The sequence below is a fragment of the Nerophis lumbriciformis genome, linkage group LG05 (assembly GCF_033978685.3).
Source record: "Nerophis lumbriciformis linkage group LG05, RoL_Nlum_v2.1, whole genome shotgun sequence".
In the NCBI taxonomy this organism is placed as follows: Eukaryota; Metazoa; Chordata; class Actinopteri; order Syngnathiformes; family Syngnathidae; genus Nerophis; species Nerophis lumbriciformis.
The window spans coordinates 50,318,447-50,390,535 of NC_084552.2; the positions used below are offsets into that span (position 1 = coordinate 50,318,447).

The following is a 72,089-nucleotide window of genomic DNA, read 5'->3' on the forward strand; positions in this document are numbered from 1 at the left end:
GTACATGGTAATTGTTATATATTGTATATATTATATACAAATATAATAGAATAGAATAATATAATAAATCAGTATATATTATATACTGTATATATAATATGTAAATATTACATATATGTTATATTTTATATTGCTACTACGGTACATTTTTAGTCTACTTTATACATGCATTATCTTTTCCAACCTTACACTTTCCATCATTTGTAACTGAGCTACTGTGTGGAACAATTTCCCTTGTGGATCAATAAAGTTTGTCTAAGTCTAAGTCTAAGTCTAAGTCTAATGGTGTTTAATGACCAGCCCTTTACCATCGTTTAAGATACTGACTTTTGTAGGGACAGTTAGTCAAATCCACCTTTGTTAGAGTCTTTCTTGCCTTCAGGCGTGCACAGATTACCTTTAAATATACAAAATAATAGATATAAACACGTTTTTGGTATCGGCCTTGAGAAACAGGAATCTGTATCAGCTTAAAAAAGATATAACATGCATCCCTACTTTAATGATTATGTATTAAATAGAATTATATATTAAGTAGACATCTATTAAATAGGGAGGTGTGCTCCCGTCCTGCTCCACTAATTAGGCGGACAACCTCTCTGACATTGTAAAATATTTATAGTGTTATGGTTGTGACTCTCTTTATGACTGTTTATGGCAACTGAATGCACCGGCAGACACAAATAGTTTGCACTGCGCAAGCCTCAGCCTAGTAATGAACTAGATTCTGAACTAAGCTCCCTCATCTAAATCACAAGCCCGGCTGAAGAGAAGCAAAATAACCACGTACTTTCAGCGGAAAGGCAAAAAGACACAAAATATATCGAGCGCGCATAGATGGCGACGACGGGGGAATAATTCATCGGCTCAGATTGTGAGCTTGGAGAACTGCCCGTGATTCCGCCAGCATTATGTTAGCAGACCAGGGACACGTAAATCACAGCGGTGTGCACAGTGGAAAGCAGTCACCCAGGCTGCAACTCACAAAGTACCTGTTTATAAGGAATGACAGTAAAACTCGGCATCCGGCGCATTATAAGCCCGCCACGAGACGAGCGCTAAGCCGCTTAATGTCAACATAGAACAGAGGAGAACAGAGCGGCAGCTTGATAAGGGAGCGGGAGGATGGACGGATGCACTCATGGATGCAATGGAAAGAAATTAGACAAGAAAAGGATGGACAGGCGTGGTGACGTGGTGAAGTCACCTTCCCTTCTTCTTAAATCCACTGGCGCTTAATCCGAGCACAAAAATATAGATTACACAATAACATGTTACATCCTAACGCAAGAAAGCATTGGGTTTTAGAGCAAAGGACGGTCTCCAAAGTACACCAGCGTAAAGAAATTCTTCAACACATATCAGCATTGCTTGTTATAGCAAATTTACAGTATATGGAAAATAAAACTTTTATTTCACTTGTTTCTATTCCTAATGAATAACATCACACTTACCGTATGTGGTGTCCGATTTTTTCACATCATTGGAAGTGACATTTATGGGGGTGCCTATGGGTTGTGCTCACAATGCTTTGTAAGACATTCTAGCATTTGTGTAATACAGATAATCTCAAAAGGTTTATAATCAATAGATAAATGGTCAACAACCTATGGGCAACTATGAGGAGGAAGAATGTATGGGATCACAGCAACCCCCCCTTTTAGCAATCTACTATGGCACGATGTACCCCTGTTAGTAGAAGCCTAAAAAGCCTTTAATTACAAGTGGCACTATGCACTGCTGGGGGGCTGACAGTGGGAGGGGTTTAATGGAGAGTTGGAGAAGGTGAGAAACAAGAGGGCAGGATGGAGCTGTCCTTTGACGTTTTGACATACATTCTCACAGAGTTCTGGAGCATTCTTACCTTAGGCCCCTGGGCCGGGAGCTTAATGAAGACAAACGTGGGGAATCAATTTGCACTATCTTCCCCTCCATCTGGCCCGCGCTCGTCTCTGTGCCGCAATTAGTACCACAGCTGGGAGAGAACTCCTCCGAAGCGGCGCTCCGGCATCTTGCAGGGAGGCTACGGGATAGCAAACACAGAAGAATATATTAAAAAGGCAAGAATAGAGTGAGAGAATGCATTTGTTATTGTGTTAAGAGTGGTGGTTCGCCACTGGTTTGGCTGCGGGATCCACTATCACCCTTAATGACAAGCAGCGACCCAAACTGTGAACATGTTTCAAATGTCCTTTAATAAAGAAAAGACACTAAAGGTTAAATTTGAGGTAGTGCAAAATAACACAGTGCCAGTAGTTTAATGAACGTTTCAGTAACAATAGGTTTTTCCACAAACTCAATATTGTTTAAACAAAAAGGTTTTCTTTTCTGCACCTACTAACGTTAGGTCTCTGCTTGCTCGCTCTGCAGACAGATAACTTGTTGCCAATAAAGACTGTGGTTGAGTTCCATTTTAAAGCTCCTACTTTGAAGCACTGTAAAGCTAACATATATAAATAAAGCATGCCAACAATTGTAACCTAAATAAGACACAAAGTAGGGGTGTAAAAAAATAATCGGTACAAACCGATAACCGATTTTAACTTTAGAGATATGAATACATCGTTTGGTGATCTATATATAGTATGGATCGATCGATGTTCGGTTGGAAAGTCATGAATCGGTTGATTGTAGATCTGATACAAAATATGGCCGCTCTAATCTTGCGAGACTTCTGTGATGACATAATACTAGAGTACCATTATTGGTTGTGACCAGTGTTGGGACTAACGCGTTACAAAATAACGCGTTACTGGAACGCCGTTAGTTTCGGCGGTAACTAGTAATCTAACGCGATATTTTTTATATTCAGTAACTCAGTTACCGTTACTACATGATGTGTTACTACATAAAAAATAACGTAAAATAACGCAGTATCGGCTAGAAACAGAAGATCTGAGTGTGTTTTATTGGAGCGCTGCGGTGGAAAAGAAAAGGCGTGCTTTGTGTGGGTGGGGGCCGGGGGCTCCCAGACCGTAGTCGAGGAGCGCAGGGGAGACGTTCCTCCAGGGCCTATGTACTTCGGGGCTAACAAACTTCACTTTACCCGGCAGTGGGTCTTTACAGCTGAGGGTGAATGACGAGGCAGGCATTTTGTTGCAACTTTGTGACTTTATTGGACGCAGCCATCCACCAAGCTAGAGCACCTGCACGCACTCACTGTCGCCGTTCCCTCACCTCTCTCACCCACTCACTCACTGACGTCACTCACCTCACATGCTGTCATATCTTAAAGAGACACACACACACACACACACACACACACACACACACACACACACACACACACACACACACACACACACACACACACACACACACACACACACACATACACTACTCTCATAACAACTAACAAGACATCATGGTGAAGCCAGAAGTGGAGTTTCTTAACATTCTCACTATGTTTCTTTTGTCGAGCACAAAGAAAATAACATTTTAGTTAAATGTAAGTTGTGTCTTGGATCAAAGATCCTATCTACTTAAAGTGAAAGTGAAAGTGCCATTATGTTGCAGCTGTTTAAAATAGTTTTGTCAATTTGTTCTGGCCTGAAATAAATTGGCCCTTTGAAACATGTCTTTGTGTGTTGTATTTAGACCACATTGCTTTCTGAGTTCAGTGATGCAAATGCATGTCAAGTTGATCAACAGATTGTATTATTCTCCAGTGCAATAACAGTACTGAAATGAAGGCTAAAAAGGCCTTAAAAAAAAAAAGGGAAAAAAAAAAAGGTAACTAAATAGTAACTTTTCACAGTAACGCATTATTTTTTGGTGTAAGTAACTGAGTTACTTTTGAAATAAAGTAACTAGTAACTGTAACTAGCTACTGGTTTTCAGTAACTAACCAACACTGGTTGAGACTGACAGCAACATCATGGCAGACATCACACAAAATATTTTATAAACAATGCACCCCCGAATATTAAATCTAGTGTGTTTGTCTAAACGTTTGGATTTTGTATTTTTTTTTTCAGAGTATAGCCCAGTGGTTCTTAACCTGGGTTCGATTGAACCCTAGGGGTTCGGTGAGTCGGCCTCGTGTAAATAAAAACTTCTCCCTATCGGCGTATTATGGATACCCCTAAACAATGTTCCCTCTAATTTTCCGTATGATTTGCAGGTGTATAATTTGTTGTGGTTCATTTTGTGCACCAGTAAAAAAAACATAACTTTGTCTTGAATTTAAAAAAAAAAAAACTTTTATTTTTCACTAAAGAAGGGTTCGGTGAATGCGCATATGAAACTGCTGGGGTTCGGTACCTCCAACAAGGTTAAGAACCACTGGTATAGCCATTTGTGACGTTAGGAAAGCAGCGATACAGTAGCAACAGCACGACTAATCTGAGCACTCACATGTTGTGATGGCTTTAAGAAACTCAAACAGGCAATGAGGGAACTAAGACTTCCAGTTTAGCCACAAGTCTGCGAGGTAAACACAACATTGACTACGCTGTTCATCTTGCTAAAGACCTAGCTGCAGAGCTGCCAACCCTCACACTTTGAGCCTGAGAGTCACGCAATGAAACACTTTCTCACGCCACACTTGACATTTCTCACGCTTATATTTCCCCTTCCATTCACTAATCTATATTAATTTGTTTATAAGAATAAACTTGTTTCATCGCAGCCTGCCGTAGCTTGAGCCATTCTGATTGATTTACTGAAAGAACCAATCACAGACCAATTCATAAAATATTTTGCCTAAATCTAGCCAACCACAGAAGGCACCACGCAATGTACACCAATCATAGGCTACTTAAGGCGGGTCTTTGCGTCTTTATTTTTCACACACACGTCAGCGCAGTGTTGTCAGTTTGTCAACTTTCTTGCCGAATCTAGAATTTTTCAAATTCCTTTGTCACTTTCTTTCTCAAAAGCGACTGGCAACAAATCTAGCACCTTTTTTTAGATGGAGACCTGAAAGCGTGTAACACTCTAATGTCTTCAACGTACAAGCGGTGCTGCTGTGATTCTTTCCTCACAGGCGGTCCCCTGTCCACTGAATGTCTGCTCTGAAATAGCTTGTACTAAAAACACAATTTGTTGTATTTTTAGGTGTAATAACAATTAAGTCCATTCCATTCTCGACAGAGCATAGAGGAGACGCACACCCACTCTGTGCAAAGCTCCAGCTGTTTCTGCTTTGGTTAAGTAAATGTAAATGTAATGTAAATGTTTCATCACTCTCACACTTTAAATAAAAACAAACCCACTGTTCATGTCAATGAGCCAGTCAATTGGTTCGTTCAAAGTTGATCAAAGTTGAAACTCTAACAATGTAGAGCCAATGTAGAACAAATGAAAATACTACTAAACTAAGAATTAACAGAAGAAAACTAATTTACACTTCTAATTACAATTTGCATTTTTTAACTCACACATCTTTTCTTTAAGTTTATGGATTGCAATGCCTTGAAGTCAATAATTCTACTATTTGCTAATAGTTAATACAGAAACCGCCTGTTTTGTATGTGTATGTGTAAATAAACACATGACATTGTTCTGACATGATACACGATACATAACATTTTCTTTTCACCACGCAAAGCGTACATCTGTATCGAATCGCATCAAATAGTATATCGCATCGAATCGGAATGTTTGAAAAAGTATTGTTAGTGAATCAAATCGTAACCCATGTATCGAGATTCATATTGGATCGCAATTTAAGGTAGAGAGCACGCCCCTAACACAAAGTCATTTCTCTGTGACACAAAACATAAAATAAATTGTTTTAAGCGAATGTGCTAATCTACATTGAAAATCCTTTCAATGCGAAAAATAGCCAATTAGCATTGGCTATTTTCTATGCGGATCTCCAAATATGAAAAATACACAACTAAGGTGTACATTGCTCTTTAACAGCTGATGTATGAAAAGATGAAAGTATTTACAGGCAAACACTTTCTAAGGCGCGACACATGACAATACTGTCATATTCAACATATTAATGTCACTAGACTACATTCGAACTTTGTTAGTCTTCTTCTATGACAAATGTCAAATAGAACTAGGATTACTAATTAACAACACCCGATTGACGCATCAAAAGAAACTACTGAATACAGGTCCATAACCCGTCTTCCAATTTAAAATCACTTTTTTAGACTCTGTATTTTTGTAGAAGCGTAGTGCAACAGCAGAAAACTCTGAAATGAAAGTCCCCAAATTAACAGGATACAGACGCCAACACTTTTCGCGGCACCTAAACCTGCAAAAGAACCCCAAATGGATTGTGGCATTGGGGCAAAAAGGTCCATCAAATGGGGCGGGTCAGGAGTCCCTTTGAATTTGCGGCCGTTTAAGGCACTCCCACTTGCTATTGGGCCAATTGGGTTCTTTTGGGACCTTTCTTGACCCTGTCAAGGTTGATTAAAAAATAAGTACCGTATTTTTCGGACTATAAGTCGCAGTTTTTTTCATAGTTTGGCGTGCGACTTATACTCAGGAGCGACTTATGTGTGAAATTATTAACACATTACCGTAAAATATCAAATAATATTATTTAGCTCATTCACGTAAGAGACTAGATCAGGGGTCGGTAAACTTATTGGCTGAGAGAGCCATGAAAGCCAAATATTTTAAAATGTATTTCGTGAGAGCCATATAATATTTTTTAACACTGAATACAACTTATTGCGTGCATTTTTAAAGTATAATAAGTCTCTTATTCTTTTTAAAAACATTGTTTTCCTGAAGCTAACCAATAATAAATAAAATTCTTCTTACCAATAATGCAACTTCTTGAACAGTTGCGGTAGAAAACAGATGGATGGAAAGGGACAAGCGGTAGAAAATGGATGGATGGATGGATGGATTAAAATGCATGAGAATGTTTTATATTTTGAATGTTATTTTTTAACACTGTGATTACCAGCGGAATTATTCATTATTTATCGTGTTAAGCAATGTCAGGTAAGATTTATCTGAGAGCCAGATGCAGTCATCAAAACAGCCATAGGTTCCCTACCCCTGGACTAGATGTACCGGTATAAGATTTCATGGGATTTAGTGATTAGGAGTGACAGATTGTTTGGTAAACGTATAGCATGTTCTATATGTTATAGTTATTTGAATGACTCTTACCATAATATGTAACGTTAACATACCAGGCACGTTCTCAGTTGGTTATTTATGCGTCATATAACGTACACTTATTCAGCCTGTTGTTCACTATTCTTTATTTATTTTAAATTGCCTTTCAAATGTCTATTCTTGGTGTTGGGTTTTATCAAATACATTTCCCCAAAAAATGTGACTTATACTCCAGTGCGACTTATATGTTTTTTCCTTCTTTATTATGCATTTTCGGCCGGTGCGACTTATACTCCGGAGCAACTTATACTCCGAAAAATACGGTATATGATATATGAGTATAACAATTCCCAAGCATTATTGAAAGACAGGTAAAATAGATTATAAAAACTTCTTTTTAAACTGTCCTCCGCTCTTGAGGCACTAACTACGCTAACTTGACCTCACTCCATTCAGTGTCAAGAGTCTAGACTGTCATGTGTAAATGTTTTGTATTAAATTCAACAATGCAACTAGCTTTGTAATTGCTTTGAATCCAGGCAGCCAAATAAAGTTGAGCATCAAGGTTTTCTTGCTCATTGTAGCTGAGAACCTCTCGTACTTTGTTGACTCATCAGACAAGGGAAGCCCAAAACACACAAATAAATGTGCCCACACTCTAATAGTTCTTTGGCTTGACCGCAGCCCGACCGCTTATTGACTAAAACGTTGCTATGGCTTGGCAGCGGATGGTCGGATCCGCATTTTAAAAATCCAACACTGGTGAGCTAAGGCAGGCGAGGGAGAGGGGCGGCCCGCAGAGACCGCACGTTCTTAGAGCCAGTGCGGTCGTGACGAAGTAGTTGATCAAGAGGCTTGCTGAGGCTGTTTGTCAGAAAAAGGCCTAATTAAGAGGGAAAGAAAGTAAGATGTTCATTATTTGCTAATTGCTTGGCGGTAGGCTTGCTACAGGCTACATTAATTATCCTTAAGCTTGGGGGAAATGGAGACCCAGAGCAGGACTGAACTCTTGGATGAAGTCAGGGCTGATACTTCAGCAAAAGACTGACATTATTGAGAATACAATTGTTAACATTCGTCATCCGTCGAGAGGCGGATCGGTGCGGCATGTTCAGTAATGCGGACGCTGTATCGATCCGTTGTGGTGAAGAAGGAGCTGAGCCGGAAGGCAAAGCTCTAAATTTACCGGTCGATCCACGTTCCCATCCTCACCTATGGTCATGAGCTTTGGGTTATGACCGAAAGAACAAGATCACAGGTACAGGCGGCTGAAATGAGTTTCCTCCGCCGGGTGGCGGGGCTCTCCCTTAGAGATAGGGTGAGAAGCTCTGCCATCCGGGGGGAGCTCAAAGTAAAGCCACTGCTCCTCCACATCGAGAGGAGCCAGATGAGGTGGTTCGGGCATCTGGTCAGGATGCCACCCGAACGCCTCCCTCGGGAGGTATTTAGGGCACGTCCAACCGGTAGGAGGCCACGGGGAAGACCCAGGACACGTTGGGAAGACTATGTCTCCCGGCTGGCCTGGGAACGCCTCGGGATCCCCCGGGAAGAGCTGGAGGAAGTGGCTGGGGAGAGGAAAGTCTGGGCTTCCCTGCTTAGGCTGCTGCCCCCGCGACCCGACCTCGGATAAGCGGAAGAAGATGGATGGATGGATGGACAATTGTAAACAGAATGTAAAGTAAACAGTGTACGTATACCATTTTAAAAAGGGGTGTCATTCGATTATTTAATTGCTCCGGAATTTTTTTTTGGCCATTTCATGCCCCATCGGGCTGTGGTCTGGCGGCTGGGGACCCTTATTGTAGTGCATTGCGCTACCCAACTATCAAAATGCTGCTATACTTAGCTCCATGAGTTGGGTGGCTAGTGTCAGTTTATTTCGAACATGAATACAATTACAATGTAATACATCACATATTTCCAGTTGTTTCACTATAGCACGTCCGAAAAAGAGTAGGAAGGAGCAGAGCGTAATAATTTTAACCAATTTGTTGGTTCTGTATTTGTAATGTGAATGAATAAATGAGTAAATAAATAAATATACAATAAGTAAATAAATAATTATTAAATACATAAACAATAATTAAAGTTCTAATGAATAAATAGTGCAGTAGTTTATGGTCATTTATGAGTGATGCTATGATGCAGTATACATCTACTCTGTAGGATCGCAACAATATTGAGCATAAGAGACAATGACAATGCGGTTGCTTTACTATTTCAACTTTCACACAAAGTCTAACCCATTCTCACCCCCTGCAGCCAATAATTCACATTCAAAGCACCCTGGAGCGAAGGACACACCTGGTTGAGCTCCACAGGGAGGAAATGAGGGTGAGACCCCCCTCTGCGGCGTCCACGGTCAGGCACGCACTGATGCGTCAGACCGACCGTGGCCTCTGGGCTGGGGAGGGGAGAGGGGCAGCGATCCTCAGGCTGTGTCAGCAGGAGACACATTTCAGCCAAATGTCAAGCACCAGAGCATTTCCACACTCGCGGAGTACATTAGCATGCTTGCATAATACCGCAGCTCAACTATTGATCAAGTATTTATGAGGGACATCAGCAAAGTTCCGCGAGGCCGCAGAAGAAGAGCTGCACTGCTGAGCTGGGCCGCACTCGCTCTGATGTCACTCCACGCCAATTAGCCTGTTTAACGCTGGAGACGGGCCCGCAACACTGTGGTGTGCGAGGACACGCGCACCCGTCGGGCGATCATCGGCGCCAATTTCACGGGGGGTCGCTCCCGACGGCTACACGGTCTTGTTGGCAAATTTCAGGTGAGAACGCTCGTGTGTGTGTGCGTGCGTGTGTTTGTGCAAACAGACATCTGCATCTCTGCCGCCCCTCTCAGGCACTGAGTGGTAACTGCACTTCACACACGCCATTATTCTCAGCCACACAGTACAGTGATTATGACTTCCTTCCTGCACTATTTCCATGTCGTCTCCCCTCACAGTCATAACTTAGTCACCTCCCTCCCGCTCTCATGAGTGATGTGTTACGATGCAAGGAGCTCATAAGCTGTCAGAGATACTCAAGTGTGCAACATAAATGAAACTCTCTTTGCAACACAAATACACTTGGGCACACGCCACAACGGGCTGCAAATAACCACATGAGGTCAAAGTGCTTGTACAATTAAAATCCCCCCTGCTTCCTCTCTAGGCTGTTTGTGTCTGAGCCTTGCAGCTCTGCAGTGACAGCACCGGGTCTGACAAAGACGTACTTATAGAGGCGTGTCTTTGAGACAGCCAAGTAGCTGACTGTGTAGGACCAAGCTCCAGGGGGGTGCCCGTGGGAGACATGACAGTAGAGCAAGATGAAGGGGGAGGGGAGGAGAGGATGACAAAGCAGAGGGAACAGTATGAAGAGTTAATTTTAGCATAGACACTATACTGTTCCGAAATATATTCCAATGCAGAATATGTACAATATAGACAGATGTACACACTTAATTTTGTTTACGCGCCTCTGTGCTCATTTTCTACGTCAGGGTTATACAACTTGTGGCCCACGGGACAAATATGTTCCAGGAATCAGACCAGCTTGCGAGTTCAGTTCAAAACTTCAGAATCAGAATCAGAATTAGAAATACTGTATTAATCCCCAAAGAGAAAATAATATTTTCAGCACAATCCCATTCAAGATCAGACAAACACCATAGGGAAACAGAACAGGATCGCTGACGCGTCTGCCAACTTCCGGCGCCCCTTACAAAAAAGGAGAGGAGAGGGGCCCAGGCTTACAATATTCTACAGTACTGCACTGTCAAATAGGGGATCTTTGATTAGTGTTTTGACAGTAGGTCCTTAAAAACAGCTGGGTGCCCTGGTCATATATTTTAATGAGATAAAATGCAGCTGGCTAGGGCAGAAACATTTTTTACTCAAGTAAGAGTACATTACTTTAGAGCAGGAGTGCTCATTAAGTCGATCGTGAAAAAATAGACCTAAAATGACCTATCATAATTTTTCACTATGACGTCACCTTCGTCACTTGATTGACATACACGGCAACCGAGGATCTTGTGAGATGATTGCTCAGTGTGAAGAAAAATACGAGCGGCAGGCACGTGATAAACACTTTTTATTTCAACACACTCTCTTCCCAAACATCTGCCGTCAAAAGTGTCAAGATCAACCACACAGTTCCTGTCTTCATAATAAAAGTATTTCGACATGTGTGTTAACAAAATAAAGGTCTCAGGAAACTAGTGCACACAAGCTAGAAGCTATGGAGTTAGCCTTCAATGTATTTCTTGTAGAGGGTATAAAAACGAGTATGGGAGCTGGACAAATAAGATAAAAACCTACCACTTTCATTGGAAAAAGATAAGGACTTTTTTCCCCAGACAATACAAATACAAAGTTGTGGAACTTATCAACACTACTGTGAATCCTGTCTGATTCCAATCAATGCAAGTCATCAGAGTAAGATTAATACACAAACTTATATTCTTGTTTCAAGAAAAAAATGAATCTATATACATTTTCCATAAACACCTTTAGCATGTTAAAAAAACATACATGAGATAGATCACCTCAGCAGGCTCAGCTTGGTCATTTGATTAGTAGCTCGCCTACTGAAAAAGTGTGGGCATCCTTGCTTTAAAGTAATATGGCTTAAGTAAGTAAGTAAAAATTAGTCATCCAAATAATTACCGTACTTCAGTAAGATTAAGTTAGTGCAACCCAGTGGTAAAATGTGATCAGAGATGTGAATATTTAGACTACTGCAATTGGAGAGCATCATTAAATTAAATTAAATTAAATATGTATAAATTACTGTGCACAGTTACAAGTTTAAAATTATTTGCAATTAAATGCAAATAATTGTTCAAATCCTGTGTACACCTCCATATGTTGTTGGCTCCAAAGAACCATGAATCATTCTGCTCAAGCCCAAATTATCCTTTTGTCCAAAAATTGCAGTTAAAGGCAACATTTAAAAGGGTACAAGATAGCACTGTAAGTGTTACATTACTATTAAAGGGGTCATTTAATGATTTATTTCTATATTTAAAACACTTCATTGTGGTCTACATAACATACATGTCAAAATTTTGCATAGATTATGTTTTACAAGCCATCTTCAAGCCGCTTTCTGACCGTCTCTTCAAGATGCGCCGTTTTGTGGTGGTCTTATGTATGTGCCTCCACTTCAACTGTGTCTTCTCCCCGTCAGCCATGTTGTAGTTGATAGCGCTTCCATAGCAAGTCTACTGACAGACATAAGTTTAGACTACCTGCTACTTTGTATTAGAAATGGCAACGGCGGAGGATGCATGTGCATGTACGAGCCAGTCTGCCCGACAACAAGAAAATAAAGGAAATTAAGGAACTTATTGACTACAACGTCGGACTACGCTGTCCTGGTAAAGCTATACAATGTATGGAGATATTCGCTGACGTCACCAATTGAAAAAATGCCACAAATTCCAAACGGCTCGTTTGGAGGAAGTATGAAGGAACGCAATGGTTTATATGGGTTATACTTATATAGCGCTTTTCTACCTTTAAAAGTACTCAAAAGCGCTTTGACACTATTTCGACATCCACCCATTCACACACACATTTATACACTGATGGCGGACACTGCAAGTCCGTAATCAGTACCCATCAATAACAAGGGTGAAGTGTCTTGCTCATGGACACAACAGACGTGACTAAGATGGCGGGAGCCGGGGATCGAACCAACCAAGTCCGACCGAGCCCCGCTGTCGGGACTTATGCAGATACTAAATACAGAAAAACAAATACCAATGGGTAAGAAAAGTTGTTTTGCGTAATAGGTCCCCTTTAAGTGAAGCAACTACTCAAGTAAAAAGCAACTTCTGATTTATTTAATAGTTATGTTTTAATGGTACTTGTTCTGCAACTGTTTGGGTTTGTGTGCGTAACATGTACCACAAAAGATGCACATTTTACAGTCACTTATGACGTTATAACAGGGCTGGATTTTTTAGTTGTGCACATGTTAGCATGTGCACAGTTAAAACAATAAAACATGTACAACTCACTGCTTCAAGTTTTGTCTAGTTGAAAGTGGCATTCTTGTAGGCTGAAATGTAAACATTTCTACCGACACAGATGACAGCGCCTGATATAAATGTTATCTTTTCTAGTTATTAAGTAAACATTGATTGCTGCCTCTTCTGAGTGCCTTTGTTTGATTGGTAAAATGGAGTCCAAGGTCATAGTGCTTTATTTGGATTGGTGAAACAGAGTCATGTGACAATGCCTGCATTAAGAAGTCTCTCTGAGAAGTCTAAATAGGCTATACGTATTTGCAAGCAGTAATCAATACATTTAAATTAATGTAGCGATCATAATGAAACTCAATCTAGCAAAGTAAAAGTAGTGTTACTTCTTCACAAAAAAACTCAAGTAAAAGTAAAAAGCGTGTTGCATTAAAACTACACAGAAATGTACAATGTATCCAAAAAAGTTACTTAAGTCAATGTAATGGAGTAAATGTAGCGCATTAACCCACCTCTGATAAGAATATTAGAAAGAAAGTAAGAATACCCTTGAAGGTAGAAGTTTTTGTGCATATTTATCAATAAATATGTTGTCATTTATCAAACAAAAACACATTTTAAATCAAAAGCTGCAGTATTTGATACAAATATTGATATTAAACATGAGTATATGCACTGTATCACAATGCACAAATGATATGCATATTCTGTCCGTAGAAAGCATGACACCTAATTGTATGGTTACTAGGCTGAAGATTTTGATTTTTGCTAGAAGTCCAACATAAATAATTGCACAAATCTTCAAATCCTCCACTTTGGCTATCTTTGGCTCTACAATGCTGCATACGGTGAGTTCCTCGCCCGGCACGTTTGTGTTATAAAAAAGGTTTCGCACACTAAGCGCCTGGTTCCAACGTGTTGCAGCCCTAATAATGTTTTAAGTCGAACGCCTTTGTTTTACAATGCCGGCGAGCCGTACGGGAGAGCTCATACGCTCATATTATTTCCTGCGCAGCTACAATCTCTGCCCATGGCGTCCCATGTGACCTTGCCTGGCGCAGCTGAGTAAGAGAATTAGACGAGGGGGTGAGGATTTACAGTCTTGAAAAAAAGCTACAGTTTTACACGAGTATTTAAAGAGCCAGGATGAAGCACCTGCGGGTAGAAGAGAGAGAAGGGGAGGTATTTCCCCACTCGGCCAACATGTTCATTAATCCACTAATTGGCCTTCATTAGCAGACGGCTCATTAGGGGTCCTCGAGAGTGTGAGGGCCAGCCCACCTGGTAGCGAGAAGCCTACTCGGATGAGCGGCGAAATGTTTTCCAAGTCAAACTAAGCAGTCCATTTTCTGTTTTGTCTTTCATCTTCTTTGCTCAATTTTGGTTTCCCACACCGTGCATAAAAATGATGTTCACATGCACTAAATATGCAAGTAAGACAATGATGTCATACCCCCCACCCCTAAAAAATCCCTACCACCACAAATAGATTGCATTCTGATTCTGATGTTTAATTCTGGTGGGAAACATTGAAATGCATTGATGTGGTCTTACATGAATAAAAGACCATGAAATAACAACTGAGGCAGGAAAAGCAAGATGAAGTCCTAAGGGTGAACATATGTTGACCTTTTTTCCAAAACCTCTTCTCCTCCCTTCGCCGTTTTTTCCTCGTCATTCCGTCTTCTAATAACAGCAAGGGGCTGACAAGGCGGCGGGGCCTGCTCTGTTAACGGGCTTATGTAAGCGTGCCCCGACGGCTCAGAGGATGTGCTGACAGCATGCTTCCCCGCCGTCATTAGCACAGCATCACAGCTGGCCACCCCCAAAACGGGGGGAGGGGTAAAACGAGCGGAGACCAGATATCGTAGGAATGGAGCCCAACTTTCCCCACATGACTTACACTCATTTCATCTCGCTCACTTTCCTCGGAAGCTTTGCGGTGTTTGATCCGACCGCCGTTTCCGGCCTCAAAGGACAACCAAAAAAACAGAATTGCTTTCCTTCCTCTCCTACATCAGAGGCAGCAGAAAAAAACAAACTCAATTGACATGCAAATAGCAATCTCCCTGTGTACTGACTGAGTGCAGATTAGAAAAGCAGCAACCTTGCATCAGGGGGCCCAAACCAAAGTCGGGAAGACAAGCCTAATAAAGATGTAACGCTGTCCATCGGACACGGCGCCGCAGAGGAAACTGGCTTCAAATGGGGCTGGGATATATATACTGTATATATATCAATATATTGTATATCTTTATACGTATACTTCCACCGAAAAATATATCGAGATATATATCGAATATCGAGTTTAAGTAAAAATATATCGAGATATATATCGAATATCAAGTTTAAATAAAAATATATCAAGATATATATTGAATATCGAGTTTAAGTAAAAATATATCGAGATATACCTGTATATCGATTATGGAGTCCATATCGCCCAGTCCTAGCTTCAAATATTATTCAGGAGTTTGGGTTCAATTCATCAAGATTAGGCATTAGGACACCACATAGTGGACTGGACTAACTCGTACTCAAACGTTCACCTTTTGTACTTCAGGAGAAGAGTTACACTATAGGGTGTCCTGATTTTTTCACATGACTTACTAACTTTGTCCTTTTCTCCTGTGGTTTAGCACAAGTAGCTTGGCAGCAGCTGCGTGTTTGCATGCTGCAATTCCAGTGGTGGAAGAACTCGGTCTACCAAGCAAGCGCTCCCAGCTCAAGGTAAACAACCGCTAGGCAAGAGACTGGAGGCAGAGGATGCACACAATCCCCTTTTACTTTGATGCTGAGGAAAATTGGCAGAGAAACAGGAAGGAGCGAAGAAATGATGAAGGCAAAGAAAGAGACACTAGAGGTTCTGTGCAACCTCCTTAGAACTTATTTTCACGAGGACACACAAGACAAACTCTTGCTTCCCATTTTCTATTTACCATGGCTGCCATCTCTGTGTCTTCTATCTCTCTCCAGAGAGGGCGCACTCAGGGACGAGTTGTGGTTATGCAACCCCTGTTTGCTTTGCAGTGTGAGTGTGGAAAGCCTCATTTTGATAAGCCACGCCCATATTTGGCATCTCCAAAGTGACACAAATCTACCACCACGGACGTAGCAATGGATAAGAGTCCTCTTAAGACGAGCCAAAACTTGCCGTTCTCCTGCCACCCAAAGAACATCTCACACGGCGAGGAAAGGATGATGGAGAATTGACAGTGACTCCATGCACACTAAACAATTTTAAAAGGAGCGCATTCCTGAGGCAGGGGGCGGAGCTCAAAGACGGCAGAGAGAAGAGGCTGGCTGGCCCTGTGTTTAACAAGGAACCACACTTTTTTTTGGTCTTAGCCTATAATTCACAACAATTTAAGAGACAAAAACACATGTCTTTTTAATGCATTCTAACTCTGTAAACAAAAGTCCACTTACAATAGAGCTAATGGGAGCCATGGTGTCATTGCGTCTAATTCGACCATAAAAGCCAAAAAATAACTATCCAAAAAGCGCCAGCAATACTCCATTTACATTTCGTGACTTGAATATTAACAAAGTTGCCACGGCCCTGGCGCATGTCAGAGTGCAACGCCGAGAGCGCAGCTCCGAGAGCGCGCAAAGCGCGTGCCAGTCCGGCGGCAGCGAGCAGCTGCAATAAATCGCCGGCAATCAGCACACCTGGAGCTGATCATCAGATCTTCCTTCATAAGCCTGCTCAACCTGCTATCCCGCCCTGGAACGCAACATTCTGTTCGCGTACAGTAAGCCACGTCATGCTTGATGCAATCCTGCTCTCTCTCTGTGTTCCCCCCCGTGTTTCATTGTGCGTTTTCCTGTGTCGTTCCCGCAGTATCCTCCGTCGCCTTGGAAGTGAGCCGTGCGTCTCACTTTCCCTGGATCTCCCTCTGCACTCTGACTGCCTCCCTCGATCCTCAACTACCTGCCGGCTCACGGACCTCCGAGCTCTGCTTTTCTCCCCCTGATCTTACGCCTCTCGGCCAACACTGCGGTAACACTCAGCAGCTAATCTACACACATAGTCTCACACATATACACCCATTTGGCTCAGTCACACTCCATACCCTAGTTTATTATATTTATATATATATATATATATATATATAGAATATACGGTGTCTGTGCCGTCTAACTCCTCCCGTACGTAACAGAAGTATTGGAAATATTATTATAAGCGCTAACGTTAAGGACCTACATTTAGCCATACTTGCAAATCCTCCCAATTTTCCAGGGAGAGTCCCGAATTTCAGTGCCCCTCCCGACAATCTCCCGGAGCCCCAATTCTTCAAATTTCTCCCGATTTCCACCCAGACAGTAATTTCCGGTTAGACAATAATAATGGTTATATTCATATGAATGAATCAAAATTAAAACAAAGACACAAGTCATACAATATACATTTTTTATCATTTCATCCATCCATCCATTTTCTACCGCTTATTCCCTTTCAATAATGAAAAATATAAAATGGTTTGATCCACACTAATGTTCCATCTGCAACTGGGCACTGCTCTATGCTGTGGACTGTGAATTTCAAGTTTTTCATGTCTTTTTTTTATGTGTATAATATATGTATATGAATATCTCCCTAATTCTCAGGTCTAAAGGTTGGCAAGTATGCATTTAACTGCGGACTGAACAGAGAGAGGTAACCTTCTTATGCTGCTGTATTGACATCAGCTGGTGAGCTGCTTTCTCACCTCAGAGCCATGAAAGTTTATTCTATTATGAATCAAGTTTCTTGATCGTAAAATTATGTGAACATAAACTGAGTTGACACACTTTGGCAGCAAATTTAGACTATGGTGAAAAAAACCCAAAATGACGTTTCGTTCTACCCCACTTTTTTCTTCACAAAGATTATGAGTCATTCTTCATCTAAACAGAAATACATCAACATCCTAACAGTTGGAATCTTAGTGAGAGCAGACATTGTACAGTGAGTGATGTTGAATTATTATTGTTTGCTCTCATTAAGTCTGCAGTGAGTAGAAATCAGTGATGTTGTCGAAGGAAAAAGCAAACGTTGTAAAATTAAAGTGTGGCCGTATGTTTATGAGCAACTACATAAATATTACATGTTATTGCGAATCTGCCTGTTACTACATTCCCAGCATGCTTATAGGCAAGGTCACTCAACATCTACTGCTCTAGCTCAGCTGACTGATGACTGGCTGTCACAAATGGATGTCAAGAAGATGGTTGGTACTGTCCTGATTGACTTTAGTGCGGCATTCGATGTCATAGATCACAACATAATGATCTCCAAACTGAGAAAATATGGTTTTAATAGTATGTCACTTTCTTGGATGTTGAGCTATCTATCAGGAAGATCACAGAGAGTGTGTTTTAATGGTAGCCTATCCGAACGCAAGTACAATTACTGCGGCGTGCCTCAAGGAAGCTGCTTAGGTCTTTTACTTTTTATTATTTTTACTAATGATCTTCCCTGTGTTACAACAAACACCAATATGGTTATGTATGCAGATGACACAACTCTATACAGTACTGCCTCTACCTTAAATGACCTACAAAATAACTTAAATCAGGACCTGGAGAGAGTGTCACGCTGGGTAAATGATAGTAAACTTGTTGTGAATATTGACAACACAAAAAGCATTCTTTTTGGATGCAGGCATATGCTTGTTGATGACCCACAGCTTCATATTTCAATGTCAGACATACGTATTGAGCAGGTCAAAAAAGCAATACTGCTTGGTGTGCTATTAGACAGTCAACTGTCATGGTCCGATTATATTGATGGTATTTCAATAAAAATGGGAAGAGGTTTAGCCATGGTCAGGAAGTGCTCCACCTTCTTGACATTCTCAACAATGGGTCAAGTCATACAGTCCTTGGTTTTCTGTCATCTTCATTACTGTCCTATAATATGATCCGCTACGACTAAGTCTGACCTGAACAAACTGCAACTTGTTCAGAACAGAGCGGCTAGACTAGTACTTAAATGTTCTTTGCGCACTAATATTTCATTTATGCATTCACGCCTGTCCTGGTTGAACAAAAAATGCATTGTAGTCTCCTTATGTTCTTTAGAACTATCATTTTAGATCAATCACCAGATTACTTTTACAAACAGTTTTTAAAATCAACTAACACACGTATTCATGACACTAGGAATGCCAGCAATGGAATATTTGGCACTTCCTGCTCCCAGGACCAATCTTCTCAAACATACAGTCATGTATTGATGTACATCATTCTGGAATGGGTTGCCATCTCACATTAATCTCTCACAAAGTAAATTGTCATTCAAGACAGCTTTGAAGATACACCTATTGCAGCTGTCCACATGACATTAATTTTTAATACTGGTTTTAACTAGCTTTTTATCTTATGTTGTATTTTTCCATTGTATAATGTCTGGTAATGCATGTATTCTTTGTATTTTAATTTTGTATGCTCCTATATGGACCCCAGGAAGACTAGCAGTCGCCTTGGCGTCAGCTAATGGGGATCCATTCAATAAACAATAAACAATAAACTACATTACATACATACCTGTACTTACAGTGTGTATATAAAACGTTGATGGAAGTGTTTTGATGTTTTTTAAGTGCTTTATTGTTGTATTGTAAGGTGACATTTGCTTGAATTTATTTACGAGTTAGAATGCATAAAAAAATTAAAAACGTGTGCTTGTCTTACATAAGGATTGTGAATGATAGGCAAAATCCACAAAAAAATGCAGTTCGTCTTTAAATGTTGTTAGTCAAATGTCGGCAGTACACAACCAGTCTTCATCTAGTGTCAGCTTTTTGTGTATTTAAAACCTTACCGTCATGACGTTGGATTCAACACGGCCGACGTCAGATACGCCATTAAAATACAAGTTACGAAAGAAATACCATAACTTTATATACAAGTGTGGCATTCACTATTTTCCTAAAATCCCCACTGTTATTTTTGCATCTTTTCCCAAACAACTTTCTTTTGATCGGCTATAATAGTTTGTACATCTTCTCCCAAAACAGAAGTGTTAAATCGATTAAGAAGGACACTTTAAGTGCTTGCATGCGAGTGCGCTTGTTTGTATGTTTGTTCACACACACACTTTTCTAAATGACTTTGGATTAAATTGGACCTCTTAAAGCCATTAAGTAAGCATGGTGGGACAGAATGGTGCTTGCGATGGAATTGTTTGAGCAATTGGTCTGAGCTCAGCTGTGTTTGACAAGGATTTTCTGTAAAATGAGCAGCAAAAAGCAGCCACACTCAGCCAAGTCTTAAAACTCACAAACATTCATCTGTTGTCAACACCACTTCAAATTACACTACACAGTATGACACTTGTCCAAAATATGGCGAGAACAGTCACAAATCATAGAAGGATCTTCCTGGTAAACAGAGATGTTGCTATATCACTTATTATATGCTGGGTATGTAACAATTAACAGTTTTAAAGATAAACAGCAGTAAAACTACTGACAGTGAGTATTACAGTTTAAAATTAAAATTAGCGTAAAACCATGAGTGATAAAAGCACTTTGATAATCTCACGAGCAGTGATTGGCAGTAACAAGCTACATGTAGCCAAGCTACGTAGCTTAACTACATTTTCCAGTAGCTTGGCTACTTTTTTAACGAGTAGATTTTCCTGTAGCATGTAACGAGGTAACTTACATCAAAGCTACAAAGAGAGAAAATTTACTGCGAATTCAGCCTCCAAAAAATATGGAGAAAATACAATGACCTGGATAAATGAGAACATTCATACATACGGAGAAAATCCATGATTGGTTGATGTTCATATGATGAGTCACAATTGGCTAAGGTTAGGGCCAAACATTACGGACTGGCCAATAAGAGGCAAGATAAAGCGGGTAATCAAAACCAGGAAAAAAAATCATAACAGATGCACTCATATCACATGACGACGAGAGAGTCGGAGACAGAGGGACGCTTCAAGCTGACGACTCAAAAAAAATAAACATACTTGAAAGTGGCAGATGGATTCTCTCCCGCAGATTAGATTGTTCCTTTACTGATGAAGATGACGTGCAGGAAACCCAAAATAATGCGTGTCCTTGGCCATATTTTGACAAATGTACGCGTTTAGAGAAAACAATGCCCAAATCCTTAATTTTTTGTTGTTTACTCATTAAGACAAAACCATAACTGCTCTCAGTGTGTGAATGTGTGAATGTGTGTGTGTGAATGGGTGAATGTGGAAAATAGTGTCAAAGCGCTTTGAGTTCCTTAAAAAAAGGTAGAAAAGCGCTATACAAGTACGACCCATTTACCATTTACCATTTACCGGTACTCTTCATCTCAGACATCCAATACAAATTTAAGAACACACATTAAGGTGAAACTAGTTCATGAAAAGTTTTACTGCACATAACCGTTACCAACTGTTCCCAAACAACACACAAGTCATAGTTTTTTTGTCAAGATATAGATAGATGCTGTTTTTACTGTAGGTAGAGAAAATTAGTAACACTATCGGAGTGGGCCAAAGAAAAGGCAAACTATATACATACATAAAGAGGGTTGCGGTAGAGGTAGTTGAAGGGTGTTCCCAGCTAAATGACAGATAGTTAATAGTAATTGACCCTGATTGGTCATTCGTACACTCTCATTTACATTAACATTGATATTATACATGTTAGCCCATTGATAGAAATGCTGTTAAATGTAGCTTTGACGTAGCAAGCTACTTTTGCCGTGCAGCTTGTAGTGTAGCTTGCTACATTTCTTCGGGGATAGCGTCCCCTGTAGCTACATTTAATCGAGAGTAACTCGTATCTTAGCTTACTACATTTTCCAAGTAGCTTGCCCATCACTACTCACGGGCCAGTGATAGTGCCCATTAACTGGGGAACTTGTAAGCAAACAAACAAGCGTGCTAATGGATCGCTAGCTAGCTGAATGTTAACATAACTGTAAGTGAAAATAACATCTTTCCCCATCACAGCATTAATCTATATGGAATCGACATCGAGGTTTTAATTAGTGCGATTACATAACTGCAAAAGGCTAAGGTTGTTTTTTTTCTCCGCCGTCACCGACATTTGAGTGACAGACCTGTTCGCCAATCAGAATTGTTGAGCCTCGCATTTCTACTTTTGCTCACTTCAAACGGGAAGAAAGTGGTCTCACTCTGTGCATCGCTCTCAGCACGTTTATTAAACATTATAATTAACTGAATAAAGTGATCCCTCTTTTAGTTTTTTTACAATCTTTGTCTCGGTGGGTGGAGAGCAACTCCGCGAGACTGTACACACATGAAGAACGGACAGAAAATCGTGTGACTCGCCAGTGAGAAGTTCCACAAAGTAACAAAAATTAGGAGGACAAAAATATGATTACAGAGGCAAATGTCCCGTTGTGGAAATATTTCAGCTTCAAATCGAATGGCAATATGAGCCCATCAACAAAGACAAACAAGAGAAAATGCCGTGATCACATGATTGCAACAAAACAAAAAAGACAACGTCCGTCCTCAATTATCAAAATTAGAAAAAAAAATGCACTTCAAGATGTTCAATATTTAAGTAAATATTTTGCTTACAGAAATTAAAGGCTACTTAAAGAGTAACTGCACTATTTTTGGTATGTTGCTTATCGTTCACAATCATTATGAAAGACACGACAATGGATAAAAAATTTTTTTAATGCATTCTAAATGTTAAATAAATGTAAGTTAAAGTCCGCTCACAGCAGAGCCACTATTCCGCCTATAAAATCTGATAAATAACCATTCAAAAAGCGTCAACAATACTCCATTTACAGTTTGTGACTTGAATATTAACCAAGTATTAATGATATTGTTATAATAAGCGCTAACGCAGGCAAACTATTTATAGCGGTGACGTAATCACTTCCGTTTGTCCCTATGTTTACAACATTGAGTGGTCTGCCGTTTCCTCGCTTCCTTGCTCCCTGTAAATTTATTGTAGATCATAAATCATGCATCTCACCTGGAAAGTAGATGGCTGAGAATATAATACAACAAGTTGGGACACTTTAACAGACATTTAGGACCTGGAAATGGTGAGAACGACACGAAAAGCGCTTGTTCCCCCCGGCCCCCCACCCCGAGATGTCTCACGAGAACTATGAGACATTTTTCATCTAAATAGGAACATATGATCATCCCAGCAGTCGGCATCCTAATGACAGCTGACCTTATACAGTAAGTGATGTTTTATTCTGTTTGTTGGCTCTCATAAAGTCTGCAGTGAGCAAAAAATCAGTGATGATGAAAAAAATAAAAAATAAAACCATGTGATGCGTTTTTTAAATTAATGTGCCGCGTATGCTTAAAATGATAAAAAAAAACATAAATATTAAATGTTATAAATGTGCCCGTTACTACATTACAAATATACTTACATTGTGTATATAAAACCCTAATGGAGGTGTTTGGATGTTTTTTAGGGAATCTATAGGCAGAATTAAACTGCTCCCATAGGCTCTATTGTCAGGGGACTTTTGATCAAATCTATTTAATATTTAGAATGCATTAAAAAAATATAAAGTTATTGACCTACCAATTGCAGTACAATGGTAAACAATTCTACAGTAATGGGAAATAAGTTTATACCCTTGTAAATGAATACTTGCATTAATAATAATATATATATATATATATATATATATATATATATATATATATATATATATATATATATATATATATATATATATATATATATATATATATATATATATATATAAATGATTACATTACGTTACAAACACTGTATAGATTTTTGTCAATTATTTGTCCTGTTTAAGAGCATGATGTAGAAAAAAGCTTTGAGTCTGTCTGCATAAAGCCAAATATTTTCCAAAGTTAATTATTGCATATTGTTCCACTGTGTGGCACCTTGAGACAAGAATATGTTGCTTGACAGTCTAAAAGTATCTCGTCTTCCTTCACTTGTTATTTTCACAGTTTTATGTATAAAATTTAAAAAAAATCGCAAATAGAATCAATTCGATATTCAGAGGGGTCTACAACAGGAAATGAAGTCGTGCGACGTCACAAAATTTTGGTCACAATAATTACGATATGAAATGTACATCCTTACTACACGCTAAACTGTGCAGCATATCCTCTGATCTACACCAATAAAAAGGCAATTTCCAAGTTAGACAGCAAGAGCATTGATCCGGCGTCGTGAAATATCGGCGGTGTACCACAGTCGGCCGAGCCCAGACGATCGAAGTTTGGCACAACACCAGACGCATTCTTAAGTGTGTTTGTGTTAGAGACGGGGAGTAGCTGCGATGTGTCCCTTTGATACAGCAAGGTAATAATCAGTCATTTTGTGATAAATATGTCGAATCGATGAAGATTAAAACATGCAAGTCAAGGTTAAGGTCAGGCAAGTACAGTTGAAAATAAGTGTGATAGCCTAAATAAGCTCCAAGAGAAGGTGAAAGTGGAGTGGACAGAAGACAAGGCAGAGAGCAGAGGGGCTGAGGGAAGACAACACGGTCAAGGTCAGGAGAGATGGAGTTGACACACTCGCATGTCAACTCAATTAAAATAAAGTACAGAAGACAGAAAAAGGACAGTGCAGACACAAAGGAGTCAATGAGGGAGAAAATGCTTGTTATTGATTCGACTGTTGGCACAAAAACCAGTAAGATGATCACTTCACTTACAGAGCAGCTTGGAGTGCCTAACAGGTCTCATATTCTATTATCTTTCACCTGTTTCAAATGATGATACTATTCTTAGTAGAGAGTTGAAGTATTATTTCTGAGCATATTTAGTGTCTATGAGCGGGCACTAATTCAGCAACGCTTTGATGGAGCACAAAGACAACAAGAAAGTTCTTCAAGGGTAGGGGGGTCTTGAGCAGGAGTGTTCAACTAAAATTTCAAAAGGTGCAGTTAGAGAAAAAGGTCCCAAAGGTAAGATTGATTAAGTGTGTGGTGTACAATTGTACAATTACAATTGCTCCAGTTTAAGAGTTTTTGGGCATACGAGCGGTCTCTGTAAATTGTTATGCCTTAGGTTACAAACCAAAAAATTGGGTTTCCAAACCTCCCCACCACTAGTTGGCTCAACGAATGTTACAGTGAGCTTTGACCAAATCATGCAGTTTTTCTCGCTAGAATTAGCTTATAGCAAGAGTTGGACGTATAACTTTGTTTTTCCAAGCATAGGAAAAAAGTGAGCATTAAGGACAGTGCTGAGAAGAAGTGGGTGATATTCAATAAATTATAGAAAGAAATCATCAAGACATGACAGAGTATGTAGCTAGCTAAACTGTTGAAGCTGTTGGAGCGTAGCACTGAAGCCGAATGAGTCGATAACACCAGCCAAAGACGTTAAAATAATATAATTTCTAACTGGTGGGCATTTGTTCATGTAAATATAAAGAAGCTGCTTATGATGTGTTTGACAGAGAAGCAGCTAGAAGGAGATACTGTAGAAGTAAACTCTCCAAAGTGAATGTTGTACATTATTATTACATTACTTCATAACGCTACTGTAGTTGTTTGTACTACATTCTACTGTAATGTTTTTCATAAAATAATTTGTATGTAAAGGTTTGCTTTTATTTTTAATAAAAGCATGTTACATGTTATAATTGCGCTATTTAGGGGGGAGGCCAGCATGGATTCAATTGATTTTAATTGATTTCAATGGTCTATTTTGCAATACATGTTTTTCGAGGTACAAGCAGCGTCACAGAACCAACTAAACCAGTATCCCAAGGTACCACTTTATCTGTTATCAACAACTGACTGTCCAATCAGGATCAATAAAGTGTGGCTTTATAAATAGTTGATATTTGTTGTCAAAAAGAATTATTTTCTACAAAAGGATTTAGACGCTGGAAAGCACCGATGTGTGTAGTAGCTAAAGAGGTTCCCATGGGATGCAACTGGTCAGTGGATTTCCTGGTCCAATCAGTACAAGTACCGTAAAGTCTATAATAGCTGCACCTATCAAAATAGAAGCACCGCATCAAAACGTGATATATTTGAATCATTTCTTGACTACACAGTGAAACCTTGTTAATTGCTGTTAATTGGTTCGTGGCCTGACCGTGGTAAATACATTTTTAAAAAGTAGGAATTATTTATTATCAGGCATATGAGCACCCTTTGAGAAAACGAGACAAAAACTGACTTAAAAAAATAAGAAAATTAACACGAAGTGCTGCAACGCAAGCCTCGAAAGAACATTTTGAAAATTAGGACTACATTTCCTGCAATTGGGTGCATTTGTACACTATATTTTACCTTAAGATTTATTCTCATATACAAACCTTGTAATGTAACACATAATTTAGTTTTTTAGTAGATAATTTACTAAAATTATTATAATTAAAAATGTAATGTAAAATTCTATAACATGCATATGTTTCCCATTTGGCAACTCTATCCTGTAGCAACGCTGCCTCGAGTAATATACTTCTGGTGTTGTGACCTCCGTTTCACAACACCGTCGCATCAAAAATAAACCTTCTCGCTGGCTACTAATAAATACTCTAGAACTACAACTGATTCGGAACTAACAGTGTTCTGATTATAATCATCCAAATATGATAAGCAGAAAATTAGACAGCCGTCAATGTTGTGGCTCAAAGAGCGAACGGAGGCAACAACAAGTAAGCTAGCTACACCATGCTAACTGGCGAGCTTGTTTCGGTGTCCCTGATAGTCTCCCCGTCCTGCAACTTACTGCGGTGTTAAGGCAAGAGTACCTGCGTCTGAGGCGAGCGCTCAACAAACTTTGTTTAGATTGTATTTTTTTTAAATATTTCATTTAAAAAAGGCAGAGAGCAATATTTTGATGCAAAAATGAATGTTTGAAAATGCGTTTTTTCGCAGACATTTCAAATGCCTGCATTATAAATCAATATGTTCATAGCTAGGGCATTAAAAATAGTTTGAGCTTTTAAATACAGTTTTTAACATTGTGAGAGCCCTCTAGACATGAAATAACACCCACTTTTACACTTGTTAAATACAATATAATAATTTGGCCTGAGTCTAGCCGAATCAGTGGCCACAATACTAAACAGCTAGCGCTGATTGGTTTAGTCTTAACTAGTGGCCAAAACTACTGTAATGACGTCTCTGCGCTGCTGACTTGTCTCCACTCAAGATGATACCCTGCTGGCCCTACTATGGACTGGACTTTCACACTATTAACTAGATCCACTCGGCGTCCATTGCACCGGTCGCCCAGGAGCTAAGGGGGTTTCCCACTTCCAAGTTTTCTCATTGTATCCCATTGGGTTGAGTTTTTTCTTGCCTTGATGTGGGATCTGAGCCGAGGATGTCGTTGTGGCTTGTGCAGCCCTTTGAGACACTCGTGATTTAGGGCTATATAAATAAACTTTGATTGATTTATAATATAGATAATTTTTAGTTCTTTAGCCTTTTGTGTGCTTAAATTGTTTAATTTAGGCCACAAATATATGGAATATGTTTAAAAAATTTATAAATACAGTAAAGTCAGAAACTTTGTGGCAAGGGACCTTGCCACAAAGTCCTGGTCTGTGTAGGAGGGCGTCTGGGTGAGGACTCGGACCGCAGTCCAACAGTTAGTGAGCCCTGGTCTAAAGTCCTCCTGCAAATGGGTTTTGTTTTCTCTTTGCACATTAAATTAATGCTATTGTGGTCTTTGGAATAACACTCTGCACCGACACTTTGAGTGTACACTTTGGTGTCACTCTTAACTAAGACAACGTGCATCAGCCTGCAGCCAAATGGCCCGCGCCCCGCGTACGCTCACTGCTTCCTGCCCTGGACAGTTCACTCGAAGGGGAGACACACAAACACACACACTGTACAAACGCTGTCACAGGAAGTTGTGCTAAAAGTGCAGCAGACACATGCCGACTCAGCGGACTTAAGAGCATTAAGGGCAGTTGAGAGACGAGTGAGGACACAGGAAAAAAAACAAAAAAACTCAGAGAGCTAATGGTAAACAAATCAAACAACCTTGAGCTTGACTTTTCTGTAAACAACAACGAGGACAAATAAAATGATGTCCAATAGGATACAGCCACGGACCAATTTCCCCTAACCTGGAGCTGCGCACACCAGACGATGATCACTCGTCATTGATTTGTGTGTCCAACACATAGCGTGTACACACAAATGAGGAGGATCAATGCCGGGCACCGACAAGGTGGGAGATATCGAGTGCTAGCGGCCTCTGATCCCACCGGAAGAATGGGGTGGGAGAGCAAGAGGCGAAGCAGAAGGGTGGAAGAGCGCCGGCCTGGCAAAAGGTATCAGGAAGGAGAGCCATGATGGGAAAAGGAGGAGACAGGGGAGGGAAAAGGTCTCGCAGGCGAAAGTGTTGGCGGAAGTGGGAGTGGCACTGTGCCTGTGTGCGTGTACTGTATATTCTCTCTCTCTCTCGTCCACTCCAGCGGCAGAAAAATGCTGCATTCATGCCCATAAAAATAGCATGTAAACCAAATTTAGTAGAGAATCATACTAAAAAATGTACAAATAATTACACAGATTCTGGGAACAAGCTACAAACATTTGTTCCAATTTTTCTTATTTCCAAAATTCTAAAAAAAAATAACAGTAAATGCTCCAATTAACATCTCTATTTACTTAACTGGCACATTTCCAGTGCTGTTTCTCCCTGAGGTGCAAGTAGACAACTGAGTCTTGACCTGAACCTGCACCTCAAGGAGAAACAGCACTCCTTTGAGAACAAAAATGTACTGGTATGAAATGGTTTGAAAGGGGAATGAGGCAAGCCATCTACGTCAAGGTTGAAAAATCATCCTTGAACAGAGGAGGTGGTCTGCGACACCACCTATCTTCCAATTCGACACTGTCCTTTTGGCCATTCCCAAAAGACTCAACAATTTGGCCTCCAACAAATATGAGTCAGAATTTTTCAGTCATAGATGCTCCTTTTGTGTCAATGTTTACTATTTATGGTACTGCTAACAAGGGTGATTCCAGTCTAATGTCTGATTTTAGGCTGGTAGTGGTCATTCCACAGCTATCGTTTTGCCACACTAAACCCACGTGCTATCAACAGGAAATTCCATTTTGGCAATGAGAGAAGAGTTCCTGTTTTGTGTCTCAACAGTTGTTTTTTGGGGGCCTGTGGGGTTCACTACAATAGGGCGGAACCATCCTTGCCTTGGCACTCAGTCCTTGAGTTGGAGGATAAAAAAGTTGGGGTTTTGGCACCAGCAGCAGAAACTAGACCTGACTAATCTAAATCTACGAGCATGAACTGATGAAACTTACTTGAATATAAGGACGAGATTCTCACATCGACTGTCAACACTTCAGTACTGGTCAAGTAGGCCCAGCACAAACTCAACTTCCTTCATGTATTGCTGATGAATCAACTTGAGGAGTAACTGCAGGTATCTTTTTTATCGGGCCACCATAGAGCCAATGCTGATGTACTGCGTGACTTTGTGGTTTGCTGCCTGCTCTGCAGACAGAAAGACCCTGCAGAGGGTGACCAGAGGAAAAGATTATCAGCCGCCCTCTGCCCTCTCTAGAGGACATTACTCGATCTTCGGCAGAGCAAAGAAAATCCTGGCAGACAGCTCTCACCCTGGTCAGCACTTGTTCAACCTGCTGCCATCAGGGAAGAGATTTTGACCGCACAAGCAGGACAAACAGAGTTAAAAACTGTTTTTACCCATAGGCCATTAGGATATTGACTCTGTCCCAATAGCTTAAACTTTTTTTCCCCACTGTTGCACTGCTGGAATTTATATTTTTATTTTTAACATGTTATTTATTGTTTGTCTTGTTTTTTAACTGCACCTAACAGATAATCCACCTGTTTTATTGTCATGCTCTCATGTTTGATGACAATTAAGCATTCAATTCTATTCTAGGCAAAACGTCTTCGAAGACAAACTGAACAGTCCAGTTGCGATCGATTGAATGCCCGGAGAATACAATGACCTGAATGAATGAGAACATCCAAGACATTGGACAATGTTGCCCAGTTTTTCAAGTGAAAGAAAAATTATGTTGTAACATAATAATGTAGCAATATATGCTTTAAGTTTACATGCTTTCCAGTAAAAGAAAGCCCACAAAAGGATGCATCACTTATTATTTTAACACTGACATTCAAACTATAGTGTTACCAGCTGTCAAGTTATCATTAATTTACCAATGAAGATGTTACAGACGCGGCAGTCCTTGGCAGGGCCGCCGCTGGCTAAATTTGGGCCCTAAGCAGCATTTCATTTTGAAGCCCATCCATAAACTACTTCCATACCAAAAAAAAATTCACACTTTATTTGGCAAACGATTTAACTCAAACTTTAATTTAAGTTTTGGACTAAATCCAATTAATGAAGGAAAAAATATAAATAATTTTTTATTTTGTGTAAATAACAAATTTAACATAATTAAAACAACTCAGCAAAACTTCTTCCCACAACTCCCACCATGGATCGAAACCAGTATGTCTGCCTTTAAAGACTAGTGCATTAAGGCCAAGCGCCACAAGGGACAGTGTAAATGCTATGGAAAATGTGATATTACTCTGACACTTAGTCCTCTGCCGAGCGCGTCTGTCTACGGCCAACCGCTGGCCTGTCGAGCGGTACGGTGGGCCCGGTTCTGGGGGTCCTGTCGCTGGCCGGCCTGCCTACGTTGGGCCGGTGGTCCCTTGTTACCGCATCTGCTGTTTTGGGTTGGGCTCTCTGGGTGGCTGAGGCCGTACTTTGACTACCGCACATACTGGGACACAAATATATTGTCCATATAAACACATACAGACACACATACACACAATTGTTCATACATATGTACAGACCCACCACCTGTTCTCCTGCAGACCCATCACCTGCAGGGGGCTCCATGAGAGTCCGGTGCTATGTGGACCTCGGCGACCCGGTCCTCGGTTGCCAAATCTGGTTGTCGGGACATAGAACGTCACCTCTATGGCGGGGAAGGAGCCTGAGCTTGTGCATGAGGTTGAGAGATACTATGTAGATATAGTCGAGCTCACCTCAATGCAACTCCTTGAAAAGGTTGGACTTTGCTCTTTGCTGGAGTTGCCACGGGGAATAGGTGACGAGCAGGTGTGGGCTTATTATTAGCTTCCCGGATTGGCGCCTGTGTGTTGGAGTCATCCCCGGTGAACAAGAGGGTTATTTCGCAGCGCCTTTGGGTCGGGGGGCGGGCCCTGATTGTGGTTTGTGCATATGCCCCAAATGGCAGTTCGGAGTACCCGGTCTTCTGGGGGACTCTGGAGGGAGTGCTGCAGGGCGTCCCTCCCAGGGACTCCATCGTTCTACTGGGTGACTTCAACGCCCACATTGGCAGTAAAACCTGGAGGGGCGTGATTGGGAGGAACGGCCTCCCCGATCTGAATCAGAGTGGTGTTCTGTTATTGGACTTCTGTGCTAGCCACAGTTTGTCCATAACAAACACCATATTCAAACATAAGTGTGCCCACAAGTGCACGTGGCACCAGGACACACTAGGTCACAGGTCGATGTTTGACTTTGTAGTCATTTCATCAGACCACATGTCTTGGACACTAGGTTGAAGAGAAAACAAAAATGGCGGCAGACACAAAAATAAATCATGAAATGCAACCTTACCCGAGCAAAAACAATGCATGATTTGCCTGAGAGAGTCCTAATTCAAATTTCCTCGACTTAGCCACACACAAAGAAATTGTAGACCATACCTTTTTCATCTGTTTTGTCACGTAGAATGATGTCTGGAGCACAATAGTTCGATATGTCTGGGAACGTGAACGACGCGTAAACCTTGATATCACTCAACGCGTTTTTTTTTTAATGAAGTATAGGGATCTATTCCATTGCAAAGTTCCCATTGCTTTTTTTGTGCGGATCTGCTTTTTGCAGAAATATTTAAGTCTCTTTTTTACTTTTGTAGTTTGCGCTGCTTGCTGTGCACAACAGCCATCTTGGCTTGGTTGACCACCGCAGTTTGTCCACTTCCGGAAAGAAGTCACATCCCGGAATACAAACGATCTAAAATTAACTTCTTGTTTTAAGTTTGTGAAATATGGCCTCTCTCCAGGTGCTTAATATTAAACGCCCTGTCCTCTTCAGCTTCAGCTATATTAAGTCAGTCCAGAATTTCAAACAATACCCGCATATTTGCGCAGCCTCTGAGCTTTGCCCAACACCCCCAACATCCCCTCACATTTTGGCAAATCAGCGTAGTTTTCGCCAAACAACTGTCCAATACACTGGTTCTCAAACATTTTTCACCAAATACCAACTCAGAAAGCACTTGGCTCTCAAAGTACCACCATAATGACCAACATTAAAATACAGTAGCATAGCAGGCCTATGTATTCATTAAAAAACTAGGCAGACGTGTTATTTAACAAGTATAATTAATATTGTAAAGTGTAAAGTAACATTACACACAATTTGAACAGTACGGCTGTGTTTAAAAATATGAAAATAAAACGATCAGTAAATGAAATGCTTAGTTTGCGTACCACTAGATGGACCGGCGTACCACTAGTTTGAGAATTACTGGTCTAATCCAAACTTATGTTTGCTTCTTATGTAGACGAAGAAGGAACAACAACATGTAACAATGTAACAACTCTATTGCTCAAGCGGCACAATTGTCGTCCTCCCGTGCAGCTTCGACCTACTTCCTGTTCCTGTCTTCAGCGATTAACTTTTTTATTTCGGTTAAGGCAATTATGAACATATTGTCATTTGTAATGCTAATCTCGCAAAGTGGCTGCATTGACATGACAGAGATGTTGATGTGTGATGATAATCTCTAATCGTCTCTCATTTAATTTCACATTGAACTCTGAGTATGTGCTTTTACTGCCATCTTTTGTCTACTTTTATGTACTGTATGTGTGGTATAAAACAAGCAAAACAGTATTTGTTCTCCATTTTGTTTTGAAATCCTGTGCCGTTTGTGGTCAAGGTTACAAACGCTTGAAACATTGATAACAAATTCATAAAATTACAAAAATTCAATATTATTGGAAGAAAAAAAAGTTTAAATACAAATTTTGCAGAAAAATGTAGCCAATTTAGGCCGCAACCATCACAAAAAAAGCTTTCAAATTCCTTGATGGACTGAATAATTTAAAGTAATTTAAAAAGGTATATGCTAAGTAATTTAAGTAATAATTGCACTGTATGTTTGTAAAAACTATACTATGTGCCTCCCACGTTATATTGTATAAAAATAGTATAATAGTATGACAATTATTTTAACGAAGTGTGTAGTAACCCTTTGATGGATGGTTCTATTGTAATTCAGGCACACTGTTCTGTGCATTCCACCGCATCTTCACTGGCAATGCACAGTATCTATACTAGATTGCTTACCCGCTAAGATGCTGCAATGCAGACTATTCTCCCCCCCAAGAATCTCTCTCCTCCTCCCTGCAGGAAGGCATTAAAAATGGACGTGTTGATGTAGCAGAACCTCCTCTACGTTGTGACCTGTGCAAACGACAATGACATCAGGCATCCTACTTGTAAAGCTTTGACCACAACTTGTAGCAAGTTGTTCAGCAAGTTGCATCCATTATATTCTATATTATATGCGATTCCAACTACAGTTGTGTGCACACTGCATGCATTTAATATTTGCCTTTGTGAAAGCAAATATGCGAGTGTGTGTGTTGGATTAAGAGCCAAGCAGCGAGAGAGTGCAAGAGGGATGAAAACAAACGTCTCCAACCCTGTGAAGATGACGGGTGCGCGTCTGTCAGAGTGAATTTATTTATCAGGGTAAAATTAGCATGGAAATGATTCCTCTGACAGTATCTCTGACAGCATGCATCTAAAATGTTTGCGTTTACAGAACTCAAGGAGGAATAGGTTAAGAGACTCAAATGAAACAGTATGTTTGTAATAAAACGCATATTCCTTGATGCAACTAGGTTGATTTACTTGTATATCAGTGTCCATAAAGATGTCTGACTGTAAATGACGAGTCAGACACCAAGGAGCTATACATCAATTACATAGACGAGGATATTTGGGTAAATTTACATCATAACCCCTCATTACCAAGATGAACAATCTATTACATGGCTTTTGACAAGCTTGAACCTCGGGAAAAGGATCAATGCAATCCTCTGGACCTCCTCCAAGGATGACTGCATTGATGAGAATGTTTCGCCATCACTTCAGCACGCAGTGTTATCATAAATGGCAACCTCATTAAACGCCTCTCCGCAGAAAGCGATGTACGCCGAAGGGGATGCATCATCCTGCCCATTATCCACTTGACTGCTATTGACGGAACCACACCAGATACCACCTTGGACGAGTTGCCCAGTCAGATAACGGAGATTACGATGACAACGTCGTAAACTCCTGGAGGGACTGAATAAAGCATATTTTGTTAGACTGGTTAAAATCCTGTGCTTTTTGGGTTCATGGTTGCTTAAAATACAGATCAATTTATAAAATCCCAGGCGGATGTAATGTTATTGGAAAAAACAAGAATTAAAATATTACAACTTTTGCTGCAACTTTTTGAAAAAGCTGCTGCGACAATAGCAAAAAAAAAAAAAAGCTCACAAAATCCTGAAGGCACTATTACATTAGCTTGTGTCCTCGCAGGTTGTCAGCATGCTAGCATTGTTAGGATTGCTGTTTCACTGGAAGCCCCCAAGCCTCCAAGGCAGTCTTAAACAACAGGGGCCTCATCTATAAAAGTTGCTGCGCACAAAAAGTTGCATCAACAGGGGTAAAGTGTACATACGTTTGTATTTATAGAAAAAATTGGATGCGGAAAAGGGTGCATATTGCGACGCACCCTTTCGGCCATGTGTGGAGCTCAGGTAAAGTTATTCTGACACATGAATCAACGACACCCGATGGTGTCACCACAAAATAACGCTTACACAATTAGGGGTGGGCGATATGGCCTAAAATTTATATTGCAGCCACCTGGAAGACCGATATATATCACCATATATTACTCGGTACTGTAAATAAATGATAATAGAACAATTTTCAAAACAGGTTAAAAAAGTTTTTTTGCGCACAATTTACTGCAGGTGTGATTTGTAATGAGAAAATTGCAAGTGTGCGCAGCATGCTTTTATAAATCTGAATTTTTATGGCGTACCTACATTTTGAGGTTTGTGCTTACACAATGTTTAACATTGGAACCCACGCTTTCTTCTATAAATGAAGCACAAGGTTAGAGGTTAGAAACAGGCGGCAATTGCATTTTGTAGTTTTTGATTAAATTTATTAAACAGCTTTTTATGTCTTAACCTACACTGTGGTGTTATAGAAAAAATGTAAAAAATAGGATTGGTATCTACAAACCTCGTTTCCATATGAGTTGGGAAATTGTGTTTTTTTCACTCTTTTTTTACGAAGCCACGCTGTTGTAACACGTGCTGAATGTGGCTTGGCATTGTCTTGCTGAAATAAGCAGGGGCGTCCATGAAAAAGACGGCGCTTAGATTGCAGCATATGTTGTTCCAAAACCTGTATGTACCTTTCAGCATTAATGGTGCCTTCACAGATGTGTAAGTTACCCATGCCTTGGGCACTAATGCACCCCAATACCATCACAGATGCTGGCTTTTGAACTTTGCGTCGATAACAGTCTGGATGGTTCGCTTCCCCTTTGGTCCGGATGACACGATGTTGAATATTTCCAAAAACAATTTGAAATGTGGACTCGTCAGACCACAGAACACTTTTCCACTTTGCATGAATCCATCTTAGATGATCTCGGGCCCAGAGAAGCCGGCGGCGTTTCTGGATGTTGTTGATAAATGGCTTTCGCTTTGCATAGTAGAGCTTTAACTTGCACTTACAGATGTAGCGACAAACTGTATTTAGTGACAGTGGTTTTCTGAAGTGTTCCTGAGCCCATGTGGTGATATCCTTTAGAGATTGATGTTGGTTTTTGATACAGTGCCGTCTGAGGGATCGAAGGTCACGGTCATTCAATGTTGGTTTCCGGCCATGCGGATTTCTCCAGATTCTCTGAACCTTTTGATGATATTATGGACCGTAGATGTTGAAATCCCTAAATGTCTTGCAGTTGCACTTTGAGAAACGTTGTTCTTAAACTGTTTGACTATTTGCTCACGCAGTTGTGGACAAAGGGCTGTACCTCGCCCCATCCTTTCTTGTGAAAGACTGAGCATTTTTTGGGAAGCTGTTTAGATACCCAATCATGTTACCCACATGTTCCCAATTAGCCTGCACACCTGTGGGATGTTCCAAATAAGTGTTTGATGAGCATTCCTCAAGTTTATCAGTATTTATTGCCACCTTTCCCAACTTCTTTGTCACGTGTTGCTGGCATCAAATTCTAAAGTTAATGATTATTTGCAAAAAAATGTTTATCAGTTTGGACATCAAATATGTTGTCTTTGTAGCATATTCAACTGAATATGGGTTGAAAATGATTTGCAAATCATTGTATTCTGTTTATATTTACATCTAACACAATTTCCCAACCAATATGGAAACGGGGTTTGTAAATGGTATCTAAAATTGGTGTAGCTCCTCCTCTGAGTGCAAGTGCTTCTAAAGCAGGAATACAAATTCTGTATTCTTACAAAATACAAAATCAGGCAAGACACCAACGCACTTGAGGTCATTTTTTTATCGTCATTAAACGCAAAATGTTTAAAAAAAAAAACATTTCATTAAAAGAAACTAACTGTACAGTCATGGTATTAAAAACTTAAAAAATAGCTGTCTATGGTACACCTATTAATGATGAAAAAGTATATCTCCATTGAACCGTGATTCATTTTGACTTAACTATGAAAAAAGGTGATTGATTGCGATTAAATGATTTAATCATTTGACAGCCCTATTAAAAATACATGAGAGTTAAGTAAAAATGTAAAAGTACATCCTTTAAATCTTCTGTAAGATGCAGAAGCAAAGGTTTGGACACCCCCGCTTTGCCAGTAGTGGAGTTACCCAAGAACCAACAGATTGTACAAAGAGGAAGTTGTCGGCACTATGACATAAAGACAACATGCTGCCCATCAAAGACAGGGATCATGTGCACAGGGAACATCACTGCCTTTATGTTACGGTAAAAAGCAAATGGGACATCACAGAGTAATACATGTTTTATCAAGACAGGAAGACATGACAAAGTACGATAGAGCATAGACAGAGAGCAAAGTACTGAAGGAAGGAAGATTGCAGAATTAGGAAGAGCAGCAGCTGTCAGCGTGAAATCCACACATTTCACCAAGCTTGAGAAATTACATGCCCATCTTTTTAAAAGGGGGGTGGGTGTTTTAGGTATCATTCATAATTTATTCCCAGCAGCCATGATGTGGCAAGCAAAGAAAGATATTAGAGCAGAGTCAGAAAGATATGCTGTCACACACCAACAGAGATACTTTAGTCACCGCAATGAGCTTGCAATAACTGCTGTCAAATCATTTTTGGACCTGAGTAACTTTTTCTTCCCATTTGGCTCCAAGCGCACACAATGCTCATTATGATCATTTCAAGAATATTATGTTAGAGATAGCGCATTGAGGCAGAGGAAATCAAAAGACGAGGAATCCAGATATCAGTGGCAGAGCAAAGCTAAAGATTAATTTGAGATGTGGATCGTTTTTACTTATTTCATCAATTTGCTTGATTAGATAGTCTGCCGCTTTGTGTGAGGTATTCAAATGCACTCCTTTTCCATTTCAGAGCTCTAATGCTATTTTGATGATTAATTTAATGACATTTTTAGCTCTCAGCTTCTTTGGCTGCATAATGCATAGTCTATCGCAGTGTCCGATGTCATAGTCGGTATCCTCCAAAGGACGCAGCCCACGCGGTCCACGGAGGTCATCCCTTCCGCAGCCATGACCAGCATTAACGCAGAACTTTTACAGATTTTCCACTAAAAACATCCGATGTAAATAAAGTTCCACCAGAAACCTTTTATTTCTTATTCGCCACTAGGTACTTTGGAAAGTTCCCCAGGAACCTTTGAGATGCGGCTTGTGTTGTCGAATGCTGATTGGTTGAACACAGTTGGGCCCATTTTCAAGATGTTCTATTTGCACACAAAATCTGCTATTAGGGTATGCGAGGACAACTACTTTATTTCATATTTCTTCTGTATTTATATTACAAGGTACTTGACAAAGTAAAGAAAGAGGAACAATAGAAACTTTTGGGTTGTAGGTATTTTTTTGTGGCATCTATGTGCTAAAGAATGCTGATTAGTGGAACTATCTTGCTGTGTTTTTCTCAGCTGTAGACTTAAAACTAGTACGCAGTTTAATGCTGTTTATTAATTTTTACTAGCTTTCATTTGCGAATCTACGAGAAGTGGACGGACTCTTTTAAACGTGTTTACAGAGAAATATAAAGTATTCAGACAGACTTTAAAGAGGCGACTCCAGCTGCTTACTTGACTCTGCGTTTGGACTATATTGTTTGCTGATAAATGCGAAATAAAGGATGCAGTAAACAAGTGGAACAAAGGTAAATCCCATCAAATAGTCACTATTCAGTTTGTTACATGCTGTAACAGTAGTCAACGACATGTAATTTGTAGTTATTGGCCTATGCTAATGCTAACAGGCTAATTCTAAATCTGATGTGTTCGTGTTGTCGTGAGATAAACACTGACATTTATTCTTTGTGTATTGTTATTTACAGCAGAAATGGACCATAAGGACTCCGCTGACTGTCATGAAATAAATAAATCAATCAATCAATCATTTGTTGAGGGAAGTGCTTTTTGACAGTGTTGGAAGTAGACACTGACTTTGTATATAAAAGTACACTTTGGGCCTGATCCTCAAGATCCAAATAATAAGTGCTAGATAGCGTGGGCATAGTTAGCGTGTTGCAGGTGATCTACTAAGACTGCGTGTACAATTGATATCAAGCTCAAAAGTGGTGAAGACTGCCCTATTTAGATAAGGTTTTTGCGTGTACATTCACAACATCATATGCTCAAACAGTCCAAACTGTGCCATTTGATATGTTATGTGTTATGCTATGTTTATGTTTATTATATATCAGACAAATATAATATGAACCACTTTTCCTATGTGATATAGAAGTGTGATCTATAAAACAGAACCTAGTCTTAGCCCGCTGAAAGTGCACTATGGGATGTGCCGATGTTGTGATGGTGCATTTGGAATGATTAAGATACAAGAATATACATGTTTTTTTTCTAATAGGAGATATATTAATAATATATTTCCTACATGAAAAAAAGAACGCCATTAAAAATGCCTGCAGACGGTAAATTGAATCAATTGAATTTGTTTAATCCATGCTCTGAAGTCATTAAGAAGTAACTAAATGGCGTGGCTGGACGGACGATATGACTACTATTTTTAGATTTGACAATTAAAATATGTTGACATGAACCCAGACAGCATATGGTCTCTCCATCATTTGTCTTTGCTTTCTTACAGCTATTTGTGCGTAATTGTGCCAACTTGCATATACATTTCAAACGTGCATACTTGCCAACCCTCCCGGATTTTCCGGGAGACTCCCGAAATTCAGCGCCTCTCCCGAAAACCTACCGGGACAAATTTTCTCCCGAAAATCTCCCGAAATTCAGGCGGACCTGAGTGACGTGTCAACAGCCTGTTTTCACGTCCGCTTTCCCACAATATAAACAGCGTGCCTGCCCAATCACGTTATAACTGTAGAATGATCGAGGGCGAGTTCTTGGTTTCTTATGTGGGTTTATTGTTAGGCAGTTTCATTAACGTCCTCCCAGCGCGACAACAACACACAACAACAGCAGTCACGTTTTCGTCTACCGTAAAGCAGTTCGTCTGCCGTAAACAGCAATGTTGTGACACTCTTAAACAGGACAATACTGCCATCTACTGTGCATGCATATATGACAATAACATCTACAGCTTTTAGAGAGTGCAGTGCACAACTGTGCACACAACAAGGAGACGAAGCAGAATGCATCATCACAGAGGGTGTTCAACATGGTTAGAAAAATAGTGACAGAGAATAGAACAAGGATGGACAATTCAACCCTTGAGTAGATGAGTGTAATGTGTGTGTATATGTGTAAATAAATGAACACTGAAATTCAAGTATTTCTCTTATTTATATATATATATATATATATATATATATATATATATATATATATATAGCTAGAATTCACTGAAAGTCAAGTATTTCATATATATATATATATATATATATATATATATATATATATATATATATATATATATATATATATATATATATATATATATATATATGAAATACTTGACTTGGTGAATTCTAGCTGTAAATATATTCCTCCCCTCTTAACCACGCCCCCCCACCTCCCGAAATCGGAGGTCTCAAGGTTGGCAAGTATGGACATAAGACACAAAACAGTGGCCAGTTTCAAGTTTGATAAATCACATTGTGAGCGCTAAATGATTTATAATTGCATTTCCTCCTCTCAGTATTGTAGGCGTTCTGATAATCTGCATTTGCATGAAGACAAACACGCTAAATAGATTGTGTTCTCTATTTTGCACTTTTAAGAGACGCAAACCTCTACACACAAGCTTGGTAGATTAGCTCTGCCTGTGCTATTAAGTTTGAACTTTTTAATACACGGACACGTTTAGTATATCAAGCCCTTTGTTTCTAAATCATATATTTTTCTATCGTATTGCTCTGCAGTTCATTAATTACACTTAAGTAAAATAAATTCGTACTAATAATGTCAGGTTATTTACATGGCATCAACATACAAATATACTGTACCACTTCCCCATACACCATCAGCCTGATTTCAATAAACTACCCTGAACTGTGAAATATCGTGGAAACGCAAACCACACAGATCCACAGGAACCTATAGTTCCATGGACTAAGAGGTTCAAATAACTTAAATTTCCCGAACTTTTGGTAGAAAAGGGCCTAGAGTGAATTTTGACGGTCTAGCCTTTGGAACACTTCCTGGTTGTGTTGTCATCTTTACTCCCGCCAATTATTTTTGACATGTGTTTATATCCTCCTGAGAACCAGTGGACTTTTGCTTTATGGTATATTGCTTTGGCATTTCCAAAAAATTGCCTTGTTATGCAAAACACACGTCCACCCTGATCATGATCATCATTAGTAGTTTTAAGCTATTCAGGTCACACAAACTTCGAAGGGGTCTTAAAACTAGTTCAGCCTTGAGAATTCCTCAAATGGTACAAGTAGAAACATGTGAATAAAATGATGTGATTGAAATAGACTAACTACTTTCTGGAGGGATCGAATGAGAACATTGCTATGAACTTTGCCATGCCGCTATGGACTCATCACCGGAGACTGAAAGGCAATGAGGCCATGATTCACAGCAGCGACAAACACAAAACAGAAATGCGATGCGCCACGAGACCTTTATTTTATTAACAGTTATGCTTCAGCGCCCTGCACCAGTCCTTGTAAACAAAGTACACACTTATGTCCTGACCTAAAAACGTCTGTCTCAAAGGAGAATTTACCCAAAGCAATCTTTCATTCTCCTTTTTCCAGCAGCTTTCATAAACCACTTTGGATATGAAACTACAAAAACAAGTACAACAATGCTCTTAAATCTATTTCGATCACTGGGCTAACTTTGACCATGAAACTAAGCTAAACACGACCATATCGACCCTCCGCTGTGTTGCTTCACAGGTGGCGAGGGTGATATGCCGCAACTGCATTTGTTCTTGAATAATTTATGATAATGACAAGTGGACCAAGGAAACGAAGCCTAGTTGGACCAATCCCCTCTTGTTGGATTACTTGGATAGTCTGCCGAGGGTTCAAAGTTGCTACTCCTTATTCCACAGGTTTCAGAAAAAAACCCTCCCCTATAACAATTTTATAGGTTCTCTCTAAATCCTTGCAAAAAAATCACTCAGAGAACCAAATTGGTCTTCGAAGGGGTGTTAAATCTACAATCATCCGGTCCTTTCAACAAAACGAGTAAGCTAAGGACTTTCCCCTTATAACATTCATGCTCCCAAGAAAGTGAGTGTGTGCAGCACTTAAATAGTATTTCAGAAAGTTGACAATCACCTCTGGTGCTAACCATTGTACAAGGGCATCGCTGGGGTATGACTGATTTTTTTTTATTTTTTTTTTAAATATAATGGAAATAGTCGTACGGTCCAACAAGCACAATCAAGCCACGACAGCCTTGCAGAGCGCCAACGCTCAATTTGTGCTTCAACTAATATAGGTAAGGTAGGCCAGGAGTGAGCGGGTAACGCACACACTCGTTTGTTTAAGACCCCAGAGACCACCTTGCACCATCACCTCCTTTTCTAATCCAGGCAATTAGCGGGAAATAATTAACGATTTAAAAAAAAAAAAAGTTGAGGGCAGAGAGCCTTGAAGATAGAGTTGTGCACTGTAAGCATTCAATTCTTCAGCTCAAGGTCCTTAAAGTGCACTGCTCTGATCCTGGAGCGCAGGAAAGGTTAGACAAAGGCTTGTTTTTGCATCTTTCTCCCAGAAAAAAACACATTACAGTTTGAGAAGTAGCTGTGAGGTGACAACCGCAAGATCATTACAGGAGAAACAGTGATGTAACGTAGAATCATGTCTATCCCCCCCAAGGAAATCATCATTCACATGTGCTGTCATGTCCTGCATGTCTCCAAGCAGACAGTAGCAGCACTCCTGAGCACTCCTGCCCCCTGGTGGCCACTACATGTAGTGACTGTGCAGGATGCAGCATGAGAAGTCTTCCATGCAGGCAAAGGCGGGGTTGTTTCTGCTTATTGCACCACCTTTGCCTTCTCAGATCTTTGCCCTCATTTCAATTCCAAAGGAGAGCAAGCAAGGAGAGGAAAGGAAAGGGGAGATTGTTTATTCATAAATGCAAAAAAAAAACCAGCAGTCTGAGAGGAGGAACTATTGCAGCAAGGATTTAGTCAAAAGTCCAAAGCGTGAGCTAGTAACTTGAAATTACTTATGTTCTTATTTTATTGTGTCAAAGGGATGTTGCTGCTGCGGGGCAAATAAAAAAGGAATGTGTAAATCTCACAGTTGGCCAGCAGATGGGGTGAGCAGTTAGTGCAGTGCAACAATCCTCTTCCTCCTCAAGGCTATTGGAGGTTTGTGTCACTCCAAAGTATTGTGTTTAAAACGCAAAGACATTTCCACATTTGGTCTAAAGGCGCAGAGGGATGCGTTACTAAAAAATTATGAGCGTGCAGAAACTTGTCTGGGGAAATCGATAGGAGAATCAGAAAGGATGAATGAGGAGATAAGGTATCAACAGAGGTTAAGACTAAGATGGTATTTTGCAAATTGGTGCTTTTGTCTCCATAAGATTGCAATTAGGACATTTACAGTAAAATGTAAATACGTAAAAATAAATATTTTTGTTCATATAACACATTATGAGCATAACAGTTGCAGCCTCTATAAATACAGAAATAAACAAACGCTACACAATGCTCATGGAGTGTAATTAAAAAAAAAACAGCAATGGTGAAAAAAAAACAAGTTAGAAACTACTATTACCTACCTGCATGCATCTGCTCAATTTTGCCTAGACTAAAAAAGAAAAAACTGTATTATTTTTGATACTCAATAATGGAGCTTAACAGCTACTATAATGCACATTCCCCAACCATAGCATCATTATGAGCACAATGGACCATGCTTGCAGCTTTATGAGACATATCATATAGTATATATATTTTAACAATCTCATTAATTAAAAAGGTAAAATGCATCATTATGCTCGACTACCATGAAAGAGATTCAATTATTGTGCTTAATGCGTTTTGGCACCCCATACCTTCAAAATGGCCAGAAGAGTCACGACTCACAAGTGCTGTCTAAATATGACAAAAATGACAAAGTTGTGTGTGATGTCTTAAATATGATCATTTACTCGCAAAAACTTTAAAAAGGTTGTAAATACTCACAAATAATTGTTGTGCGTGACTGACGGACGAACATACGGGTCATGTTTAATTCGGAACATAGACGCCTTCTTCCGGGAAAATTGTGATGCGGTAGCGGTAGTAACAAATAAGCAATAAGATAACTGATATGCTGATTGATAATGGCAATACTGTACACCAGGAGTGTCAAACTTGTTTTCGTTGAGAGCCACATCGTAGTTATGGCTGCTCTCAGAGAGCCGCTTGTTTCAGTGAATATATACTGTATGAACTGAACTGAACTCATTATATTATTACACAATTCCCTATGGATGTGATTATTCCATTTTTACGTACAAATTGATAGACAAAGTACTTGCTTTTGAAATCATAAGTATGGGCGATAAGCATGTTATTCAAAAACAAAATGTTCGGAATATATGTTAATAATACAGGGGTGTAATAACTTTTACCAAAAAGGGCCACATACTAAAAGTCAAACTATGCAGGAACCATTTGAATATATTTTTATGCTAAAAACAGACATTACATACTGTATGTTTAAAGATAAAACTTAGTGTGGACGTTGTATTATAAGTGACGAAGTGTACTAATATTAATTATTACGTCTTAAAAGTCCTAAAAAAACATAAGTAACATTTTTTAAGAAGCAAAAAAGTAATCCAATGAGAAAAAGCTGAAAGTTTGATACTAATTACTAATAATAATAGTACACTGTAACATAGAACACAAAGCTGATCTAAGTTTTGTATTTAAATACTAAATATATAATGTCCTTTTTTATCTGTTCTTTTTTTTACAGACTAAAAAAAATTCATCAAAATGGCCCCTGCATACTTTGACCTTTCAGTATGAGACCCTTGGGAGAAAAAGTCTGTACATACCGGTGTTATTAGTATCCCATTTTTTGCATTACATCACAAATGTTTGCTCTTTTTCATTACATTTTTTTTTATTTTTACTGTTATTTTTTTGTTCAACAATATGCTTCGGGCCAACAAAAGTGAAGCTGCGGGCCGCACATAGGGCACCCCTTTGTTAATATAATGTATGCAGTACGTGCATTGTCAAATTTGAAAGAACGAATATGTTTAGGAAGAGAGATGAGGTGCTTTATTAATGCGTATTATTTCTAGGCTTTCGCGGGCCACATAAAACAATGCAGTGGCCTCGATCTGGCCCCCGGGCCTTCAGTTTGACACAGGTGCTGCACACATTTGTGCAACACGAGCAAGCGGTATAGACGTCAATATGGCCGGAGGAGTTACAAGTTCCAGTTTTAAAGTTGTCTTAAAAATGTGTATTTCCTCGCAAAAACTTTTTCAAAGGCCGTTATGTTCCACACGTTTGTTGGTTACTTACCGACGAAGACTCGGGTTACGTTCAATTAGAATGCATTCCGTCCTCTTCCGGGAAGATTGATGACGTAGCAGAGCTGTAAACAAATCAGCATTGAGATTACTGAGACGCTGATAGAAAGTGACAGTACGGTACACTTTTGTGCCATTATTTATTCTAATTTTAATTCTAATAAGAACCTTTATTAAAAAAAATAAGATTAATTCATAAACATAAAAACAAGAAACATACGTTTTCAACAGGTAAACCGCCCACTACGATGAAAAAGATACAATTACTATGCTAATTTTTTGGCACGATAAATACACGTCAATATGGTCAGAGGAGTCACAATTTCCAGTTCTAATAAGAGAATAGGGACAATTAAAGTTGTCTTGAAAATGTTTACTTACTCGCAAAAACGTTAAAAAGGGATGTAAAGTCTCGCGAATGTTTGAAGGCTACTTACTGACGAACATCCGGGTTACATTCAATTATAATGTACACGCCTATTTCTGGGGAAAATTGATGACGTACATCCGGTGCTGTAACAACCCAATAAGATAACTGACGCTGAATAAAAACGTGGCAGTTTACACTTTTGTGGCCCCCAAGAGAACTTTATGTTTTTCTAATGACTTATTAGGCCCAGGGACATTTCTGAAAAAGTAATAATATATCACTAAAGTGAATGCATAAAAAAACAACTTAGGAAGTGAAATACTTTTGTACCTCTCAAGAGAGCTTAGGTCATACTTGCCAACCTTGAAACCTCCGATTTCGGTGGGGCGTGGTTAACAGGGGAGGAGTATATTTACAGCTAGAATTCACCAAATCAAGTATTTCATATATATATATATATATATATATATATATATATATATATATATATATATATATATATATATATATATATATATATATATATATATATATATGTGTGTATGTGTGGGGAAAAAAAATCACAAGACTATTTCATCTCTACAGGCCTGTTTCATGAGGGGGGGTACCCTCAATCATCAGGAGATCTCCTGATGATTGAGGGTACCCCCCCTCATGAAACAGGCCTGTAGAGATGAAATAGTCTTGTGATTTTTTTTCCCACACATACATATATTGCGCTCTACTACGGTATCGAGCACTATTTTTTGGATAACCTTATTAAGACATATATATATATATATATATATATATATATATATATATATATATATATATATATATATATATATATATATATATATATATATACATCCTGAAAATATGCAAACAAAACTGTGTTTAGATAATTGATACTTCAAACTTGCATAAGTAAATCTTAAGGAATATGACATAACTTGGCTTCTGAGAGCTTCAAAATGTAATGAATAAAATGCTAAAGTTGTTGATAAACAAGCAATTATTTTAATAATTAAATATGGTCATTTTAAATGAATTATTATGATCATTTAAAATTCATTATTTCAAATATGTTTATTTTAATGTATAATTCTATGGCTGGATGTAATAAGGAGTCAGAAAAAATACAAATAAAAATATAATTAATTTTGATCTTTTTAGCAAAATATAGTAAAAATGTATTTCGTTTTTTTTTTTAAATCAATAAATATATTTATTTTTAGGTAAGATAAACACAATAATACAATGTATCTCTAGTCTGGATGATTTAGTTCTTGTCACCCTGTTGTCCTCCCGTCTCTTCCCCAAAATGGCTCCATGAGCTGGGCAAACGCCTGGAGATGCCCTACGTCAACAACACATTCAGCGGCCCGTCGGTGCGCAGCTCGTACATCGCCGCCCTCTACTTCACCCTCAGCAGCCTGACCACCAGCGTCGGCTTTGGCAACGTGTGCGCCAACACGGACGCCGAGAAGATCTTCTCCATCTGCACCATGTTCATCGGCGGTATGCCGGACGCCTCGTATGGAATAACGTGATTGGGCAGGCACGCTGTTTATATCGTGGGAAAGCGGACGTGAAAAAAGGCTGTCTTTACTCAGGTCCGCATGGAGGGGGCGTGGCCTCCAGCTTCGGCTGAAAATCGGGAGATTTTTGGGAGAATATTTGTCCCGGGAGGTTTTCGGGAGAGGCGCTGAATTTCGGGAGTCTCCCGGAAAATTCGGGAGGCTTAGGTAATGTTTGTGTGCACTAACTTTAAGAAGAATACAAAAAATATACACTAATTTGTCTCAAAATGCGTGTTAAATACCGTAGAATGATCACAAACAATGCTAATATCATCATTAGCCTATAATAATAGTAACAGAAGAAAAGTGGAATTTTGCATTTTTATTGCTCAGAAAAGGCTGGGTGTTGTGAATGGAACATAAATAGTAACTAGATGAGGCAATTCCAGGAGGAATTGCGTATGAATGCTCCAATGCTAAAGTTGAACTGAAATCCCGGAGAGAGAGAAAATTGAATTGTTGAAGTAGAGCACATAATTCCCAAACAGGCTGAATATTTTGAAGTTGGAACCGTTTCAATCAGATGAAAAATGTGGGGGTTGTGGATCTTTGAAGAATGTCCCATTGATTTCAATGGGAATTTCCCCCCAAAAATTGGGAATTTCGGGAAAAGCGGGAATTTTTGGGAAAATGGTAAAAAACTCGAATGGTCTGAATGAGTTGAAATTTTTGAAATTGGTCGAGAAATGTTGAAGTAGTAACATGTTGAATTGAGTAATGGTATTACAGAAATCCTGGAATTTTTGGAAAACCGGGAATTTTTCTAGTTCACAAAACAACTTCGTTTTGTTGTCCTAATGAAGAAAAATGTTTAGACGGTGGAATTGAGTGGGTTGAAAAATGTGGGAGGAGTCGCCGCCAGAAAAAAGGGTGGAAATAGGGCTTTGGAAAACCCGGAATTCTGGAAAATCCTGGAATTTTTTGGAACTTGGAAAAACAGTCGTTTGAATTTCCAGGACGGTGGAATGTGTTGAAGGTAGAATGGTTTGAATAGGTTGAAAAATGGTCAATTCATTTTGAACGGGAAAAATGTCCCGGAAAACCTGCAATTCTGGGAAATCTGGGAATTTTTGAAATTTGTCAAGGGAAAGCCCGCGATTCCCGAATAGGCTGAGCAGTTTGAAGATGGAGCGGTTTGAATCGGGTGAAAATGTGGAAGGTAGAGCGCGCCAAAATCTGGAGAAGAAGAAGAAGAAGAAGAAGAAGAAGAAGTCGAATAATAAATAGATTAATTTTGGTGTAGAAAATGATATGTGTGAATGCTTGGGAGCTTTCACACATATAATGATCATAATAACAAATAAATAGCCTCCAAAAGAGACCCCCACCCTAACTCTCCCTCTCTCTCAGCCTGGGGTTTGAATTAATGTGCAGCTATTTTTAGCTCTCCCGTGTTTCCAGGGGAAACCTAATGACGCAATGACGTCAATGCAGGTCACCAGCAAGAAGAAGAAGAAGAAGAAGAAGAAGAAGAAGAAGAAGAAGAAGAAGAAGAAGAAGAAGAAGCAGACCGGAGGAATTGAGTGGCTTTTTCCTATCGGGAGCTTTCTGGCATTTTGTTTTGGTGTCTTTCGTGGACGCTGATAATGAGGATGGTGGAGGAGGAGGAGGGGACTGAAGAAAGAGGAGGTTGTAGCGTCAAGCAGGCTGACGTGTCTGGGAGGAGGGACGTGCCGTGGATGGAAGGATGAATGATGGATGGATGATGGATGGATGATGGATGGATGCACCCTCCTGCTGCATGTCAATCCTGCTTTTTGGGGGGAATGACGCCGCATCGCTGCATGCACGCTGGCTGCAAGGTGAGCGTGATTTTATTCCTTCTTTATCCTGTCACGCATTGAGGTGTGTGTGTGTGTGTGTGTGTGTGTGTGTGTGTGTGTGTGTGTGTGTGTGTGTGTGTGTGTGTGTGTGTGTGTGTGTGTGCGCGCGCGTGGAAGAAAGGGAAAATAAGTTCTCCTGTGCGTGGATGCAGTGTATGCGACGTGTCGGTGCAAACATTCCACGAGCAGGGGGGCGCGCATAAGGGCAACAAGTGCGGCTTCACGTGTCGCGTGGCGGGGCGTTCACCGCACACGGAGCTCGCGGGTGTTCAGCACCGTGGACAGCGCACGTCGCGCACGCAGGAGCTCCCAACTTGTCAGAACAGCAAAGAATAGCCAAGCACTGTTATTGTGGAGCCCGGCAAGACGTTAGTAATATTAGTATGATGATGATATTTGCATTATTAAGAGACATGGTGGGCTGTACCCCCCCCCCCCCCCCCCCCCCCCCCATGACGCAGGAGGTGAGGTAAGTGTGGCGTGTGCAGATGGTCCGCTCTGCTGCCTCTGCGTGACGTCACAGCCCCCTGCCGCCCTCGTGTAACCTAATACAGGGGCCGTGCCTAATGATTTGACCCTGTTAAATGTACCTTTTATGAAGAAATTGATGCACGTTTTACACCTCAGACACACTGAACGTCTATTTAAGCCAGGGGTGTCAAACTCATTTCAGATCGGGGGCCACATGGAGAAAAATCCACTCCCAAGTGGGCCGGACTGGTAAAATCCTCAGATTGTTTTCTTTGTTTAAAAATAGAACAAGCGCATTCTGAAAATGTACAAATCATAATGTTGCTGTTGTTGTTTTTTTACACTTACATGTTGCGGTTAATAATTTATTTGTCGTTATTTATATTTTCTGAATAAATTATGTAATACTATTCATCAGTCAACTCATTGGTGTTAATTTTCAATCTATCAATATAAAAAAAATATATATCAAAATCAAATTACAGGATGTTATTTATGCAGTGTGATTATTTTCCTCAACTGATGTACTAACATCATGTAATAATAATAAATAATAATGGATTAGATTTTATATCGCGCTTTTCTATGACTCAAAGCGCTCACAGGGAAGTGGGAACCCATCATTCATTCACACCTGGTGGTGGTAAGCTACATTTGTAGCCACAGCTGCCCTGGGGTAGACTGACGGAAGCGAGGCTGCCAGTTTGCGCCTACGGCCCCTCCGACCACCACCTACTATTCACTCATCATTCATTCACCAGTGAAGTGGCACCGGGGGCAAGGGTGAAGTGTCCTGCCCAAGGACACAACGGCAGCGATTTGGATGTCAAGAGGCGAGGAGCGAACCTGCAACCCTCAGGTTTCTGGCACGGCCGCTCTACCCACTGCGTGGATTATTTTGTACATATGCAGCACAATCTACAACGATACACATAATTGCTATTGCGACATCTAGTGGACACATTTAGAACAGCAGTTTCTTTCATTCAAAAATGTCAGGTTAATTTTTATTCTTAGCAAACTCATCCCACGGGCCTGTTATACGTTTGACACCTTTGATGTAAGCCTTCAAAAGTAATAATAATAATGATAATGGGAATATTTCATGTGCTAGTGCAAAATAAAGAATTTTAATTGTCTTTTTAAATGACAAAGATTGAGTGCTCTACCCACTACACCATACCGCCCCTAAACAATAATCATGTGGATTATTTTGTACATATGCAGCATAATCTACAAAGATACAAATAATTGCTATTGCGACATCTAGTGGACACATTTAGAACAGCAGTTTCTTTCATTAAAAAATGTCAGGTTAATTTTTATTCTTAGCAAACTCACAGTGTAAAAAAAAAATCATATTTATATGGTTAATTTACTCTAAATTTCTACTGTAATTTTTCTATTTTTTTTAAATAGTTTGTAAAACTGTAGAATTGAAGACATTATCTGTGAATAAACAATCCGCCTGTTATTTTAAGTAATATGCCAATAATGACAAACTATGTATATTTCTATTTTTTTTACAGAAAAATACCAAATCAATTATACATAGCATTTGCTTTCAAATTCATGTAAAATTACAGGAACTCCCCCCGAAGGAATCAATAAAGTACTATCTATCTATCTATGTACCGGTAGCTTGTTATATAAAAGTCTATGTCCATACTAACAATCTAATTGTAGAATAAAGGTATTTTTCTGCAGAACTGTTTGCATCGTCACTTTATTAAAGGTGGTTGACCTTAACAATTCAGAAGAAATCTGTAAAATAATGGTATTTTTCTGTGGAACTGCCAGCATTGTCACTTCATTAAAGGTGTTTGATTGTAATAATTTGGAAAAATTCTGTAGAATAAAGGTATTTTTCTGCAGAACTGTTTGCATCGTCACTTTATTAAAGGTGGTTGATCTTAATAATTTAGTAAAAATCTGTAAAATTACGATATTTTTCCGCAAAACGTTTCATGAAAATTTCTGTAAATATTATGTTTTTGATCATTATTTGGTTTACAATGTTTTACTTTAATTTTATGCTTTTCGTTTGGCAGTCGTAGCTGCCAGTAGATGACCCTTTTTTTACAGATTTTTTTTTTTTTACAGTGCATCCAACGGGACTGTTATATGTTTGACACCCTTGATGTAAGCCTTTCAAAAGTAATAATAATGATAATGGGAATGTTTCAAGTGCAAGTGCAAAATGAAGCACTTTAATTGTCGTATTAAATGACAAAGAGTGAGTGCACAGTTCTTGAAAATGAGCTTTAAGGCTAATGTGGGCTGACGGTGTCATGTCTGTGTGATCATGTTTTGTTTTAGTAATGTTCGGTTTAAATTTTGGACTTTTTGTGCACTTTTGTTTTGTTTTGTCACCATAGCAACCATTAGTTTCACCTGTCACGTCACGCACCTGTTCCACGTTTGGACTCATTGTGCACTCTTGTCACCATAGCAACCATTAGTTTTCACCTGTCACGTCACGCACCTGTTTCACGTTTCGAGTCACGCACCTGCTTTCACTAATCATGTCCATAGTATTTAAGTTCATTCATTTTCTGTTGTTCGTTCTGACGACATCCCCGCATTTATGCTCCTGCACTCTCTCCACACCCTGATGACCCTTGCTACTAGTGATGGGTTGATGAGGCGTCATGAAGCGTTTCGACACATAGCAAAACTGTATTGATACTGTGTCGATACTGTGTCACTAAATACTGACATCTGCTGGACATTAAAAATCCCTACAGGCAACCTATGGACCGACTCAACTGACACTGATTTTATGACCTAGTATATACAATAATATAAACCAAGTCATTGTATTTCATTTAGGATTATTTCATATCTTCATTTAAATAAAAATATATTTTTATCTGTTTTAGATACAGTCAATAAATAATGTGAACATGTATCATAACATGGAAAACTAAGAGAACATGTTGTGAATGAGGATGCTTGTGGACTGGGAATTTTTTTTTAAATTTTTTTTACACATTTTTATTTTTAAAAAACCGTTTTTCCAACGTATTACATTTTAGACGATTTCTATTAGTTATTATTTCTCTGGCTGTAGAAAAGACCCGCTCACAGGGCACAGAGGAGGCGGGGGTGCGACACAGTTCGCGTATCGGTCACGTGACCAAAACAGGGCATGATCGGTCACGTGACTTTCTAAAAGCGGTACGCGCACCGACACAGGGTTTCGCTCGATGAGCATCGACGCATGCGCCGATGCATCGGTGTTGCCGGACCCATCACTACTTGCTACTCTTTTTTTCATGCCGGTTCCATGCCAAGTAAGTTTTTGTTTGTTAAGCCCGCAGATGACATCACGCCGCCGCCTTGTCATGACGTCACCCCACCCACTGGTGATGACGTCAGAGACCAAGATTTTTTTTTAAATTCTGTTAACTTTGTCTATCAGCCACCACCAAAGGACTTTTTTGCCAGAATCAGACACTTTCAGAACATTTTTTCACAGACCCGCTCACTGGGACAGTCCTTGCCCCCCAAGACTCAAGCCCCGCCCCCGTCACAAAATGTTTCTTTTTTTCCGCCCACACAACACCAGGTGGGGGAAAAAGAAATCTTTTTTGGACAATTTAGTGGGGAGGATTCTGCCCCCCTCCTGACCTCCCTCCACCCACCCCTAAAAACGGTTCCAGACCGCGGGGAGCGCGTCTGGTATCCGCTCCTTGAGGGGGGGGCTAGGGCTGGGAACTGTACAGGTGGGGTGACTCAGCTTCGCCATGCCAAGCCGCAACCCCCAGCTAGACCACCTCCACCTGCACCAGTAGCTCCACGACGCCAAGCTCCGGTACCAGCTCCACGACGCCAAGCTCCGGTACCAGCTCCACGACGCCAAGCTCCAGTACCAGCTCCACGACGCCAAGCTCCGGTACCAGCTCCACGACGCCAAGCTCCGGTACCAGCTCCACGACGCCAAGCTCCGGTACCAGCTCCACGACGCCAAACTCCGGTACCAGCTCCACAACGCCAAGCTCCGGTACCAGCTCCACGACGCCAAGCTCCGGTACCAGCTCAACAAGTCCAAGACCAAGACCCTCCACGCCAAGACCCTCCACGCCAAGTGTCGCCAGTCGCAGCTCCACGACGCCAAGTGCCGCCAGTCGCAGCTCCACGACGCCAAGTGCCGCCAGTCGCAGCTCCACGACGCCAAGTGCCGCCAGTCGCAGCTCCACGACGCCAAGTGCCGCCAGTCGCAGCTCCACGACGCCAAGTGCCGCCAGTCGCAGCTCCACGACGCCAAGTGCCGCCAGTCGCAGCTCCACGACGCCAAGTGCCGCCAGTCGCAGCTTCACGACGCCAAGTGCCGCCAGTCGCAGCTCCACGACGCCAAGTGCCGTCAGTCGCAGCTTCACGACGCCAAGACCCGCCATGCCAAGACCAAGACCAAGACCCGCCATGCCAAGACCAAGACCAAGACCCGCCATGCCAAGACCAAGACCCGCCATGCCAAGACCAAGACCAAGACCCGCCATGCCAAGACCAAGACCAAGACCCGCCATGCCAAGACCAAGACCAAGACCCGCCATGCCAAGACCAAGACCAAGACCCACCATGCCAAGACCTAGACCAAGACCAAGACCCGCCATGCCAAGACCAAGACCCGCCATGCCAAGACCAAGACCTGCCATGCCAAGACCAAGACCCACGCCAAGACCAAGACCTATACCAAGACCCACGCCGAGCTTCGCCGCCTGACGCGCCACGCCGAGCTTCGCCGCCTGACGCGCCACGCTGAGCTTCGCCGCCTGACTCACCACGCCAAGCCACGCCTGCCACGATGACGACGCGCCTGCCTCCTCGTCGGCCACGGATATGGCCGCTACCTGGTCGCTCGCCACGCCAAGTGCGCCCACCTCCCAGTCGGCCACGAATGTGGCCATTCCCTGGGCGCCCGCCTCGCCTGCTGCAGCGGCGTTCCACTCGCCGCCGCCACCTAACTCTGCCCCGGTGGATACGGGGACACGTGGCCTGGCGACCCACCGCCATGTCCCCCTCCCGCCCTCCCATGACTCTTGTTGATATTTTCTGTTTTTGAACATCTGGGATCTGTCCGTAAGGGGGGATTCTGTCATGTCTGTGTGATCATGTTTTGTTTTAGTAATGTTTGGTTTAAATTTTGGACTTTTTGTGCACTTTTGTTTTGTTTTGTCACCATAGCAACCATTAGTTTCACCTGTCACGTCACGCACCTGTTCCACGTTTGGACTCATTGTGCACTCTTGTCACGCACCTGTTTCACGTTTCGAGTCACGCACCTGCTTTCACTAATCATGTCCATAGTATTTAAGTTCATTCATTTTCTGTTGTTCGTTCTGACGACATCCCCGCATTTATGCTCCTGCACTCTCTCCACACCCTGATGACCCTTGCTACTCTTTTTTTCATGCCGGTTCCATGCCAAGTAAGTTTTTGTTTGTTAAGCCACAGTTAGTGTTTTGTTTAATTGTTCATAGTTTCTGCCAATGTGCAAGTTTTGTGTTTAAAGTCTAGTTTTATTCTCCGCCACTGTGCGCGCTTTTTGTTTATTCCTTTTTTGATAGTTTAAAATAAATCATGTACCCACCTTCAAGCCTTGACCAGTCCAGTTCATTTGCACCACGGGAGAACAAACCAAGCCAAAGTCCAAGTCATGACAGACGGTAAACATGATGATCACTGTAAAAAATACTGTAGACTTTACGGGAGGAAAAAAATGGCAGCCGCCGGAATTTTACCGTAAAATTTACAATTGTTGTTTTTACAATTACTGTAGATGACTCAGCTGTCAGTTTTTTTTTGTTTTGTTTTTTGTTGTTGTTGTTTTTTACCGTAAAAGCGACATACTTTTTTCCACAAGCAGTGTTTTTATAACCAATGGCCCTTTGTTACTCAGTTGTAATACACGTTTCCACCACTTGTGGAAGTAATGACCATCTCAACAGAAGAAGTCTGGAGCTAAAATCAGAGAAAAGTTTATTCGGCGCAAAAAATATGACTAGAGCTAAATCTGAAATTTAATTTTCTCTTTAATTGTATCGACAGTTTAGTGAAGAAACATATTCAATGCCCACCCACAGAGTCAGACGTGTCGACTTACGCTGGAAGCTGTTTTTTGGTTGTTTTTTTTTTACATGGGAGCAGGTAATTTTATCAATACAAAGGCACGCCGACTAAGACGATAACACAATTCACTGACAATTTAGCTGAATATTAAAAAAAAGCAGAAAAAGGTTGACAGAAACAAAATCCAATCATATTTATTTTTGTCTCGTCGATGGGTGGGACAAGTTTGGAGTATATCCAATCACAGCTCGATAATGACGTACTTTGACAGCCAATCAAATGCTTTTCCTCTTCAGATGAGGGAGTCAGGAGTCCCCGCCAAAAACGGAGCCAAAATATGTGGCTTTAACACAGTGGTTCTCAAACTTTTTTTGTCATCCCCCACTTTGGACAAGGGGGAGTTTTCAAGCCCCACCTGCCCCCATCGCCACAACAGAACGCTAATGCCAAGCTTAACATTTTCAAATTTATTGAACATCAAGTAACATCAAGTTGTATACATTCAAACTCAATAACATAAAATAACATCAAGTTCAATAATGAATAAAATAACTGTGCAGCTGTGGTATAACTTGCATCAAGTTCAATAAGAAATAAAATAACTTGCATAAAGTTCAATAATAAATAAAACAAAAGTGTTATAACTTGCATCAAGTTCAATAATAAATCAAATACAAGTGTTATAACTTGCATCAAGTTCAATAATAAATCAAATAAAAGTGTTATAACTTGCATCAAGTTCAATAATAAATCAAATAAAAGTGTTATAACTTGCATCAAGTTCAATAATAAATCAAATAACTTGCATCAAGTTCAATAATAAATAAAAAAAAAGTGCCACTTTGCAATCTTTGCAAAAAAAAGAGGAGCTATGCATTTGGCAAGACAGGGCAAGTGACAGCACTTTGCCCCGGGAGAGCCACTTTGATTCACTGTGAAACAGCACGGCCGTATGATCAGCTCCCATTTCCTCACACAGTGCAGAGAACAGTCACACTTTCAGTGGTCGTGTTTTGATCAAATGTACCGCGCTCACAACATGTTAAAACCTCATTGAGTTCGGGGCTGAGCTGCCTTGACGCGAGTGCTTCCCGGTGAATGACGCAGTGTGTCCAATGCGCATTTGGCGCAACCCTCTTTATTAAAGCCTACAGCCTGTTTCTTGACCGCATGGTCTGTGCGCCATCAGAGCAAAAGCCCACACAGTTTTCCCATTTAGGTCGTGTTCTTTGAGGAAACTGTCCATTATCTTGAACAGCTCATCAGCAGTGGCTCTATTTTTGATGTATTTGCAAAACAGCAAATCCTCGCACAGTGACTCGCCATTCACAAAGCGTACGTATGCGATGAACAGGCAGTCTTTATTGCTGTCAGTAGCTTCGTCCACTTGTAAAGCAAAACGACTTTCTTTTAATTTGTCTACGAGTTGTTCCTCAAGATCACTTGCAATGTCACATATACGTCTCGCCACTGCGTCGTTTGACAGTGGGACAGCTTTTAATTTTGCTGCGCTTGTCTCGTCAAATTTGTTCCGCTTAGCAGTTAGTTACTGTTGCTATGTCTGTCAAACTTTCGCTCCTCCAGAAATTTAAAGCCTACAGGAAAAATAAGTAATTTACATTTATTTATATAGCAGATTTCACAGACAGAATCACAAAGTGATTTACAGTGTGTATAGAAAATGAAAGCATAGTAAAAAAAAAAATCTAAGAATATAATAAAAAAAAAAAAATTAAAGTGAAATTTCCTCCCGTTCCTCACGCCCCACCTGTCATGTCTCTATTCCCCACCAGTGGGGCGCGCCCCACACTTTGAGAAACGCTGCTTTAACATGTTCCACATCGTATTAAGTGTACAACTGGGAGAAAGTGAAGAGGACCGGTTTGATTTGTATTCCTATGATGCCATCAGCAGCAGTCATTGATCGTGACGTCGCAACTGTGTCGTGTCTGAAAAATTAAAGAAACCTATTTATTGTTTAGAAGCTACATAAAATATTAACGGTTTTTGTTCATGCACATAATAAATATTAATCAAGTGTTTGGATGTATTCATTAAATCAATGTATTCGTGTTTGCCAAAAAAGGGATTCAATGTAATACTTTGATATTGACCCAACTTATCTGTGTATACATTATTAGATTATACCCATAAGATAGTTACATATATGATAATAAAGTACATACTGTACTGTTTACGTGTTAAAGTACCCTTTAAAAGCTGAAATCGACCCCAAACAACTTCAAAATACTATTTTGATATTGACACATCTCATTTGTACATCTCCTAAGGTTATTCTAGTAATGTATGCACAGATAAGATGTGTCAATATCAAAGTATTACATTGAATCCTTTTTTGGAAACCAAGAACACTTTGATTTAATCAATGCATACAAACACTTTATTATTATTTATTATGTGCATTAATATTGTATGTAGCTTTTAAACAAGAAAGACGTTTTTGGATCGGATATACAACAGTCCTTTACAATTAATACCATAAAAATGGCCAACTCTTTAATTTTTCGGACATGATAAAGGCTTAAACAATTCCAAACACATATTGTTACAATAACCATGAGTATAAGTGTTTGTATTACATGTAGTAATCAGTTGTGGACAGACAAAGTACCAACAGGGCAGCTTCAGCACGTGTAGGGAATTAATTTTTTGCAGGTGCCCCCCTGAAAAAATGGAATTCCCACCCTAAAATGTTTCTCTGCCTCTACAGTTGTATGGTATACGTTAGCACCCCGCTAACATCCAGCTAGCGCTCCTGAATGTAAACAAAAGGGTGGGTCTACACAGATATTAGTTGTAACAATATCAAGTATAAGTATTTTATCATCACAAAATCTTTTTTCCTTTTCATTATGTTTATAAACTCAGGAAATATGTGCCTGGACACATGAGGACTTTGAATATGACCAATGTATGATCCTGTAACGACTTGGTATCCGATTGATACCCAAATTTGTAGTATCACCCAAAACTAATGTAAAGTATCAAACAACAGAAGGATACGTGATTTTTACATTTTAACAGAAGTGTAGATAGAACATGTTAAAACAGAGAGTAAGCAGATATTAACAGTAAATGAAAAAGTAGATTAATAATTCATTTTCTACCGCTTGTCCCTTATAATTCTGACAAAATAGAATGATAAATGACAATATGTTACTGCATACGTCAGCAGCTAAATTAGGAGCCTTTGTTTGCTTACTTACTAATAAAAGGGAAGTTTTTAGTATGTTTACCATCTTATTTAATGCCAAATTGTTCTTTTGATTGTAATAAGAAATATGTTTCATGTATCATAAGATTTTTCTTAAATTAAAGCCAATAATGCCATTTTTTTGTGGTCCCCTTTATTTAAAAACGAAATACATTTTGGTATTTACCAAAATATTGATATCGGGACAAACATAGTCCCTTCTTATGCCGTATATTTGGTTATGATTTATTTTTCTATTTTGCTTGACCTACGATCAAGATTGACGTGTTGAATAAATAATACCATTTGTGATTTACACATGCTTTCATGTCATTTGACAAGGTTGTAAACTGTAAGAACGTTAGATATAATTATTGAATATGATTCAAATCAAGAGTAAGATTACTATTTCAGGGTTAATATGTGAGTGGGCCCCGAGGTCAAAAAGGTTAAGAACCCCTGGTGTGGAGTGATGAACACATGCTAGTTTATTTATGAATGATGTGGTCCTGGTGACCCTCACGGCCTAAAATAACACCAATGTATCGCTCTCAAGCCTGCTTGTTACTGTAGCATCTTCATGACAGGACATTTTGCTGAAAACTGGGACATTTGAACGTTTATTTGACATTGTTGAGGAAAACAGGCTTGTTGTGCACTCAGGTTAACAATATATCCCCCATAAGAACCAGCGTCCTCTGCAGTGGACGTTTGTTTTTATGTCTTTGGTCGGTTACACATTTTGGGAGGGAAAAAAATCGTCCACTGCAGAGGACACTGGCTCTAAGAAGGAAATACACATTGGTGTAAAAAAGTTGATACATTTTATGGTGAAAAAAAAAAGTGCCAGAATTTTACCATAGAAATGAGAATGGTAGTTTTTTTCCCCCACTAATAATGCACTCTAAGAACAACGATCGTAGAATTTTACGTTAAGAAACTGGCAGTTCAGTAGCCAGTATTATGTCGTAAAAATAAAAGCGGTACTGTTTTTCCATTGACAGTAATTCACAGTAAGAAAATACTGTAACATTCCAATGACTGAGCTGGCAGACAAAAACAGATTTGTTTTAGTGTTGGTCCATGTCTGATAAAGATCTCACCAAATGTGCTACTTTGCCCAAATTCTGTCATGACTAGGACTGTGGCGTGGTTTGTTCTCCCGAGGTGCAAAAGATTTGGACCATACGTGGCGTGAAGGGGAGTACATGATTTATTTTAACACTATATCAAAAAAGAACAAACGAAAAGCGCGCACAATGGCGGAGGTACAAAACTTGGCTAATGAAAACAAAACTTGCACATAGGCAGAAACTGTGAACAATGAAACAAAAACACTAACTGTGGCATTAATAAACAAAAACTTACTTGGCATGGAAGCTATGAAAAGCAGCGTGAACTGAGCATGAAACGGAGTATCAGGAGTGTGTCAGGGGTATGAATCCGGATGTCGCCAGCAAGACAAACTGAAAACAATGAACTTAAATACTACAGACATGATTAGTGAAAACAGGTGCGTGACTCAAAACGTGAAACAGGTGCGTGACGTGACAGGTGAAAACTAATGGTTGCTATGGTGACAAAACAAACAAAAGTGCACAAAAAGTCCAAAAACAAAACCGAACATGACTAAAAGAAAACATGATCATACAGACATGACAAATTCAGAGATTAAAGCCCACTTTCCTCAGCAGATGACCTTAAATAACCCTCTCAGGATAAAAACTTTGGATCCTTAGACTTAGACTTAGACTTAGTCAAACTTTATTGATCCACAAGGGAAATTGTTCCACACAGTAGCTCAGTTACAAAGGATAGAAAGGGTAAGGATGGAAAGGATAATGCAGGTATAAAGTAGACTAAAAATGTACCATAGTAGCAATATAAAATATAACATATATGTAATATATACGGCTTATTAGTGATTCCCAGAGCCCAAAAAAGGTCTGCGGGCTATAGAGCGTTTTCTATTCGGGCTCCAGTACTATGGAATGCCCTCCCGGTAACAATTAGAGATGCTACCTCAGTAGAAGCATTTAAGTCCCATCTTAAAACTCATTTGTATACTCTAGCCTTTAAATAGCCCCCCTGTTAGACCAGTTGATCTGCCGTTTCTTTTCTTTTCTCCTCTGCTCCCCTTTTCCTTGAGGGGGGGGCACAGGTCCGGTGGCCATGGATGAAGTGCTGGCTGTCCAGAGTCGGGACCCGGGGTGGACCGCTCGCCTGTGCATCGGCTGGGAACATCTCTACGCTGCTGACCCGTCTCCGCTCGGGATGGTGTCCTGCTGGCCCCACTATGGACTGGACTCTTACTATTATGTTGGATCCACTATGGACTGGACTCTCACAATATTATGTCAGACCCACTCGACATCCATTGCTTTCGGTCTCCCCTAGAGGGGGCGGGGGGTTACCCACATATGCGGTCCTCTCCAAGGTTTCTCATAGTCATTCACATCGACGTCCCACTGGGGTGAGTTTTTCCTTGCCCGTATGTGGGCTTTGTACCGAGGATGTCGTTGTGGCTTGTGCAGCCCTTTGAGACACTTGTGATTTAGGGCTATATAAATAAAGATTGATTGATTGATTGATTGAATATTTACATATTATACATACCGTATTTTTCGGAGTATAAGTCACTCCGGAGTATAAGTCGCTCCGGCCGAAAATGCATACTAAAGAAGGAAAAAAACATATATAAGTCGCACTGGAGTATAAGTCGCATTTTTGGGGGAAATTTATTTGCTAAAACCCAACACCAAGAATAGACATTTGAAAGGCAATTTAAAATAAATAAAGAATAGTGAACAACAGGCTGAATAAGTGTACGTTATATGACGCATAAATAACCAACTGAGAACGTGCCTGGTATGTTAACGTAAGAGTCATTCAAATAACTATAACATATAGAACATGCTATACGTTTACCAAACAATCTGTCACTCCTAATCGCTAAATGCCATGAAATCTTATACGTCTAGTCTCTTACGTGAATGAGCTAAATAATATTATTTGATATTTTACGGTAATGTGTTAATAATTTCACACATAAGTCGCTCCTGAGTATAAGTCGCACCCCCGGCCAAACTATGAAAAAAACCCGCTACTTATAGTCTGAAAAATACAGTACTAATATATTATATTAGTATATTATGTTATATTATGTTATGCACCAGCCTCTCAGACCAGATCTGTCCTATGAGTCTGAGAGTGTGACATGATGAAGCCTGTTTGGCTGAGAGGTCAAAGGTCTTCCAAGACAACCGGAACAATCCGGTTTGGATCCGTTCACCCACTTGGATGATTGACAACAGTCACAGGCGCTTGCTTAGCACATTTGAGCTCGTTTGCTCATCCAATCCAAATGTATGACATCAAGTATGACGCCTTGCCTCAAATTATGATGTCAAGTACGAGTCATTCTCGCCAAAAGGAGACTTTGCCCAAGAAGGTATTTAACGAGAATGTGGTTCTTCGTGCTTACATTTCCGAATATTGGTGCTGCTCTTCAAAATACAGTCATGTTACCAAATACAATATTTACAGTTCAAACAGGATTCCTTGACCCAAAAAGAGTTGGGTTACCAAACATGTTCGTTCCTCGCCCAATAAAGTGTCATGTTAGACGTCTGGGCCCTCATCAGTAGGAGTGTCCTGATACAAATGTTTCACTTCCGATACGATACCGATATAGGGGCCTTGAGTATCGGCCAACACCCATACTAATCTTTTAATACATACTTTTATTATTTTGTAGTGTGGAATGCTAGAAAAGGCTTGATGAAGTGAAATGAGTCCAACAGAACAACAGTAGGTATGAAAAACACTAACCTTGTGGTAGACTTATCTTTAAGTTGACGTGGAGTCGTAAATTGTGTTTTGTTTTTTGCCGACACTTGGAGGCTACAATAGTTCATAAAGTTAAACTCATTACTGAATGATGCGGACACGTTTGTTACTGGACTTTTTCTATACGTTTCTGCCTTGGGTACTTTGTATGGGTAAGTAATATTATTTGCTACTTGTTTACTTGTCTCCTGCTGGCCCCACTATGGACTGGACTCTCACTATTATGTTAGATCCACTATGGACTGGACTTTTACAATATTATGTCAGACCCACTCGACGTCCATTGCATCCGGTCTCCCCTAGAGGGGGGGTTACCCACATATGCGGTCCTCTCCAAGGTTTCTCATAGTCATTCACATCGACGTCCCATTGGGGTTGGGAGTTTTTCCTTGCCCTTATGTGGGCTCTGTACCGCGGATGTCGTTGTGGCTTGTGCAGCCTTTTGAGACACTTGTGATTTAGGGCTATATAAATAAACATTGATTGATTGATTGATGGTTTATATTGACTAATGTGTTGTTTCAGACTGCAATATTGTTCAATTAAAGACACCTATTACGTACGTCTAGCTCAGGGGTCGGCAACCCTAAAATGTTGAAAGAGCCATATTGGACCAAAAATACAAAAACAAATCTGTCTGGAGCCAGAAATTAAAAGCCATATTACATACAGATAGGGTGTCATGAGATATAAATTGAATTAAGAGGACTTAAAAGAAACTAAATGACCTCAAATATACCTACAAATGAGGCATAATGATGCAATATGTACATATAGCTAGCCTAAATAGCATGTTAGCATCGATTAGCTTGCAGTCATGCTCTGACCAAATATGCTCGATTAGCACTCCACACAAGTCAATAACATCAACAAAACTCACCTTTGTGCATTCATTGGTGGACAAAATGAGACAGAAAAAGAAGTGGCATAAAACACGTCCTAGAAAGTTACATGTATAAACAAACTACGGTGAGTTCAAGGACCGCCAAAATTAGTAGGACAAAACGGCGCTTGCCAAATACTCGATCAGTGAAGCATGTTTAATACAAACAGTGTGCTTTATAACAATTGGGGAGGTTTGTGTCATGTTTGTCCTCCTACAGAAACCATATTAACACAAAAAATATATTTTTTCCCCCCTTTTTTCATACATTTTCGAAAAAGTTCCAGAGAGCCACTAGGGTGGCGCTAAAGAGCCGCATGTGGCTCTAGAGCCGTGGGTTGCCGACCCCCGGTCTAGCTTGTGCGCCGCTATTGTGTGCTTAGCTGTTGTAAACACGTTGCATGTAGCGCAGGTGTTAGAGATTTTACATGCTAGTCGATATCGTCCATTAATTGTTTTTTTATTTGTTATCGTGACAATACTGGGACACCCCTACATGTTAGTCATCTCTATGAGTACTATAGTGTAACACCAAAAAAGGCACAGTTTTTATTTCTACAGTAAAATTTTGGCAACTGAGCTGCCAGTTTGTTTGTTTTTTGTTTTTTTTTACCATAAAAATCTATTGAATTTATTTTGCACACTGCAAAAAGTCAGTGTTTAAAAACAAGAAATAAAAAATACAAAAATTAGGGGTATTTTACTTGAACAAAGCAAAATTATCTGCCAGTTTGTTTGGATTTTTTTTTTTACAGTAAAAATCTATTGAATTTATTTTGCACACTGCAAAAAGTCAGTGTTTAAAAACAAGAAATAAAAAATACAAAAATTAGGGGTATTTTACTTGAACTAAGCAAAATTATCTGCCAATAGAACAAGAACATTCAGCTTGTCAAGACTTTCCAAAACAAGTAAAATGAGCTAACCTCAATGAACCCAAAAATACTTTAGAACAGTGGTCCCCAACCTTTTATTATTATTATTTTATTTATAAAGAAATACAATCATGTGTGCTTACGGACTGTATCCCTGCAGACTGTATTGATATACATTGATATATAAAGTTAAAGTTAAAGTTAAAGTACCAATGATTGTCACACACACACTAGGTGTGGCGAGATTATTCTCTGCATTTGACCCATCACCCTTGATCACCCCCTGGGAGGTGAGGGGAGCAGTGGGCAGCAGCGGTGGCCGCGCCCGGGAATCATTTTGGTGATTTAACCCCCAATTCCAACCCTTGATGCTGAGTGCCAAGCAGGGAGGTAATGGGTCCCATTTTTATAGTCTTTGGTATGACTCGGCCGGGATTTGAACTCACAACCTACCGATCTCAGGGCGGACACTCTAACCACTAGGCCACTGATATATATATATATATATATATATATATATATATATATATATATATATATATATATAATATATATATTGTAATGTATATATTGTGTTTTTATGTTAATTTAATTTAAAAAAAAAAATATATATATATATATATATATATATATATATACTTTTATTTTTATTTTTTCTTGTGCGGCCCGGCACCGGGCCACGGCCCGGTGGTTGGGGACCACTGCCTTAAAATAAGTATATTCTCACTAACAAGTGCACTTTTCTTGGTAGAAATTTTTTTTTTAGACCTTTTTGCTTAATATGTTGAAAAATATTCTTAAATTAAGTAAATGCTAGTGTCATTATTTTTGACATGATATGCGGGGGGAAAAATGTCATTACGCAGTAAGTTGAATGATGCGGACACGTTTGTTACTGGACTTTTTCTATACTTTTCTGCCTTGGGTACTTTGTATGTGTAAGTAATATTATTTGTTACTTGTTTACTTGTCTCCTGCTGGCCCCACTATGGACTGGACTCTCACTATTATGTTGGATCCACTATGGACTGGACTTTCACAATATTATGTCAGACCCGCTCGACGTCCATTGCATCCGGTCTCAAGAAATTATTACTTTAAAGAAGTAGTTTTAGTGTTGATGACACAGCTTTGCATCAGTTGATATTCTAGTTTCAAGCATGTTTTACTCAATATAGGTCATCAAATCTCAACAACAAGCTGTAATATCTTACTGAGATCATTTAGGACCAAAACACTTAAAACAAGTAAAACACTAACATAAAATCTGCTTAGTGAGAAGAATTATCTTATCAGACAGAAAATAAGCAAATATCACCCTTATTTGAGATATTTCATCTTACTTAGATTTCAGTTTTTGCAGTGCAGTGCGGTTGCTTGTGCAAATTACTCGTCAAAAATGGTCTCTTCCTTCAAATGTGTTGCACATGACCAAAGTTAGCCAAATAAACTGCTTCCAAATTAAAGATTGTTGCCAAATAATGATTCCTATGTGACCAAACAGAAATATAGAACATGTGACCAAAGGGCATGATGGGACTTCACTGTTAACATGTGTTGATTATGTATTTATTCATTGACTTACATGTCTGACCTTTGCTGCGTGGTGTTTAACTCTCCAGGTGGGGCCACAAGAGGATTGCAGAGACCTCCACCAAGTCCTGTCCTGCGTGGGTCTTTTTGCGGTCTGGGCTTGCTGTTTCTAAGACAGTAGCCAGGAAGCCCTTACCCCAAAAAGTATCTGTGCTGGACTCTGGCATCTGGAACCTTCCTTTGATATGGAAGACATGACGGCATCAGTGACACTCTTAACATTAATAATCCGCACCAATCATAGTATATATAGAGTGTGAAATTAGTTAGACGGAGAACAATGGTAGGTATGAAAACACTATTTATTATTAACTGTCTGGAATTGACTTGTACTGTCTTTAAGTTGAAGTGGAGTGGTAATTTGATTCTGTAACACCAAATGGCCACAATAGTTAGCTCATGACACAGTAGGTTGAATGATGCGGACACGTTTGTTACTGGATACTTTCTAATACACTTCTGCCTTGAAGACTTTGTATGTGTAAGTAATATGTAACTATAATTATTTGATAGTTGTTTGTATTGACAAATGAGTTGTTTTAGACTGCAGTGTCTAGCTTGTGTGCTTAGCTGTTGTGTAGCTGCTAGCTTCGAGTAGCCTATAGCCTACCATGTTTACCTTTCGTAAATGACTTGACTAAAATAGAAGAAAAGACCAACCTTGTGTGCTTATTGGAGGACATTTAGATGTTAACTGGCTGTCCAGCTCAGTACAAGTAAAGACTCTGCAGGACTGCTTGTATCGCACATTACGTCACACATTTTACATGCAAACCAATATCCGATACTTTTGTTGTTGTTGCTGTTATCGTACCAATATCAGTACCAGATCAGAACACCCCGAAATGCTATGCTATTAAAAAGTAAACATTTCTTTGAAGTCAAGATGCAATCATGATCATAAAACATGTTCATCAATGTGTGAGGTGAGATTAAAGTATATGCTGAGCGTGTAAAGACTTTATACTTTGCAGAGAAATCCACACAAATAACGTTTGTGAGTGCTGCCCTCTTGTGGACACTTTAAGAACTGCAACCATGTTACATAGGAATACTCTCAAAAAAGTATCAGGGATTTTTACTCGAGTATGTGACACATGCTAACATTAACATGCTAACTTTTTCAGCTAATTTTACACTTTATTCTCTAATTGGTACAGGTTAGAGTCATATAACTTAGTATGTGACACTTGCCAACTGTTAGCATGCTAAAATTAACATGCTAACATTTAGCGCTAGTTTTGCAAGTTTTCCCCAGAGTCACATAGCTTGGTACATGGCACTCGTTAACTGCATTTTAACATTAGCATGCTAACTTTTTCAGCTAATTTCACACTTTTTTTTCTCTAACTCTGCAGCCATACCACCTTAGAGTCATATAACTTGGTATATGACACATGCTAACTGTTAGCTGGTTAACTTTTTCAGCTAATTTTACACTTTATTATCTAGTTGATACACTTTAGAGTCATATAACTTGGTATGTGACACTTGCCAACCGTTAGCATGCTAAAATTAACATGCTAACATTTAGCGCTAGTTTTGCAAAAGTTTTCCCCAGAGTCATAAGTCTTGGTATATGGCACTTGTTAACTGTTAGCATATTAACATTAGTGTGCTAACTTTTTCAGCTAATTTCACCCTTTTTTTCCCTCTAACTCTGCAGCCATACACCTTAGAGTCAAATACCTTGGTATATGACACTTGCTAACTGTTAGCATGCTAACTTTTTCAGCTACTTTCACACTTTATTCTTTAAGTGGTACACCTTAGAGTCAACTTGGTATGGGACACTTGCTGTTAGCATGCTAACATTTAGCGCTAGTTTTGCAACAGTTTTCCCCAGAGTCATATAGCTTGGTATATGGCACTCGTTAACGGCATTTTAACATTAGCATGCTAACTTTTTCTGCTAATTTCACCCTTTTTTTTCTCTAACTCTGCAGCCATTCACCTTAGAGTCATATAACTTGGTATATGACACATGTTACCTGTTAGCATGCTAACATTAACATGCTAAGTTTTTCAGCTAATTTTACACTTTATTCTCTAATTGGTACACGTTAGAGTCATATAACTTGGTGACACTTGCCAACTGTTAGCATGCTAAAATTAACATGCTAACGTTTAGCGCTAATTTTACAAGTTTTCCCCAGTCATATAGCTTGTTATATGGCACTCATTAACTGCATTTTAACATTAGCATGCTAACTTTTTCAGCTTATTTTACATTTTATTCTCTAATTGGTACCTGTTAGTCATATAACTTGGTATGTGACCCTTGCCAACTGTTAGCATGCTAACATTAACATGCTAACTTTTTCAGCTAATTTTACACTTTATTCTCTAATTGGTACATGTTAGACATATAACTTGGTATGTGACACTTGCCAACTGTTAGCATGCTAAAATTAACATGTTAACGTTTAGCGCTAGTTTTGCAAGTTTTCCCCAGAGTCATATAGCTTGGTATATGGCACTCGTTAACTGCATTTTAACATTAGCATGCTAACTTTTTCAGCTAATTTCACACTTTTTTTTCTCTAACTCTGCAGCCATACACCTTAGAGTCATATAACTTGGTATATGACACATGCTAACTTTTTCAGATAATTATACTTTTTTTTTTTTCCAATTCCACTGCCATAAACAGTCATTTAACTTGGTATCTGACATATGCTAACTGTTAGCATGCTAACAGTTTCAGCTAATTTCACACTCTTGTATTTCCTCTAACTCTGCAGCCATACACCTTAAAATCATATAACTTGGTAAATGACACATGCTAACTGTTAGCCTGCTAATGTTAACATGCTAACTTTTTCAGATAATTTTACCCTTTTTTTCCTCTAATTCCACTGCCATAAACCTTGGAGTCATTTAACTTGGTATCTGACATATGCTAACTTTTTCAGCTAATGCTACGCTTTGTTTTCTCTAATTCCAAAGCGATCATTTTTTTAATCTAAATGTCGATTTTGGATTAATTTGAGATTGTATGAGCGCTGAAAAATATGAATATTACAAGGGACACTTCATTAGGTACACAGGGTGAGTGATATTGCAGCAAGTGTACCTAATGTTGTGGCCAGTATAAAAACGATGCGAATAAAGCAGATATGTGAATAATGTCAGGCATGTTAATATTTAAATTAGTGCATGGATGGGCGTCAAAGGCAGCGAGTTCAAAAAGCTCTCCAGCGTTGAGCGGTACTCTTCCGGGTGGCACCGCATGTGCGCGGCGTGCTTGGAGCGCTCCCACTTCCGGCTCTGCACGGCCACGCCCCTCCGCCGCCATCGCTCCACGGTCCTCTCCAGCGCGGCCGTGTCGCACAGGGCGTCGTCCTCGCTGAAGAAGAAGAGCGCCGGCGCCGTGACGGGGCTGCTGTCGAACACCTGGATGGCGCGCAGGTAGACGTCGGCCGTGCTGCTCTTGAAAAGCCAGAAGTAGAACATGGCGGTGCTCTTCACCACGCGCTCCAGGCGCGGCGCCAGCGTCTTGCCCAGGCCTGAGAACACACACCACACGTGACCTTTGACCCCATTCTAAAGCCATACTGCTAGAAGAACAAACCCAATATTGTGTCATCACTTCCAAAAGTCAAAAGGGTTCTTGCTCAGGAAGATCAACAGCTAGGTCACCATGGAGCAGTGATTCTGAAACTGTGGGTACACCAGCTCCATCTAGTGGTACGTCAAAGAATCACTTAATTAAATATTCAAACACAGTGTTACTGTTCAAAAAGTGTGTAATGTTACAGTGACCAAAAATATGAAATATACTTGTTAAATAAAACTTCTGCCTTGTTTTTAACGAATATTTAGGCCTACTACGCTACTGTATTTTAATGTTGGTCATTATGTTGGTATTTGGAGAGCCAAGTGTTTTCTCAGGTGGTACTTGGCGAAAAAAGTTGGAGAACCACAGTAGTAAAGTGAAGTGAATTATATTTATATAGCGCTTTTCTCTAGTGACTCAAAGCGCTTTAAATAGTGAAACCCAATATCTAAGTTACATTTAAACCAGTGTGGGTGGCACTGGGAGCCATACTTGCCAACCCTCCCGAATTTTCCGGGAGACTCCCGAATTTCAGTGCCTCTCCGGAAAATCTCCCGGGACAACCATTCTCCTGAATTTCTCCCAATTTCCAGCCGGACAACAGGCACGCCCCCTTCCAGGTCCATGCGGACCTGATTGAGGACAGCCTGTCGTTACGTCCGCTTTTTCTCCATATAAACAGCGTGCCGGCCCAGTCACGTTATAATATCTACGGCTTTTGGAGAGTGCACAAATGCGCACACAATAAGAAGGAGACGAAGCAGAAGAACAAAGAAGAGACAGTAATGACGACGACGAGTGACAGAGAATAGAACGAGGATGGACAATTCAACCCTAAACTCACTCCTCTCTTGCAAATTAAATTTCACAGATAATAATAATTTGTGGCATATTAAATATAAGCCTGGTTGTGTTGTGGCTGATAGAGTATATACAGGTAAAAGCCAGTAAATTAGAATATTTTGAAAAACTTGATTTATTTCAGTAATTGCATTCAAAAGGTGTAACTTGTACATTATATTTATTCATTGCACACAGACTGATGCATTCAAATGTTTATTTCATTTAATTTTGATGATTTGAAGTGGCAACAAATGAAAATCCAAAATTCCGTGTGTCACAAAATTAGAATATTACTTAAGGCTAATACAAAAAAGGGATTTTTAGAAATGTTGGCCAACTGAAAAGTATGAAAATGAAAAATATGAGCATGTACAATACTCAATACTTGGTTGGAGCTCCTTTTGCTTCAATTACTGCGTTAATGCGGCGTGGCATGGAGTCGATGAGTTTCTGGCACGGCTCAGGTGTTATGAGAGCCCAGGTTGCTCTGATAGTGGCCTTCAACTCTTCTGCGTTTTTGGGTCTGGCATTCTGCATCTTCCTTTTCACAATACCCCACAGATTTTCTATGGGGCTAAGGTCAGGGGAGTTGGCGGGCCAATTTAGAACAGAAATACCATGGTCCGTAAACCAGGCACGGGTAGATTTTGCGCTGTGTGCAGGCGCCAAGTCCTGTTGGAACTTGAAATCTCCATCTCCATAGAGCAGGTCAGCAGCAGGAAGCATGAAGTGCTCTAAAACTTGCTGGTAGACGGCTGCGTTGACCCTGGATCTCAGGAAACAGAGTGGACCGACACCAGCAGATGACATGGCACCCCAAACCATCACCCAACCATGCAAATTTTGCATTTCCTTTGGAAATCGAGGTCCCAGAGTCTGGAGGAAGACAGGAGAGGCACAGGATCCACGTTGCCTGAAGTCTAGTGTAAAGTTTCCACCATCAGTGATGGTTTGGGGTGCCATGTCATCTGCTGGTGTCGGTCCACTCTGTTTCCTGAGATCCAGGGTCAACGCAGCCGTCTACCAGCAAGTTTTAGAGCACTTCATGCTTCCTGCTGCTGACCTGCTCTATGGAGATGGAGATTTCAAGTTCCAACAGGACTTGGCGCCTGCACACAGCGCAAAATCTACCCGTGCCTGGTTTACGGACCATGGTATTTCTGTTCTAAATTGGCCCGCCAACTCCCCTGACCTTAGCCCCATAGAAAATCTGTGGGGTATTGTGAAAAGGAAGATGCAGAATGCCAGACCCAAAAACGCAGAAGAGTTGAAGGCCACTATCAGAGCAACCTGGGCTCTCATAACACCTGAGCAGTGCCAGAAACTCATCGACTCCATGCCACGCCGCATTAACGCAGTAATTGAGGCAAAAGGAGCTCCAACCAAGTATTGAGTATTGTACATGCTCATATTTTTCATTTTCATACTTTTCAGTTGGCCAACATTTCTAAAAATCCCTTTTTTGTATTAGCCTTAAGTAATATTCTAATTTTGTGACACACGGAATTTTGGATTTTCATTTGTTGCCACTTCAAATCATCAAAATTAAATGAAATAAACATTTGAATGCATCAGTCTGTGTGCAATGAATAAATATAATGTACAAGTTACACCTTTTGAATGCAATTACTGAAATAAATCAAGTTTTTCAAAATATTCTAATTTACTGGCTTTTACCTGTATATGTCTTGTGTTTATTTACTGTTTTAGTCATTCCCAGCTGAATATCAGGTCCCACCCGCT

At 39.9% G+C, this 72,089-nt stretch overlaps 1 protein-coding gene and 1 long non-coding RNA gene across 2 annotated transcripts in view; both read right to left on the reverse strand.

The window, feature by feature from the left end:
• Positions 1-1,870: 1,870 nt before the first annotated feature.
• LOC133605693 (uncharacterized) lies at positions 1,871-45,681 on the reverse strand. Its single transcript, XR_009815168.2, has 3 exons — positions 45,611-45,681; positions 45,222-45,294; positions 1,871-2,023 (listed from the first exon to the last, which is right to left on the reverse strand). It is a non-coding gene; the product is annotated as an uncharacterized lncRNA (long non-coding RNA).
• A 20,614-nt stretch (positions 45,682-66,295) lies between these two features.
• Positions 66,296-72,089, reverse strand: part of LOC133606197 (uncharacterized) — a 13,986-nt gene continuing 8,192 nt past the window's right edge. Inside the window, exon 3 of the mRNA XM_061959856.2 lies at positions 66,296-69,453. Within this exon, the coding sequence (XP_061815840.2) occupies positions 69,092-69,453 (362 nt within the window). The 3' untranslated portion in view covers positions 66,296-69,091. The remainder of the gene's footprint in view (positions 69,454-72,089) is intronic.